We start from the raw sequence: 72,089 nt of genomic DNA, 5'->3' as shown, positions 1-72,089 counted from the left end.
CCAGTATACTATGCAAATCAAAGCGAAAATTATATATTGGTTGCTGCAATACAAATATTCGGTAAATTTTTCAACAAACTTTAACATATACTGTTCAAATAATTAACATTATGCAACTGGACAACAATTAAAATAAAAAAAAAGAAATTAGGGCAAACAGGTATCAGATCAGGGCAAACTAGAATCAGGGTGAATGGACCCGGATTCAATAAGCTACAACCTGTTCAGAGTGCTGAATTGACCAGTTTTTGTACTCGACCAGTAAAATCGAGCACACATTTTACAATGTTTTACTGACTAGTCTCAACATTGTCTCAACTGTACTCGACTAGGTCTCCACTTTACTTAATTAGTCTGATTCAGTACTTGATGATCAATCTTTATGTAGTCTGAAATGGTCTTGACCAAGGCTCGACCTGTCTCGACTTGTCTTAACTAGTCTTGACCTTCAAATTTAGTTTTGACTGGTGTAAATCAGTCCATCTAACTAAATTAAATATTGATCTTACAAAATTCAAGCTTATTAGGTAGTTTGATTAATGGCTTTGAAATGAAAGAATTTAATTTTACAATATGTACATTAAAAATAAAAATAATTATATAAATTCAGATAGGCATCTTTAATTTTTTTTATATCTTTTTCATATCAACTTGGATTTTCATCAAACTATGCAGCTATCTTAGATATATATCAAGCTTACTGAATCCCATTTCATTTACATTTTTGTTGTATTGCTGTAAAATTTAAGAATTAAAGTACTGTTGGTTTTAAAAGCTAGGATTTGCAATTCAGACAAAATAAAGATAGTACACTTTAATTTTTTTCATAACTTTTTCAAATCAACTTGCATTTTCATCAAACTATGCAGCTATCTTAGATATATACCAAGCTTACTGAATCCCATTTCATTTACATTTTTGTTGTATTGCTGTAAAATTTAAGAATTAAAGTTATCTTGGTAAAAAAAGCTAAGATTTGCAATTCGGACAAAATAGAGATAGTACACTTTAATTCTTTTGATAACTTTTTCAAATCAACTTGGATTTTCATCAAACTATGCAGCTATCTAAGATATATATCAAGCTTACTGAATCCCATTTCATTTACATTTTTGTTGTATTGCTGTAAAATTTAAGAATTAAAGTCATCTTGGGAAAAAAAAGCTAGGATTTGCAATTTGGACAAAAAAGAGATAGTACACTTTATTTTTTTCATAACTTTTTCAAATCAACTTTGGATTTTCATCAAACTATGTAGCAATCTTAGATATATATCAAGCTTACTGAATCCCATTTCATTTACTTTTTCGTTGTATTGCTGTAAAATTTAAGAATTAAAGTCATATTGGTAAAAAAAGCTAGAATTTGAAGTTTGAACAAAATAGAGATAGTACACTTTAATTCATTGAATAACTTTTTCAAATCAACTTGAATTTTCATCAGACTATACACCTATCTTAGATATATAATAAAGCTTACTGAATCCCAGGTTATTTTGTTTTTTGTTGAAATCTGTCAAATTTAAGAATTAAATTAATGTAGGTCAAAAAAAGCTAGAATTTGCAGTTCGAACAAAATAGAGATAGTACACTTTAAGTTTTTTAATAACTTTTTCAAATCAACTTGAATTTTCATCAGACTATGCAGCTATCTTAATTATATAATTAAGCTTACTGAATCCCAGGTTATTTTGTTTTTTGTGGTATTGCTGTCAAATTTAAGAATAAAATTAATCTAGGTAAAAAAAGCTAGAATTTGCAGTTGAACAAAATAGAGATAGTACACTTGAGTTTTTTAATAACTTTTTCAAATCAACTTGAATTTTCATCAGACTATGCAGCTATCTAAGATATATAATTAAGCTTACTGAATCCCATGTCATTTAGTTTTTTATTGTATTGCTGTCAAATTTAAGTATTAAAGTTGTCTAGGTAAAAAAAAGCTAGGATTTGCAGTTTTGACTAAATAGAGATAGTACACTTTAATTTTTTTCATGACTTTTTGAAATCAACTTAGATTTTATGACGTGTCTTGACGTATTCATGTGAACTTCAATTTAACCCCTAGCTAGAAATTGACAACGCATGCATTGTACGTTTACTTATTATTTAAAGAAAAAGAATGTCAACAATAAAAGTAAAACTACGGTAAATCATTTGATTTCTAATTCGATGCACATAAAATCATTCTTATACGGTTAAAAACAATGAGAAACATCTATTTTTAATCTACAAAATAAACAAAATCAAACAGACCTTTAAAAATCCAATTGCACACGTTGGTTTAATCTATTCATATCTTTAGTTATGTTTACATCGCCTATATGGTCATCTGAGGTCGAATCGATAGTTAATTAGATGGCGTCTGGACTAAAATACACACGAAAGGAACCTATTAATTTACGCCCCACACAGCACCTTTATTATGTGTGCATTCTTATCTAAGCTAACTTCCAAACCCTTTGGAAAGTAAACATGGAGGGAAACGTGAATCAGAATGTATGTTAGGCGCATAGTCCCTCCTAAGTCCAAAGGGAAAACAAGCCCAAATGCTGCAACATATACTTGGACAGGTACAAATGATGATTTGGTTATGAATATGCGGTTGTCAACGGAAGAAGTTTGATCTACTCTACCAAATTATGCAAGCCTTTCCATGTTTCCTTTTCTCATTTAATATGAACATAAATGGACATCTTTTATCCATTTATAGGCGGATCCAGGGTGGCCCAGTCCCCCTCCCCTTTTCCCTGGAAAATGTTGGTTTATTATATAGGCAATCACTGAAGCATGACTGGAACCCCACCCCTTTTTTAGGTCAGTCAGTGCCCCTTCCCATAATATAAGACTGTAGGTTCATATCATTTCAGTTCAAGGTTTAACATTGTTGGTAAAAAATGCCAGATAGAAGTATGGTTCTCTAGGAAAGGTTTTTGCAAATAACATAAAAATGTGCCATTTTCATTCTTATCACTTTTGTACTTTCACTATTATGACAAGACATTCTCAGTATGAAGTAAAGAGGTTGTCATGTCAGTTAGACTTCAACCCTACATATATAGCTTTAAAATTTGCATCATGGACATATACTGAAACACATTTGTGACTAATTAACAAATAACCATGTTAACTTTTCCTTCAATATGTTCACTAACTTGATTAGCACATAATATATTGGTCATTTGATTTTTACACAATGATTGGAACAGAAACTCTTAACACATTATGTGCTGTAATATACATTTATCGGACCACAGATGAATTATCACGTTGTGGTTGGTTACACATGAGACCGTATGGGGTTAGTAAGTTTCATATGGGGTTCATGACGCGTTAATAACGACGTCATCTATTAATGTTGTTGTGTTTCATTGGTTTTTTTTCAACAAAACACTGCAGAAAAAGTCCAGCGTCCGATAAATTTGTTATACGGTTAACTACTGACCTCCTACGGACCATAGAGGGTGAATAAAATCCTCCGGCCTCACCCCCTATGAATTTTACTAACCCTCTATGGATCCGTATGGGGTCAGTAGCGAACCATATAACTTATAGTATGATCATGATGATTAAAATATGGAGATCAGGTATGATTTATATTGTGACTTATCCACCAAAGTTCAAATGATATTGATTTAAGCAACTATAGGTTATTTATATGTGCATGTGCCACAGTCTGCAATGACTAAAACTTATTTAGTTATCTCAGTCATTTTGTCATGTCAAACCTTACAAAATGTGACATATTTTCACATGTGTTCCAGATTTTCTTTATACCTACAATAGCAATTATAATGTTTATTCAGTTTTATTTTATTTGTGAACAACCACACATCCAAGAGTTATTGCAGGCTTGAACTTTTTTATGACATCATCAACTCAAGTATAAATATGGTCAGTTTGTCATTTCATCAATCATGACAGAGGTGTAATAAAACAAGAAAATCCATGAAATTAACATTTATTTACTTTGTATCTATAATAAATTGTTTTCAAACGTGAATTGTTAAAATAAGTTTGTTCTTTCCAAAATATATGTTGGCATGGTTGGCCTGTTGGGTGCCACTAGATACTACCCAAACAATAATGGACACAAGTTAACATTCAAGCTTGATACAGCTCTCAATTTGGATTCATGTGATTATATATATATATTTGACATAGCTTGATTTCTGGCACAGATTGGATGTTGACTAAGAACTTTAAATTTTGAAACTGGATATTTCCCTTATAATATGTGCATGTAAGGCCAATTAAAATTAATTGCTTGATTTTCATCCCGCCCGCCCCTCTGAAATCGTCCCACCCCGATTTTTTTTATTTAACAAAAATACGATTTCCGGATTTTGTTCATGTCTGTTACCGGGAACCATCGATAATTTAGTTTCATTCAAAAATTCCTGTTTCAAATTTCGTTTTTGTATTTTGTATTTCTTCGAGTAATCTAACGAAAATGATTGAGTCGACATATTCTGCTGCTCTATGATGACAACTTCGTCTACCGAGAAAAGAGATTGATAACGAGAAGGGCATGAAATATTCGAGTTGCGAGTAAAACGCCTTGTCCTTGAACGCAAATTGTGGTAGTCACAACTGAATCAAAAACCGTGTTTTTTTCTTTATTATATACAATGACTTTGTGTCAGGAAGTTTGGACTGTGAATGATGCACAAAGCCCAAGAATCGTAGTACAAAAAACATGACTTGATTAAGGAAATTGACATAAGCACGAACTTGATTGATTTATGACCGTATATTGAGGGGGGATAAGACCTTTATCGGGACTCCGGGATCGGGTCTTTTTAAGCTCGGGATTTCGGGATTGACCCTTTCGGGATCCGGGAATTCTATTTTTCGAATTTCGGGACTTCAGGATTTCGTATTTTTAAGCCCGGGATTTCGGGATCAGGGCCCCTCCTTACCCCCCTCTATATTGAAAAGAAAAAAAAGTCGACAAACATGCATTTTAATTATAACAAGCCCTTGGCTGATGTTTTTGTTGACAAACAGCAAACACCCTCTGTAACTGTCCCAATACCCTCAATTTAGTCATTAAACAACAACTACTTTTTGGTTAAATTCATGTTTTACATCATAATTACTTTCAACACTGAGTTTACATTTTATTCTGTACTCATAATACTTGTGTTGCATACATTTGTACAATTGTACCAATACATTTTATTGATTTTATGGGGACTACAAACCATTGCTTAGAAAGCAAAATAAATTTGGTGTAGGTACAATGTATAGCACAACTGAAGAGAGCATTTCTCTTCTTTTTTATGTATACTATACATAGTTTCTAAAGCAGCAATTACATGTATAACAGTGGTTGCCAATCAGGGATTTTTATTTAAGAGTTTAAAAAGTAGTGTAGGATTCCTTATACAGCATGTATATACATTATACAAGCTTGTTTTCCACTAGCATATATACCCCGCGGTACAAAGAACTCGTGACAAGGGTTTCATATATGAAATAAAATTTAAAAAATAAAATCCTCCCACCCGCTCCATTTTTTTCAAAAATTTGGATGAAAATCTACTAATTAATTTTAGTTGGCCTAACATACATGTGTAATATGGTATAATATCCAAAATATCAATACATTTTGAGATTCAGCATTTCAAAGAATCAGAAGAATTGAACTTTTAATGAAAAGTAATTAAGTTTAGTTTTGGACCCTTAGGACTTCAGTGTGGACTAATTTAATAATGGGGCTCAAAATCTAAATTCATGGTTAGATTCAGCATAACAAAAAAAACCTTTAATACTTATTTTTTTATTAAAAATCAAACAAAAACGTGAATTTTGGACAGGTTGGACTATATAAATCCATTCTCTTATACTTTAGTTATTTAAAAACTCTTTGTCTCCCAATGATGACATCACCATACCATTACACAGCCACACATTTCTAGCAGTTGTATAAAAAAAAATTAATCAATGTAGTTTAAATTTATTTTACTTCCGAGAGAGAAAACAAACCTTTTTAATAGATGAATGGTACATGTAGGTGTAATGGTCCTAATAATTATGAATCCTATTCTTGTTCAAGCCTTTTACCTAGACACCTATGAAATAATTCTTCGAAAAACTGAACCTTGCTGCATTAATTTTTATTGTATTTTTATTACTGCTCATCAAAACATTATTTTGACCCCTTCTCTCTTACGTTATTCTACATATATACTCTTTACTTTTACTGCACATTAACCAATGTCTATTATTTAATATACATGATTGGGGACTGGGTTTTAAGCTAACAGATACCTTGGTAGCTGTTACACCCAAATTATGTCCTGATACTCTTGGCATTAACAATAATTGATATTGGAGCTGTGTGCTTTAAATCAGTGATGAATATATGTACTGTAAATCAATTGCTTATATTTCAAAAAACTTTGAAAAGGAATCTGGTCCAATTGCCTGTTTGTCACTGCTAAATTATTGTCTCACTAGCAATTGAAATCTCATAATTTTTATTCAGTAAGGTAACACAAGAGTTATGAGAGTGCACACGCTGAAATGTCTCACCTTCTTTATTAATCATTGATATTATGTTGATAGTCCTAAATATAAAGCTTTATTTCAACTGTCAAATAAACTTAACATTAACCATGAAAACTTAACATTGACCTAGGAACCATGAAACTGAGGTCAAGGTCAGATGAACCATGCCAGGCGGACATGAACAGATTACAGTTCTTCCATACAACAAATATAGTTGACCTATTGCTTATAGTTTAAAACAACCAGACCAAAACACAAAACTTTAACACTGAGCAATGAACTGTGAAAATGAGGTCAAGGTCAAATAAAACATGCACAACTGATATATAGATCATAAAATATTTCCATACACCAAATATAGTTGACCTACATTGTATTTCATATAGCATGTATAGTATTAGAAAAAAAGACCAAAACTAAAAAACTTAACTTTGACCACTGAATCATAAAAATGAGGTCAAGGTCAGATGACGTCTGCCAGCTAGACATGTACACCTTACAATCAAGCCATACACCAAATATAGTAGACCTATTGCATACAGTATAAGAAAAAAAAGACACAAACACAAAAACTGAACTATAACCACTGAACCATGAAAATGAGGTCAAGGTCAGATGACACCTGCCAGTTGGACATGTACACCTTACAGTGCTTCCGTACACCGAATATACTAGACCTATATATTGCTTATAGTATCTGAGACTAGGACTTGACCACCAAAACTTAACCTTGTTCACTGATCCATGAATGAGGTGGAGGTCAAGTGAAAACGGGCATGAGGTCCTTGCAAGCTACGCACATACCAAATATAGTTATCCTTTTACTAATGATAAGAGAGAATATCACATTACCAATAATCTTAACTTTTTTTCAAGTAGTCACTGAACCATGAAAATGAGGTCAAGGAAACTGGACATGTGACTGACTGAAACTTTGTAACATGAAGCATTTATATACAAAGTATGAAGCATCTCGGTCTTCCACCTTCTAAAACATAAAGCTTTTAATAAGTTAGATCACTATCCCTATGTCGAGTTTTCTGCAACTTTTTTTTTTGCGACTAAAGTCGCAGACTTGACAAAAAACTGGAAGCTACATGCAGCTTGAATATCTTATATGGTAATATATGCCATAATTATTTTAACATCAAATTCATGACAAAAATAATGTCATTGAAGTAAAAGCAGTTGAAATACTGCATTTTTTTATGCCTAAAATCTACTATTTAATCAAAAGTGTTTATAATGTATCCATTTTAAGATCGGGTTAACCCTGTTTGCACAATAATAATTCATTTGTGAGATCTTTTTATTACTGTTTTCTTTTTGTTAATAGCAGATCTTTATTTGTTGGGCTATAAATTTGAATATATTCACACTTTTTGATGAATGGCCAATTGAAAGTTTTAAACTACATGTATTCTGTTCTGGAAAATTGAATTCAACTTTAGTCTTGTGTTTTGTGTTGTTGGGATGCTGTCCAATGAACATGTACCCAAAATCTCCTTGTATTCATATATATTTAAAAAAAGTTAAATCAGATTTAACTGTATTATTTGGCTAAAACTGAGATAAAAATATTCATTATTTCTATTTTAATTATTAACAACAATACATGTATGTTCATAATTAATTTATGAAGACATGCCATTTTTTGAAAACAACAATCAATAAAACAAAAATAAATATTCAAAAATGCACACAAATTTTCATGCGCAGCTAGAATGCACTTTAATTCACTCATTGAAACATGAATAATCCTTGTTTGAGAGTGCATTAGTCTTGTCTAAAAGTTATTTTTAAGTGTGAGTCTATTCCATTTATGTATTCATGTACAATCTCTGCAGGCTTTCAATGCTTCTCATGTAACTTGATAAACAGTGGCGGATCCAGGGGGGGGGTTCCGGGGGTGCGCACCCCCCCCCCTTATTTTTGCCGATCAATGCATTTGTTTCGGGACATATGTTTTGCACCCCCTGCGCCCCCCTTTGCCCTGGGTTAGCACCCCCCCTTTCGAAAATTCCTGCATCCGCCCCTGATAAACTTCCAATGATTAGAGTATTATTTTTTTTTATTTTTTTTGTCTGACAGACATTTCCTTTTCTATTTTCTGCTGGTAGTTAATATGGTTAGTAGCGTAATCGATATCTTACCATGAAGTTTGTTATTAATTCAGGAAGTTTTTTTTCTGAGATACAATCTGCATATTCCTATAAAAAATTATGTTACTCACTCAGTCCTCACAGTGTTGGTTACTTGTCAGTCAGTAAAATTATCATATGTATACAAAATATCAAAACATCTTAGTTTAATCTTGATTATAGTGAGATTATTATATAAGGATATGAGAATCAAGGGTTTTCAGTTAATGGAAAAAAAACTTGGGCTTGTTGGGACTGTCTCACTGTTTAAAATGTCAAAATAGCAGTAAAAGGTCAAGGTTATAATATAATTCTGTTGTTGCATTATAGTATTATATGATTGAACAATAAAAATAGTAGTTGTAATTGTTGTACTTTTATTATCCCCTTTCAACATGTTCGTCTATCCATTCAAAATACACTTAAAAGCTTGTAGGCACCTACACTAGTAATTTTTCAGACCCTTTATAGCTGTTTGGTATGATCAGCCAATTTCCTATGCATGATGATGTTATGGTCCTACATGAAATTTATGATTTAGATGCTGAATTAAAGTCTATGATGATCACCACCATATAATATAATTTAACACAGCTGGCAATAATCACCAACCTGTAACACATTCACGGTGGGTATTGTTGTCCTGCAAGAGAACGTTCTGTGCTGGTGATTTGGTCCTGTCAGGTGCTGGTGGGTCCTGATTCTGTGCTGGTGGGTTTGTTTACATTGTATCAGACAGCAATAAAACGACTGTTTTGTTGCTTAATTTTTCTCTGATGCGTCATAAGTACCATGCAAAGAATATTACAACAATATTTTATTGCAAAAGTCGTGCAAGTTCGTTAAACGGAATTGTCCTGACGCTGTGCTGGTGATAAGAAAAACGGTCCTGGTTCTGTGCTCCTATGTCCTGGTTCTGTGCCTTTATATTTTAGTTAAAAGTGGCATATATTCAAGATCATTGATGCTGTACTGTTATTGACTAATTTTAAACTGTTGTCTGCTTTCTTTAAATTGACATTGTTGTGAATCAGTTTACTGTTATTACATTGTATTATGAGAGAAAAAATACCCCTATTTTTTTTATTTTTTTTTAAATTAGCTGTAATCTTATTTATTGGCCTGTTAATGTAACCCTTCTTGCCCCCTTTTAAGATAAGAAAATATGTTTACGCTACTCGGGATTACGATCATTTTGCAAGATCACCAAAATACGTTGTAATTTATACAATACTTATATAAAGTAGATAATGTGGTATGTTTGTTGTCAATGGACTTTCCATAAGAAACCAAAGGAAGTATGTGTTAACAACCATACGTCATCGTACGACCTTCAACAATAACCCATAAGTTTTGTGTGTCAAACACACCATCTCTGTAGTAATGACTCCTTACTAAGATATATCACTTCATCCATTTTTTTTCTGCATTTTTTTATATTGTGAATTCTTAATATTATTATATTAAAATGTAGCCTTAATTTATATTTAAAAAAAACTGAATCTAAAGCCAGATATATCAAACATTTTTGTTTCCATCTATCCGTTTTCAGGACTTTAACAATCAACGTAAACACGCCTGGAAAGTAAAATGCGTACTCGGCTGTCTGTAATCGACCATTTTTAGACACCCTCCTAAAAAACAAGCCGGGGTGGGGGTTCAGAGATGCAAATTAAGTACTTAGATCAATATTTTATATTTTCGTGTATGGTTTATGACCCCTTCTGTGGCCTGTCAATTATGAAATGTGCAAACTGCAATAGTATCAAAACAGCACAGACAATGAATAATAGAGATATAATTTTGTACATATATCAAGGGGAAACTTCTTGCAAAGCATTATTATTTATAGTTCATTATTGTATTTAGTAGAAAAGGAGAATTTGGTGAAAATAAAATCACTTTTTTTGTAGAAAATTCACAGACCTTTGTACAGAGATTTTTGTTATGTTTAGTATGGGATCAACACAAGGGTACCAGATGCTTAAAAATCTATTTAAAAGTATTTGAAAGTAACGTTTGCTTTGTTAATTATGCCTTCAATTTCAAAAATTAAAATATCTCGTAGCTTCATACTACCAATTGAGTATAAAACAAGTATATAAGTTTAAAAAAGAAATTTTTAGATTAAACACCTACAAATCATAACAGTTTAAAACAATACAAATCTACACACACAAAAAAACTGGCTTAATTTCAACTGGTTATCAACCCGAATCGCTATAAGATCATATATAAGCTCACCTGTGTCGAGGGGTCTTGCATTTTTTGTCGTGTGAGGTTCATTTATTGTCTTGGCGTCCGCAATTACAAAAAGATCTTTTTTGAAATTACTTGACCAAATGTTACCAAACGATTTTTCAAGAGTGAATCTAGGAAAAACAATATACATCAACAAACATGAACACTGTCTGTTAAAATGTATTCGAGTTTTTAGTTACAGCCGATTCCATTGAGTATGAAGGCAAAGGTAATATCTTTGGTTAGCTTGCTTGTTAGCCTAACCGTGAAGTCATTGTTAGGTAGTGTATACTACCCTCCTTTCGAAGTAGCCTGGTCCTACAGACAGAAAGATGTGTCATTTGTCGGACTAGTCTACTCTTAAAGTAGGGTAGTTTACATAACCTAACTGACTTTTCTGTTCAGCAAGCAAGATAACCAAATATATTCCCTTTGTCTACACACTCATTGAAATCGGCTTTAATATTGCAAAAGTTCAAGCAATTAGGGCAAAACTTATCAAAATGTCTATCTACCTTGCACATTTCAACAAAATTCAGATCAGATAACGAAACTGGGTCCAGCAACATTTATAAGCAATTTAAGATTTTGACCCTCACAGTTTCCATTCACCACACATATTCTAGTTACAACGATTCATGTTAAATACAAAAATACCAGTTGCAGCCTTTTGTTTATCTATTAATATATGTATACGGATAAAGTTATGAAAGGCAGCAGGGTCACCAGGGTGAGAAGTCCATGTCATCTGAAATAAATGCTAAGCATAGATCTAGAAAGCGACAGATAATCATGACATTAAAAAACTCTCTTCTTTTCGACTTTTTTCGAACAAATTGACACATAAAATGAATTATATAGTATTGTGGAATTTTTATCTTGTGTTCAATTCATTGGTTACGCCTTTTACTAGGATAACAATCCTGTCAAGTATGAGCTGGGTAAAATATTTCAGAAAAGAAGATGGAAATGTGAAAGTTTCCGTACGTCAGGTGCAACAGCATTCGAATAGCTAACATGCCGTGTCAGGGTGGAAGCTAAAAAGTCCACGAAAATTTGATTTAAAACCTTTATTCGTTCCAACTAAGTTTTATAGAAGAGCTGTACTATATAATGCAAAGTAGTGTTTAAGTCATTCACCAAAAAATACTATCAATTTCTTTTTGTTCTATGTAAACTTCCGTACCATTACCTTCCTTTCATGATCATTAAATTGAACTGTAAAATATTTTTTTGGTACCTTCTTAATTCCTTTATAATTATAAGTCTTATGTAAACATAATTATGACAATAACTGTTTTGAGCACAAGATTCACTGCACACTTTTAAATATAAAAAAGAAGATGTGGTATGATTGCCAATGAGACAACTATCCACAAAAGACCAAAATAACACAAACATTAACAGCTATAGGTCACCGTACGGCCTTCAACAATGAGCAAAGCCCATACCGCACAGTCAGCTATAAAAGGCCCTGATAAGACAATGTAAAACAATTGAAACGAGAAATCTAACGGCCTTATTTATGTAAAAAAATTGAAAGAAAAAAAAAGTTCTGCTTCATCAAACATTAAAATGTGAACTTAAGTTTTGAGACTTTTTTAATCGACACGATATGAGAACATGGTTTATCTATTAGTTGAAAATGCGGTTTTGAACTAGCTAAAGCTTTCAGTACCTGCGAACATTCGTTGTTCAATAATGTGTGTCTTTGTGTTATTATTTCATGTGATAAATTGGTGTGTTGGTACACTCCTGTAACAATGAAGGAGGAAATGAGGAGGGTTGGTTGGGTGGAAGTGGGGAGTGGTATGCAGAGTGCTAACAAACATGTCTATGTGGCATGGACTTTGATCATTGTTGAAGCATCAATGTAAGGGGCATTTAATATCTTAATAAAACTATTCTTATTTTAGATACTATATATTGTTATCTGATATTGGACGAAAGATGTTGACCTTTTATGTAATTATGTAATACAAGTTACGATCATTTGAAAACACATATTAAACAGCCAAATGGATGCACAAGAGCTAAAACAGGAGTCATAGATCCTATTGACAACAATTATCTGCCCAATTTTATTGATTTTGTAACATTTGTTTCAAATATGACCAACTTCTTATCCAAAATCACCAGCAACCGTATCAGGACCCACCAGCACAATGACAGGACCAACCAGCACAGTATCAGGACGTGAATAAATTGAGAAAATGTTAAATTTAAATAAATTGCAATGTTTTTTCACAAAATAGTTTTGTCGTGTGGATTGCGGTATAGAAAGCGGACTCTATAAGCATTTTTGTTTTATTTTTTCAGTTCGAGATTTTCTGAAAATGAGCATTTTTGTGTTACGCTTACTGAAACAGTTTAGAGGGTCAACTTTTTAATGGTTTACATATGAACCCATAAGAAACAAAATTGAAAAATCTCAACTGTTTTCTTCCATTTTTTATGAGTGAAAACGTCAAAAATCATCATTTTCGTCTTTGTTTACAATTTTTCATTGATCACCAGCACCCGTCAGGACCGAATCACCAGCACAGAACGTTCTCTCGCAGGACAACCATACCCACCTTGACATAAGGCCTTGAAAAAAGGATGTAAACAATACGTGAGGGACAAAAAATTGACCTTATTTAAGTTTTTAAAACAACAAAGACGATGCCCATTTAAATACACGCTTCTGGCTTGGGACAGACGCATTAAGTGAGCAAATATTAACGGTAGTGACTTCGTTAGTGTGTAAACTATCAACGGTAGTGACTTCAACAGTTTTAGTGCAGAAAGTGAACTACTGGTGTGTAAACTTGAACAGAAGCAGAGATGAATCGATATATTCATGAATATTTGGTTTTTATTGACTTCACTAGTATATAATTATACCAATCTCCCATACAGACAGAGTTATCGTCCTTTCCTCCTCAATCTCCCATACAGACAGAGTTATCGTCCTTTCCTCCTCAGGACGATAACTCTGTCTGTATGGGAGATAGTAATTATACCCCACACAAGAAAGTTCCATAGAGTAAAAAAAAATTACCAGATGTCTGTCTGTTAGTCAGGTCTAGTCATTGCAACTCCTCTGAAAGCACACAACAGAATTTCATAAAAATTTGTAGATGATAATCACATACTACCGACAAGCAAAAACGACCCTTATGGCAAAAATTATGAATTATCAGATTTTTTATTAATTAAACAGAAAATACTTATGCCAATTCAATGTAAAAAATTTGAAAACGATCGGTGAAAAAATAGTTGAGAAATTTCAATTTTGGTAACACATGAAATGTGTTCTAACGTAAAATTCAACGTAACGTTAGGTTGCAGCAATTTACTACTTTACTCTTCTCCTGATACTTGACAAAACGTAGCCTGATATTCCTTCCTAGCATATGGACGATTTTTTTAATATAGATGTTCCTACCTAACACGTGCAACTCTGGCTGCAGGAATATTTACAGGACGAGCCAACTTATCGAACTATTATAAAGGACGATGAAGAGTATCTATTTCTTTTTATTTTGTTCATTTTTTTTGATAAATTAATTTCTGATTTATCATGAGCAACGATGGTTTAATGGTACTTTCTGATACCATAGAATAGGTTTAATCAAAACAGATAAAATTGGTTTCTAATCTCGCCATTTTCTAAGTAGTTTCATCGTTCTCCTGCTTACAATGTTAACCGACTTATCTTATTGATGATGATTTTTGGAAGAATTCTGCCACATGCGATACAGTATCACAGTTTGATCGTCAATATTTTTTTTTAGCTTGACAAAATCTACCAAACGTTTAGTATGACCAAAGGCTTATTTTTCTAATATCGTCCAGTTACATGTAGCACACACAAAGCAAGATAGTCAGTCATATACCGATTTTTTTCTCCTACAATAACAGAACAATAAAGACTTTCATTTGTTGGATTTCAAATATAAAAGAATTCTTTTTATTTTGGTAGCGATTTCAGTGTTATCTTAAATGTAATAAAAAAAAACACACACTGAAGTGTGAACTCCTGATTCTTCCAGGGCACTATCTGTTTTTCATCGGGTTCGTGTTGCTCAATTTTTAGATTTCTGTGTTATTTTTTGTTTCACTGGTTTGATTTTAAGACATGGTCATCTGAGTTTTCTGTTTATGATTATGATTTCACGCGTGGTGTCTGCTTGTATTTATTTGATATTAAGGATCAACTTGACTAATTTTTACTCTTATTCAATCTTTCTAAGGTTCAGATTGAATCAATTCATATTGCCAGTTAAAACAGTTTGGCCATTCAAAATCAAATTGACAATAAAATTAGAAATGAAATATAGATTAAAGGAGCTCAATGTGGGAATTTTTCGTGGAAGGTCAGTGTTTTGAACATTTGATCTAAAGGAGTGGAATACATTTTGCCAATAGGGCGTTTAATACTGGTATTAATTTACAGCCGATTATATTGAGTGTGAAGGCAAAGGTAATATTTTTGGTTAGCTTGATTCGCGGCTAGCTTAACCGTGAAGTCATTTTTAGTTCAGGTAAACTACACTCCTTTAAAAATAGACTCATTCGACAGATAACCAATCTATCTGTCTGTAAGACCAGGCTACTCCGAAAGGATGGTCGTATACCTTAGCTAACCAAAGATATTACCTTTGCCTACACACTCAATGGAATCGGCTGTAACTAAAAACTCGAATACATTTTAACAGACAGTGTTCATGTTTGTTGATGTATATTGTTTTTCCTAGATTCACTCTTGAAAAATCGTTTGGTAACATTTGGTCAAGTAATTTCGGCTGTAATTAATTTAATTGTTTCATATTTTTCATATCGGGGTCTTTTTTAGCCGACGATACGGTATGTTTTATCTCAATGTTGAAGGCCTATAACTACGACCTAGGACTATTATACTAGTATAAGAGTCCCATCTACGACACACATCAGAATATATAGATGCAAATATTATGTGCGGACAGCAAGGCGACCAGACATTTGTCCATTCTGTTCAGTGGACATATCTAGTCTATAGATGCTCCGTGTTGAAGACCGTACCTTGACCTATAAGGGTTTACTTTTTTAAATTATGACATGGATGGTGAGTTTTTTCATTGGCACTCATACTCATTTTCTTATATCTACATCCAGTTCCATTTGTCTGAAATGCTGATACATATACATGTATGTCAAAACCCGACTATTTTGATTCACAAGAAGATAACACAATCTGAGGTTCAGAGTCATGTCTGTTATGAGACACAGATGCCCCCGCCAAACAGGAAGTAGACGAATGACAGACCTGAAAAGGGGAGACACGGTACGATTCACCTTGATAAGCTTCAGACCAAAAAAGTTTGGCATGTGAAACGGACGAAGACATATTCTAACAGAAGTGCAAATACCAGTCCTCCCTTTTGTTTATACATATGAGAAAACATATCAAAGTTATTGATTGAATTCAAATCCATCACACATACGGTACACATTGTAGTCCGTAAAAATAAAGGACTTCATTCCTATCAAACACCTTTTTAGTTGTTTACCACTATATTTCTTTTAGTTTTGGGTAAAATTGTAAAGGAAATAATACTATCAAGACGTCCTTCCATAAATTTTTTTTTCTGTTCTGACTTTGAAGAAATGACTAGTTTTCGCCCAATCGAAATGGTGCATGGACATATTTTGTTTCATATGATTAGAATTATTTTCAATATTATCGGTATTAAACTTGATTATCGACACATGAAAGTTTGTCAGCATTGTCAATCTTTTTAACGTTAAAGTACCAATAGTTCGGTCACTACTCAATTAAGTTTGTCGATAACGTAGCTAATTTTGACGGTAAAGAAACATCAATTCGATCACTTCTCTGTTACGGGCTGTATCATTTATAGAACCAATGACTGCCATTGCCACACACATCTATATATATATATACAAGTCACATTACCTGAAGATCTGCGGAAGCAGTTAAAGAACTAGTAAAAAGTTGATGCATTAAAACCGTTATTATCTTTTAATAATTTTCTCATATATATATATATAAATATATAAACGAGTCTAAATTGAAAACTACGTTCAAACCTTTGATTGCGTTGGATAAAAACCGCAATTTTTATACGTGTGCATGTAAAACAAATTTCGTTGTAGAAGGGTCTAAAAACAGCACAAACAACATTTTCCAAAAGACCAAAAAAGTGATAAAGTTTATTTAAACAAAACGCATTTGACTAACAGGTCGAACAACTGATGTTCTTTAACCCTGCTGATTGCCAAATAAAATTGATCACAAGATGTAACAAAATGGATATATATATAGATGTTTCAATTTGTCAGAAATGTTTCCGTATTTTCTATCAGTTCAGTTTTGTTATGCAAACATCGGTATATACAATTGTTAGACCATCTACTTAACGAACTTCGAAATCGTCTTGTCAATTTTTAAGAACGTTTTCTTGCCCAGATGCTTCTTCCAAACAATCTGAAAAGTTTGAATCGGGGCCATCAAATTCGCATATTTCGCGCCTACATAAAAGAGTCCGATCAAAGATCAGTTTCTTCTCGAAATAAAAAGGTGGCCATGGGTTAAGCGATGGGATATTTATCCATAAAAAAACCAGACAGACTCTGTGCAACATTGGAGATGACGCTGAAAGAACTATTAATATCTGTATTCTGCAAATACTTCTCACCATGTCACCCTAAACCTCTACTACTGAGCGCTCTTTCAGCCCTTTGAAACGCATAAAAACATATCTGAGATCGACCATGGGACCAGAAAGACTGTCTTCACTTGCACTGCTGTACGTTCATTCTGATTTTGACATTGACACAAAGGAAATTATTGAAACGTTTAACAATGCTGGGCAAAGGAAAATGTTACTCTCCTAAAGGACCTCAGTTGTTAACTTTAGTCTTGCATATGGTCAGACTACATACGAACGTCACATTCATGACATTCATATATCACCAAATTTAAAATTGATTGTTTGAATTGCTTTGTTTGCATATGTTAACACGTATGTCATGAGATGATCAAGTTGTCTAGCCCTTTCTTTCTCTGAAGCATAAAAAAATGGCATGCATTGCAAAGGTTTTATTTACTTTTTTTGTCAGTATTGGGTTTTTGATTTGATATATAACAGAACACTCAACTGTGCATACTTCACTTCAAAATTAACCATATTGGATCAAAAAAGATTCATTTTCTGCAAAAAAGGATCCAAAAAGGTTTTTCGCCTTACTTCGCTCAGCGAAATCATTTGCCTTGCTAAGTTCAGCAACTTCTGCGTTCTGTTATAATTTATCGACATCACCAAAACTAAAAGAAAGTACTATACACTATATAATATAGTTAACACAAGATATGAAAGCAACGGGTCGGACGTACTTAAAACACTGGATAACTGCCTATATGTGTGGTCCTAAAAAGTTACTGAATCATTTCCTCTATATAAAAATAAGGAGATGTGGTATGGTTGGCAATGATGCACTATCAAGGTCAAATAAAGTGGATTAAAGCCACCATAGAAAACTGCATGGCTATCAAAATCCTTTCGTTGTAGTCTGCTATAAACGGCACAAACATGAAAAATGTAAAACAATCCAAATTGAATACTAAGAAAACTAACGGAAACCGTTTTACTAACTTATAATTGACAATCTCAAACATGTGAACACTTACATAATTTTAAACCTAAGTGACTCAGTTTTATAAGTTACTCAATAACCAGGAGGAATACTTAAAAAAAAATCTTATTCACGATGAAGCAATACATTTTAAACTTTCCAATTAAATATTACCTGTAAAATGAAGCAAATGTAAATGGTATGTTTACAGAAGTATCTTTGACGGCTATATGTATAGACTAAAGAATACAAACTGAGAATAAGTCAAAGAGACAGCAACCTAACCAAAATATACAATTCAACCAAATGCCATTGGGTCTTCAACACAGCAAGAAATCACACACCTATAGGGAGCCCCAAGCAGGCCCCTAAACACAATGTTATGTATCGTTATATCAAGAATATGGACGCCATTCTATGCTATATATATTAAAAGATGAACCAAGATAAAAATATATACAAGAGCAACAAATGCTAAAGGTGACTTTCGTCAGACACAAAAATACGGCGAGTTGAAACTGTTTTTTGCAGGCCAATTTTTTCCCTCACATCTCAAGCCAATGTAGACATATATAATTTTAACGCCCACAATTTTAAGTGTCACTGCCAAAGAATAAATTTTGCGATCCCTAACGAATTTTGCCCAGCTCTACATCTGCCCCAAAAAGCCCACTCTAAACGAAATCTGCAGATGGGGTCTTTTAAGCCTCGGTCACACCTTACCGGATAGCACGAACGGACGCCTAACGGAGGAAAATAAAAGTTGTCCGTTGACAGAATTGTTATCCGTTGGGAGTCCGTTGATGTACTGAACGAATGAAACGGACGTGTAACGAATGCATAACGGACACACACTGGACATGCAACGTACGATAAACGGAAACGTACCGGACAGAACGGATGTCGAACGTACATCCAACGGACGAGTACCGCATTAAACGGACACCCAACGGAAGCGTACCGGATAAAACGGATGAACAAGATATACGGAAAAATCAAAGACGACAATAAGAATACATGTATATCGCATAAATATTCAAAATGTTTCTGTGTCACTGGTTTTGGTTTGTTCTTCAACATGCCGCCAAAGCCTGAATAAGAGCTGTTTGATTGTGAAGACGTGCCTTTACTCTAAGATCGATTATGAATAATAAGAATTCATGAACCTTAAGAAATCTGACATACCAATAATTGGAATTTCTGACGCGAAATTTTCAATTGTCTTTTATCCGTTTCAGATCCGTTCATCATCCATTTTATCTGTTATACGTCCGGTAGAAGTCCGTTTCTCATTCGTTCAGCATCCGTTTTATCCGTTAGAAGTCCGTTGGTGAATTTATCTGCCAGACCTCCAATGGATGTTCAAATTTTTGAACATGCTCAAAATTTTCCACCGGACAGAAAGGACGTCGACGGATAAAACGTACGCTAAACGGACATGAACGAATTGAAAAAAAAAGTTATCCGGTAGGCGTCCGTTCGAGCTATCCGGTAAGGTGTGACCGAGGCTTTACATAAATGTACTGTCTGCTTCTTTAGAAAATACTTTTATACGTAGTGATTATGTAATCATGTAATTATGTAAACAGCTCATTTTATTTTTACAAGAAACACAGATGAAGTCCAAACAACAACAAAAATCAACAATACTGTATACAACTCTATAAGCAATTATCATTCCAAAATGTTTAACAGTTACATACAAAAAATTAAATAATTTCGTTTCCCCACTTTTGCGCAATTCGACTTTTATAACTCGCAACTCGACTTTTGTAACTCGCAACTCGACTATCTTAACTCGCAACTCGACTATCTTAACTCGCAACTCGACTTTCTTAACTCGCAACTCGACTTTCTTAACTCGCAACTAATAATAATAATAATAATAGCTTTATTTAAAGAGAGTAACTCATTTGGATTAAACCAATTTTTTTTTTTACAAAACTCGACTTTCGTAACTCGCAACTCGACTTTTGTAAATCGCAACTCGAGTTTCGTAACTCGCAACTCGACTTTTGTAACTTGCAACTCGATACTCGCAACTCGATACTCGACAACAAGTGAATCTCCGCGAAATGATGATATGAAATTAACACGAATTGCTGCCTATTTGTACTAGACCGACACGTTGATTTTGCGTTTACAATCAGCAAACAGCAATATTAATTGGTTTGGTGTAATTCGGCCATTGATGGACACACAACCTTCCACACTCACCAAAACTACTTTAGCTGATGTGTACATGTTAAACAAATTGATTTTTTTCTTCAAATATTTAATTCCGGATTTCCCGATTAACTATCGAATCTACACGAAAATGAAATATTCTCTCATTAATTTTCTATGGATTTTTTTCGGATATTTCCCACTTCCAAATAAACAGCTTCGTCGGAATCATCGAATATGTATTCAATAAGTAGTCTGGTTTGAGTCGTGATAGAGTCGTTAAGGAGTCGTGAATGATCGGGTTAAGGTTGAGTACAGTCGGATATAGCAGTCGGGTAGAAATCGGGTAGGAGTCGTAAAAAGGCCCGATCAAGAATTTGGTCACGCTTGGTCGTGGAAATTTGGACTATCGGAATCATCGAGTTGATCTGATCGGCAGTGTGAACCTAGCTTAACATAAAATGTGTTTACGTTATAATATTTTATCGTGTTTCCTGTGTGTATGTACCCAAAGTTGTTGGTTTGTTTGTAAGATTCATGTGTGTGATAACCTTAGTATATATACATAGTGTAATCTGCTAGTATGGTAGAGTCTAGTGGGTTAGTGTAGTGGAATACCTGTGTGTATTCAATAAAGGTAGTGTGTTTCCGGTCATTTTTCAAATTGCAAAATTTCTTTGTTTTTTTTACGCTCTCTTCAAGCTCCGCCAGAGCTATTAACCTTGTCTATCTGAGCTCTTACCTTCTTGCTTAATAATGAATCCAACTAATTTATTTCCATGTAGATATTTTACATGTATAATTTTACTCAGACCTTCTGGGAACTACTGAATCTAATCAAATAAACGGAGAACGTGTCCATTTGACGCAGATAATAACCAAGCTTACATATAACGTTATAAAGAGTCATTACTCAAGAACGGTAAAAGTGACACCACGAAAATTCGCACTTGATCTGTGTCACACAAGCGGTAAGAGCGGAAACTAATTGATGGGACGTACGAATACATATTTAAGGACGGACAAGGGTGACACTTTTATGCCTCCTTCCGCTGCAGCGGGTGATATAAAAAAATCAGATGTTTTTATACTGAAATTGTACAAACCCGACCAATAGCCGACTATCCTTACGACCCTTATACGATCAAGTCGATCTTGCCTGGCCGAGATCCTGTTGAGATCGATTATAGTTGATTTGGTCTAGCTAGGAGTGTAGAGATCGTGTAGAGATCGTGAATTCGTCGGAATCATCGAATATGTATGCAATAAGTAGTCTGGTTTGAGTCGTGATAGAGTCGTTAAGGAGTCGTGAATGATCGGGTTAAGGTTGAGTACAGTCGGATATAGCAGTCGGGTAGAAGTCGGGTAGGAGTCGTAAAAAGGCCCGATCAAAAATTTGGTCACGATTGGTCGTGGAAATTTGGACTATCATCGAGTTGATCTGATCGGCAGTGTGAACCTAGCTTAACATAAAATGTGTTTACGTTATAATATTTTATCGTGTTTCCTGTGTGTATGAACCCAAAGTTGTTGGTTTGTTTGTAAGATTCAGGTGTGTGATTACCTTAGTATATATACATAATGTAATCTGCTAGTATGGTTGAGTCTAGTGGGTTAGTGTAGTGGAATACCTGTGTGTATTCAATTAAGGTAGTGTGTTTCCGGTCATTTTTCAAACTGCAAAATTTCTTCGTTTTTTTTACGCTCTCTTCAAGCTCCGCCATAGCTATTAATAAAATTGAGAATGGAAATGGGGAATGTGTCAAAGAGACAACAACCTTGTCTATCTGAGCTCTATCCTTCTTGCTAAATAATGAATTCAACTGATTTATTTCCATGTAGATATTTTACATGTATAATTTTACTCAGACCTTCTGTGAACTACTGAATCTAACCAAATAAACGGAGAACGTGTCCATTTGACACAGATAATGACCCAGCTTACATATAACGTTATAAAGAGTCATTACTCAAGAACGGTAAAAGTGACACCACGAAAATTCACACTTGATCTGTGGTTGAGAGCGGAAACTAATTGATGGGACGTACGAATACATATTTAAGGACGGACAAGGGTGACACTTTTGTGCCTCCTTCCGCTGCAGCGGGTGATATAAAAAAAATCAGATGTTTTATGCTGAAATTGTACAAACCCGACCAATAGCCGACTATCCCTACGACCCCTATACGATCAAGTCGATCTGGTCTGGCCGAGATCTTGTTGAGATCGAGCATAGTTGATTTGGTCTAGCTAGTGGTGTAAAGATCGTGTAGAGATCGTGAATTCGTCGGAATAATCGAATATGTATTCAATAAGTAGTCTAGTTTGAGTCGTGATAGAGTCGTTAAGGAGTCGTGAATGATCGGGTTAAGGTTGAGTACAGTCGTACATAGCAGTCGGGTAGGAGTCGTAAAAAGGCCCGATCAAGAATTTGGTCACGCTTGGTCGTGGAAATTTGGACTATCGGAATCATCGAGTTGATCTGATCGGCAGTGTGAACCTAGCTTAATATAAAAAAGAAGATGTGGTATGATTGCCAATGAGACAACTATCCACAAAAGACCAAAATGACACAAACATTTACAACTATAGGTCACCGTACGGCCTTCAACAATGAGCAAACCCCATACCGCATAGTCTGCTATAAATCGCCCCGATAAGGCAATGTAAAACAATTTAAACGAGAAAACTAACAGCCTTATTTATGTAAAAAAATTAACGAAAAACAAATATGTAACACATAAACAAACGACAACCACTGAATTACAGGCTCCTGACTTGGGACAGGCACATACATAAATAATGTGGCGGGGTTAAACATGTTAGCGGGATCCCAACCCTAGCTTAACATAAAATGTGTTAACGTTATAACATTTTATCGTGTTTCCTGTGTGTATGTACCCAAAGTTGTTGGTTTGTTTGTATGATTCAGGTGTGTGATTACCTTAGTATATATACATAGTGCAATCTGCTAGTATGGTAGAGTCTAGTGGGTTAGTGTAGTGGAATACCTGTGTGTATTCAATTAAGGTAGTGTGTTTCCGGTCATTTTTCAAACTGCAAATTTTCTTCGTTTTTTTACTCTCTCTTCAAGCTCCGCCACAGCTATTAACCCTGTCTATCTAAGTTCTAACCGTCTTGCTCAACATTGAATCCAACTGATTTATTTCCATGTAGATAGTTTACATGTATAATTTTACTCAGACCTTCTGTGAACTACTGAATCTAACCAAATAAACGGAGAACGTGTCCATTTGACACAGATAATGACCCAGCTTACATATAACGTTATAAAGAGTCATTACTCAAGAACGGTAAAAGTGACACCACGAAAATTCGCACTTGATCTGTGTTTGAGAGCGGAAACTAATTGATGGGACGTACAAATACATATTTAAGGACGGACAAGGGAAACACTTTTATGCCTCCTTCCGCTGCAGCGGGTGATATAAAAAAAATCAGATGTTTTTATGCTGAAATTGTACAAACCCGACCAATAGCCGACTATCCCTACGACCCCTATACGATCAAGTCAATCTGGTCTGGCCGAGATCTTGTTGAGATCGAGCATAGTTGATTTGGTCTAGCTAGTGGTGTAAAGATCGTGTAGAGATCGTGAATTCGTCGGAATAATCGAATATATATTCAATAAGTAGTCTAGTTTGAGTCGTGATAGAGTCGTTAAGGAGTCGTGAATGATCGGGTTAAGGTTGAGTACAGTCGGACATAGCAGTCGGGTAGGAGTCGTAAAAAGGCCCGATCAAGAATTTGGTCACGCTTGGTCGTGGAAATTTGGACTATCGGAATCATCGAGTTGATCTGATCGGCAGTGTGAACCTAGCTTAATATAAAAAAGAAGATGTGGTATGATTGCCAATGAGACAACTATCCACAAAAGACCAAAATGACACAAACATTAACAACTATAGTTCACCGTACGGCCTTCAACAATGAGCAAACCCCATACCGCATAGTCTGCTATAAATCGCCCCGATAAGGCAATGTAAAACAATTTAAACGAGAAAACTAACAGCCTTATTTATGTAAAAAAATTAACGAAAAACAAATATGTAACACATAAACAAACGACAACCACTGAATTACAGGCTCCTGACTTGGGACAGGCACATACATAAATAATGTGGCGGGGTTAAACATGTTAGCGGGATCCCAACCCTAGCTTAACACGTTATAATATTTTATCGTGTTTCCTGTGTGTATGTACTCAAAGTTGTTGGTTTGTTTGTAAGATTCAGGTGTGTGATTACCTTAGTATATATACATAGTGTAATCTGCTAGTATGGTAGAGTCTAGTGGGTTAGTGTAGTGGAATACCTGTGTGTATTCAATTAAGGTAGTGTGTTTCCGGTCATTTTTCAAACTGCAAAATTTCTTTGTTTTTTTACGCTCTCTTCAAGCTCCGCCACAGCTATTAATCTTGTCTATCTGAGCTCTAACCATCTTGCTAAACAATGAATCCAACTGATTTATTTCCATGTAGATATTTTACATGTATAATTTTACTCAGACCTTCTGTGAACTACTGAACCCAACCAAATAAACGGAGAACGTGTCCATTTGACACAGATAATGACCCAGCTTACATATAACGTTATAAAGAGTCATTACTCAAGAACGGTAAAAGTGACACCACGAAAATTCGCACTTGATCTGTGTTTGAGAGCGGAAACTAATTGATGGGACGTACGAATACATATTTAAGGACGGACAAGGGAAACACTTTTATGCCTCCTTCCGCTGCAGCGGGTGATATAAAAAAATCAGATGTTTTTTATGCTGAAATTGTACAAACCCGACCAATAGCCGACTATCCCTACGACCCCTATACGATCAAGTCAATCTGGTCTGGCCGAGATCTTGTTGAGATCGAGTATAGTTGATTTGGTCTAGCTAGTGGTGTAAAGATCGTGTAGAGATCGTGTAGAGATCGTGAATTCGTCGGAATCATCGAATATGTATTCAATAAGTAGTCTAGTTTGAGTCGTGATAGAGTCGTTAAGGAGTCGTGAATGATCGGGTTAAGGTTGAGTACAGTCGGATATAGCAGTCGGGTAAGAGTCGTAAAAAGGCCCGATCAAGAATTTGGTCACGCTTGGTCGTGGAAATTTGGACTATCGGAATCATCGAGTTGATCTGATCGACAGTGTGAACCTAGCTTAACATAAAATGTGTTTACGTTATAATATTTTATCGTGTTTCCTGTGTGTATGTACCCAAAGTTGTTGGTTTGTTTGTAAGATTCAGGTGTGTGATAACCTTAGTATATATACATAGTGTAATCTGCTATTATGGTAGAGTCTAGTGGGTTAGTGTAGTGGAATACCTGTGTGTATTCAATTAAGGTAGTGTGTTTCCGGTCATTTTTCAAACCGCAAAATTTCTTCGTTTTTTTTACGCTCTCTTCAAGCTCCGCAACAGCTATTTACCTTGTCTATCTGAGCTCTAACCTTCTAGCGAAACAATGAATCCAACTAATTTATTTCCATGTAGATATTTTACATGTATAATTTTACTCAGATTTCTGTGAACTACTGAATCTAACCAAATAAACGGAGAACGTGTCCATTTAACACAGATAATGACCAAGCTTACATATAACGTTATAAAGAGTCATTACTCAAGAACGGTAAAAGTGACACCGCGAAAATTCGCACTTGATCTGTGTTTGAGAGCGGAAACTAATTGATGGGACGTACGAATACATATTTAAGGACGGACAAGTGTAACACTTTTATGCCTCCTTCCGCTGCAGTGGGTGATATAAAATAATCAGATGTTTTTATACTGAAATTGTACAAACCCGACCAATAGCCGACTATCCCTACGACCCTATACGATCAAGTCGATCTGGTCTGGCCGAGATCTTGTTGAGATCGAGTATAGTTGATTTGGTCTAGCTAGTGGTGTAGAGATCGTGTAGAGATCGTGAATTTGTCGGAATCATCGAATATGTATTCATTAAGTAGTCTGGTTTGAATCGTGACAGAGTCGTTAAGGAGTCGCAAATGATCGGGTTAAGGTTGAATACAGTCGGATATAGCAGTCGGGTAGAAGTCGGGAAGGAGTCGTAAAAAGGCCCGATCAAGAATTTGGTCACGCTTGGTCGTGGAAATTTGGACTATCGGAATCATCGAGTTGATCTGATCGGCAGTGTGAACCTAGCTTAACATAAAATGTGTTTACGTTATAACATTTTATCGTGTTTCCTGTGTGTATGTACCCAAAGTTGTTGGTTTGTTTGTAAGATTCAGGTGTGTGATTACCTTAGTATATATACATAGTGCAATCTGCTAGTATGGTAGAGTCTAGTGGGTTAGTGTAGTGGAATACCTGTGTGTATTCAATTAAGGTAGTGTGTTTCCGGTCATTTTTCAAACTGCAAATTTTCTTCGTTTTTTTACTCTCTCTTCAAGCTCCGCCACAGCTATTAACCTTGTCTATCTAAGTTCTAACCGTCTTGCTCAACATTGAATCCAACTGATTTATTTCCATGTAGATATAGATATAGGAAGATGTGGTGTGAGTGCCAATGAGACAACTCTCCATCCAAATAACAATTTAAAAAGTAAACCATTATAGGTTAAAGTACGGCCTTCAACACGGAGCCTTGGCTCACACCGAACAACAAGCTATAAAGTGCCCCAAAATTACTAGTGTAAAACCATTCAAACGGGAAAACCAACGGTCTAATCTATATAAACAAAACGAGAAACGAGAAACACGTATATATTACATAAACAAACGACAACTACTGTACATCAGATTTCTGACTTAGGACAGGTGCAAACATTTGCAGCGGGATTAAACGTTTTAATGGATCCAAACCTTCTCCCTTTTTCTGAAACAATAGCATAACATCACAACATAGAAAAACACACGATAAAATATATTTTACATGTATAATTTTACTCAGACCTTCTGTGAACTACTGAATCTAACCAAATAAACGGAGAACGTGTCCATTTGACACAGATAATGACCCAGCTTACATATAACGTTATAAAGAGTCATTACTCAAGAACGGTAAAAGTGACACCACGAAAATTCGCACTTGATCTGTGTTTGAGAGCGGAAACTAATTGATGGGACGTACGATTACATATTTAAGGACGGACAAGGGTAACACGTGTATGCCTCCTTCCGCTGCAGCGGGTGATATAAAAAAAATCAGATGTTTTTTATGGTGAAATTGTACAAACCCGACCAATAGCCGACTATCCCTACTACCCCTATACGATCAAGTCGATCTGGTCTGGCCGAGATCTTGTTGAGATCGAGTAAAGTTGATTTGGTCTAGCTAGTGGTGTAAAGATCGTGTAGAGATCGTGTAGAGATCGTGAATTCGTCGGAATCATCGAATATGTATTCAATAAGTAGTCTAGTTTGAGTCGTGATAGAGTCGTTAAAGAGGCGTGAATGATCGGGTTAAGGTTGAGTACAGTCGGATATAGCAGTCGCGAAGGAGTCGTAAAAAGGCCCGATCAAGAATTTGGTCACGCTTGGTCGTGGAAATTTGGACTATCGGAATCATCGAGTTGATCTGATCGGCAGTGTGAACCTAGCTTAACATAAAATGTGTTAACGTTATAATATTTTATCGTGTTTCCTGTGTGTATGTACCCAAAGTTGTTGGTTTGTTTGTATGATTCAGGTGTGTGATGACCTTAGTATATATACATAGTGTAATCTGCTAGTATGGTAGAGTCTAGTGGATTAGTGTAGTGGAATACCTGTGTGTATTCAATTAAGGTAGTGTGTTTCCGGTCATTTTTCAAACTGCAAAATTTCTTCGGTTTTTTTTAACGCTCTCTTCAAGCTCCGCCACAGCTATTAATAAAATTGAGAATGGAAATGGGGAATGTGTCAAAGAGACAACAACCTTGTCTATCTGAGCTCTAACCTTCTTGCTAAATTATTAATCCAACTGATTTATTTCCATGTAGATATTTTACATGTATAATTTTACTCAGACATTCTTTGAACTACTGAATCTAACCAAATAAACGGAGAACGTGTCCATTTGACACAGATAATGACCCAGCTTACATATAACGTTATAAAGAGTCATTACTCAAGAACGGTAAAAGTGACACCACGAAAATTCACACTTGATCTGTGGTTGAGAGCGGAAACTAATTGATGGGACGTACGAATACATATTTAAGGACGGACAAGGGTAACACTTTTGTGCCTGCTTCCGCTGCAGCGGGTGATATAAAAAAATCAGATGTTTTTATGCTGAAATTGTACAAACCCGACCAATAGCCGACTATCCCTACGACCCCTATACGATCAAGTCGATCTGGTCTGGCCGAGATCTTGTTGAGATCGAGCATAGTTGATTTGGTCTAGCTAGTGGTGTAAAGATCGTGTAGAGATCGTGAATTCGTCGGAATAATCGAATATGTATTCAATAAGTAGTCTAGTTTGAGTCGTGATAGAGTCGTTAAGGAGTCGTGAATGATCGGGTTAAGGTTGAGTACAGTCGGACATAGCAGTCGGGTAGGAGTCGTAAAAAGGCCCGATCAAGAATTTGGTCACGCTTGGTCGTGGAAATTTGGACTATCGGAATCATCGAGTTGATCTGATCGGCAGTGTGAACCTAGCTTAATATAAAAAAGAAGATGTGGTATGATTGCCAATGAGACAACTATCCACAAAAGACCAAAATGACACAAACATTAACAACTATAGTTCACCGTACGGCCTTCAACAATGAGCAAACCCCATACCGCATAGTCTGCTATAAATCGCCCCGATAAGGCAATGTAAAACAATTTAAACGAGAAAACTAACAGCCTTATTTATGTAAAAAAATTAACGAAAAACAAATATGTAACACATAAACAAACGACAACCACTGAATTACAGGCTCCTGACTTGGGACAGGCACATACATAAATAATGTGGCGGGGTTAAACATGTTAGCGGGATCCCAACCCTAGCTTAACATAAAATGTGTTAACGTTATAATATTTTATCGTGTTTCCTGTGTGTATGTACCCAAAGTTGTTGGTTTGTTTGTAAGATTCAGGTGTGTGATTACCTTAGTATATATACATAGTGTAATCTGCTAGTATGGTAGAGTCTAGTGGGTTAGTGTAGTGGAATACCTGTGTGTATTCAATTAAGGTAGTGAGTTTCCGGTCATTTTTCAAACTGCAAAATTTCTTCGTTTTTTGTACGCTCTCTTCAAGCTCCACCACAGCTATTAACCTTGTCTATCTGAGCTCTAACCATCTTGCTAAACAATGAATCCAACTGATTTATTTCCATGTAGATATTTTACATGTATAATTTTACTCAGACCTTCTGTGAACTACTGAATCTAACCAAATAAACGGAGAACGTGTCCATTTGACACAGATAATGACCCAGCTTACATATAACGTTATAAAGAGTCATTACTCAAGAACGGTAAAAGTGACACCACGAAAATTCGCACTTGATCTGTGTTTGAGAGCGGAAACTAATTGATGGGACGTACGAATACATATTTAAGGACGGACAAGGGTAACACGTGTATGCCTCCTTCCGCTGCAGCGGGTGATATAAAAAAATCAGATGTTTTTTATGATGAAATTGTACAAACCCGACCAATAGCCGACTATCCCTACTACCCCTATACGATCAAGTCGATCTGGTCTGGCCGAGATCTTGTTGAGATCGAGTAAAGTTGATTTGGTCTAGCTAGTGGTGTAAAGATCGTGTAGAGATCGTGTAGAGATCGTGAATTCGTCGGAATCATCGAATATGTATTCAATAAGTAGTCTAGTTTGAGTCGTGATAGAGTCGTTAAAGAGGCGTGAATGATCAGGTTAAGGTTGAGTACAGTCGGATATAGCAGTCGCGTAGGAGTCGTAAAAAGGCCCGATCAAGAATTTGGTCACGCTTGGTCGTGGAAATTTGGACTATCGGAATCATCGAGTTGATCTGATCGGCAGTGTGAACCTAGCTTAACATAAAATGTGTTAACGTTATAATATTTTATCGTGTTTCCTGTGTGTATGTACCCAAAGTTGTTGGTTTGTTTGTATGATTCAGGTGTGTGATGACCTTAGTATATATACATAGTGTAATCTGCTAGTATGGTAGAGTCTAGTGGATTAGTGTAGTGGAATACGTGTGTGTATTCAATTAAGGTAGTGTGTTTCCGGTCATTTTTCAAACTGCAAAATTTCTTCGTTTTTTTTACGCTCTCTTCAAGCTCCGCCACAGCTATTAATAAAATTGAGAATGGAAATGGGGAATGTGTCAAAGAGACAACAACCTTGTCTATCTGAGCTCTAACCTTCTTGCTAAATAATTAATCCAACTGATTTATTTCCATGTAGATATTTTACATGTATAATTTTACTCAGACATTCTTTGAACTACTGAATCTAACCAAATAAACGGAGAACGTGTCCATTTGACACAGATAATGACCCAGCTTACATATAACGTTATAAAGAGTCATTACTCAAGAACGGTAAAAGTGACACCACGAAAATTCACACTTGATCTGTGGTTGAGAGCGGAAACTAATTGATGGGACGTACGAATACATATTTAAGGACGGACAAGGGTAACACTTTTGTGCCTGCTTCCGCTGCAGCGGGTGATATAAAAAAATCAGATGTTTTTATGCTGAAATTGTACAAACCCGACCAATAGCCGACTATCCCTACGACCCCTATACGATCAAGTCGATCTGGTCTGGCCGAGATCTTGTTGAGATCGAGCATAGTTGATTTGGTCTAGCTAGTGGTGTAAAGATCGTGTAGAGATCGTGAATTCGTCGGAATAATCGAATATGTATTCAATAAGTAGTCTAGTTTGAGTCGTGATAGAGTCGTTAAGGAGTCGTGAATGATCGGGTTAAGGTTGAGTACAGTCGGACATAGCAGTCGGGTAGGAGTCGTAAAAAGGCCCGATCAAGAATTTGGTCACGCTTGGTCGTGGAAATTTGGACTATCGGAATCATCGAGTTGATCTGATCGGCAGTGTGAACCTAGCTTAATATAAAAAAGAAGATGTGGTATGATTGCCAATGAGACAACTATCCACAAAAGACCAAAATGACACAAACATTAACAACTATAGTTCACCGTACGGCCTTCAACAATGAGCAAACCCCATACCGCATAGTCTGCTATAAATCGCCCCGATAAGGCAATGTAAAACAATTTAAACGAGAAAACTAACAGCCTTATTTATGTAAAAAAAATTAACGAAAAACAAATATGTAACACATAAACAAACGACAACCACTGAATTACAGGCTCCTGACTTGGGACAGGCACATACATAAATAATGTGGCGGGGTGAAACATGTTAGCGGGATCCCAACCCTAGCTTAACATAAAATGTGTTAACGTTATAATATTTTATCGTGTTTCCTGTGTGTATGTACCCAAAGATGTTGGTTTGTTTGTAAGATTCAGGTGTGTGATTACCTTAGTATATATACATAGTGTAATCTGCTAGTATGGTAGAGTCTAGTGGGTTAGTGTAGTGGAATACCTGTGTGTATTCAATTAAGGTAGTGTGTTTCCGGTCATTTTTCAAACTGCAAAATTTCTTCGTTTTTTTACGCTCTCTTCAAGCTCCACCACAGCTATTAACCTTGTCTATCTGAGCTCTAACCATCTTGCTAAACAATGAATCCAACTGATTCATTTCCATGTAGATATTTTACATGTATAATTTTACTCAGACCTTCTGTGAACTACTGAATCTAACCAAATAAACGGAGAACGTGTCCATTTGACACAGATAATGACCCAGCTTACATATAACGTTATAAAGAGTCATTACTCAAGAACGGTTAAAGTGACACCACGAAAATTCGCACTTGATTTGTGTTTGAGAGCGGAAACTAATTGATGGGACGTACGAATACATATTTAAGGACGGACAAGGGTGACACTTTTATGCCTCCTTCCGCTGCAGCGGGTGATATACAACAATCAGATGTTTTTTTATGCTGAAATTGTACAATCCCGACCAATAGCCGACTATCCCTACGACCCCGATACGATCAAGTCGATCTGGTCTGGCTGAGATCTTGTTGAGATCGATATAGTTGATTTGTTCTAGCTAGTGGTGTAAAGATCGTGTAGAGATCGTGTAGAGATCGTAAATTCGTCGGAATCATCGAATACTAGTAGTATGTATTCAATAAGTAGTCTAGTTTGAGTCGTGATAGAGTCGTTAAGGAGTCGTGAATGATCGGGTTAAGGTTGAGAACAGTCTGATATAGCAGTCGGGTAGAAGTCGGGTAGGAGTCGTAAAAAGGCCCAATCAAGAATTTGGTCATGCTTGTTTGTGGAAATTTGGACTATCGGAATCATCGAGTTGATCTGATCGGCAGTGTGAACCTAGCTTAACATAAAATGTGTTTACGTTATAATATTTTATCGTGTTTCCTGTGTGTATGTACCCAAAGTTGTTGGTTTGTTTGTATGATTCAGGTGTGTGAAAACCTTAGTTTATATACATAGTGTAATCTGCTAGTATGGTAGAGTCTAGTGGGTTAGTGTAGTGGAATACCTGTGTGTATTCAATTAAGGTAGTGTGTTTCCGGTCATTTTTCAAACTGCAAAATTTCTTTGTTTTTTTTACGCTCTCTTCAAGCTCCGCCACATCTATTAACCTTGTCTATCTGAGCTCTAACCATCTTGCTAAACAATGAATCCAACTAATGTATTTCAATGTACATATTTTACATGTATAATTTTACTCAAACCTTCTGTGAACAGTAACTACTGAATCTAACCAAATAAACGGAGAACGTGTCCATTTGACACAGATAATGACCCAGCTTACATATAACGTTATAAAGAGTCATTACTCAAGAACGGTAAAAGTGACACCACGAAAATTCGCACTTGATTTGTGTTTGAGAGCGGAAACTGATTGATGGGACGTACGAATACATATTTGAGGACGGACAAGGGTGACTCTTTTATGCCTCCTTCTGCTGCAGCGGGTGATATAAAATAATCAGATGTTTTTATACTGAAATTGTACAAACCCGACCAATAGCCGACTATCCCTACGACCCCTATACGATCAAGTCGATCTGGTATGGCCTAGATCTTGTTGAGATCGAGTATAGTTAATTTGGTCTAGCTAGTGGCGTAGAGATCGTGAATTCGTCGAAATCATCGAATATGTATTCAATAAGTACTCTAGTTTGAGTCGTGATAGAGTTGTTAAGGAGTCGTGAATGATCAGGTTAAGGTTGAGTATAGTCGGATATAGCAGTCGGGTAGAAGTCGGGTAGGAGTCGTAAAATGGCCCGATCAAGAATTTGGTCATGCTTGTTTGTGGAAATTTGGACTATCGGAATCATCGAGTTGATCTGATCGGCAGTGTGAACCTAGCTTAACATAAAACGTGTTTACGTTATAATATTTGATCGTGTTTCCTGTGTGTATGTACCCAAAGTTGTTGGTTTGTTTGTAAGATTCAGGTGTGTGATAACCTTAGTATATATACATAGTGTAATATGCTAGTATGTTAGAGTCTAGTGGGTTAGTGTAGTGGAATACCTGTGTGTATTCAATTAAGGTAGTGTGTTTCCGGTCATTTTTTAAACTGCAAAATATTTTCGTTTTTTTTACGCTCTCTTCAAGCTCCACCACAGCTATTAACCTTGTCTATCTGAGCTTTAACCTTCTTGCTAAACAATGAATCCAACTAATTTATTTCCATGTTGATATTTTACATGTATAATTTTACTCAGACCTTCTGTAAACTACTGAATCTAACCAAATAAACGGAGAACGTGTCCATTTGACACAGATAAAAACCCAGCTTACATATAACGTTATAAAGAGTCATTACTCAAGAACGGTAAAAGTGACACCACGAAAATTCGCACCTGATTTGTGTTTGAGAGCGGAAACTAATTGATGGGACGTACGAATACATATTTAAGGACGGACAAGGGTGACACCTTTATGCCTGCTTCCGCTGCAGCGGGTTATATAAAAAAATCAGATGTTTTTTTATGCTGAAATTGTACAAACCCGACTATCCCTACGACCCCTATACGATCAAGTCGATCTTGTCTGGCTGAGATCTTGTTGAGATCGATATAGTTGATTTGGTCTAGCTAGTGGTGTAAAGATCGTGTAGAGATCGTGTAGAGATCGTGAATTCGTCGGAATCATCGAATATGTATTCAATAAGTAGTCTAGTTTGAGTCGTGATAGAGTCGTTAAGGAGTCGTGAATGATCGGGTTAAGGTTGAGTACAGTCGGATATAGCAGTCGGGTAGAAGTCGGGTAGGAGTCGTCAAAAGGCCCGATCAAGAATTTGGTCACGCTTGGTCGTGGAAATTTGGACTATCGGAATCATCGAGTTGATCTGATCGGCAGTGTGAACCTAGCTTAACATAAAATGTGTTTACTTATAATATTTTATCGTGTTTCCTGTGTGTATGTACCCAAAGTTGTTGGTTTGTTTGTATGATTCAGGTGTGTGATAACCTTAGTATATATACATAGTGTAATCTGCTAGTATGGTAGAGTCTAGTGGGTTAGTGTAGTGGAATACCTGTGTGTATTCAATTAAGGTAGTGTGTTTCCGGTCATTTTTCAAACTGCAAAATTTCTTTGTTTTTTTTACGCTCCCTTCAAGCTCCGCCACAGCTATTAACCTTGTCTATCTGAGCTCTAACCGTCTTGCTAAACAATGAATCCAACTAATGTATTTCAATGTACATATTTTACATGTATAATTTTACTCAAACCTTCTGTGAACAGTAATTACTGAATCTAACCAAATAAACGGAGAACGTGTCCATTTGACACAGATAATGACCCAGCTTACATATAACGTTATAAAGAGTCATTACTCAAGAACGGTAAAAGTGACACCACGAAAATTCGCACTTGATTTGTGTTTGAGAGCGGAAACTAATTGATGGGACGTACGAATACATATTTGAGGACGGACAAGGGTGACACTTTTATTCCTCCTTCCGCTGCAGCGGGTGATATAAAATAATCAGATGTTTTTATACTGAAATTGTACAAACCCGACCAATAGCCGACTATCCCTACGACCCCTATACGATCAAGTCGATCTGGTATGGCCTAGATCTTGTTGAGATCGAGTATAGTAAATTTGGTCTAGCTAGTGGCGTAGAGATCGTGAATTCGTCGGAATCATCGAATATGTATTCAATAAGTACTCTAGTTTGAGTCGTGATAGAGTTGTTAAGGAGTCGTAAATGATCGGGTTAAGGTTGAGTACAGTCGGATATAGCAGTCGGGTAGAAGTCGGGTAGGAGTCGTAAAAAGGCCCGATCAAGAATTTGGTCACGCTTGGTCGTGGAAATTTGAACTATCGGAATCATCGAGTTGATCTGATCGGCAGTGTGAACCTAGCTTAACATAAAATGTGTTTACGTTATAATATTTGATCGTGTTTCCTGTGTGTATGTACCCAAAGTTGTTGGTTTGTTTGTATGATTCAGGTGTGTGATAACCTTAGTATATATACATAGTGTAATCTGCTAGTATGGTAGAGTCTAGTGGGTTAGTGTAGTGGAATACCTGTGTGTATTCAATTAAGGTAGTGTGTTTCCGGTCATTTTTCAAACTGCAAATTTTTTTCGTTTTTTTTACGCTCTCTTCAAGCTCCACCACAGCTATTAACCTTGTCTATCTGAGCTCTAAACTTCTTGCTAAACAATGAATCCAACTAATTTATTTCCATGTAGATATTTTACATGTATAATTTTACTCAGACCTTCTGTGAACTACTGAATCTAACCAAATAAACGGAGAACGTGTCCATTTGACACAGATAAAGACCCAGCTTACATATAACGTTATAAAGAGTCATTACTCAAGAACGGTAAAAGTGACACCACGAAAATTCGCACTTGATTTGTGTTTGAGAGCGGAAACTAATTGATGGGACGTACGAATACATATTTGAGGACGGACAAGGGTGACACTTTTATGCCTCCTTCTGCTGCAGCGGGTGATATAAAATAATCAGATGTTTTTATACTGAAATTGTACAAACCCGACCAATAGCCGACTATCCCTACGATCCCTATACGATCAAGTCGATCTGGTATGGCCTAGATCTTGTTGAGATCGAGTATAGTTAATTTGGTCTAGCTAGTGGCGTAGAGCTCGTGAATTCGTCGGAATCATCGAATATGTATTCAATAAGTACTCTAGTTTGAGTCGTGATAGAGTCGTTAAGGAGTAGTGAATGATCGGGTTAAGGTTGAGTACAGTCGGATATAGCAGTCGGGTTTACGTCGGGTAGGAGTCGTAAAAAGGCCCGATCAAGAATTTGGTCACGCTTGGTCGTGGAAGTTTGGACTATCGGACTCATCGAGTTGATCTGATCGGCAGTGTGAACCTAGCTTAACATAAAATGTGTTTACTTATAATATTTTATCGTGTTTCCTGTGTGTATGTACCCAAAGTTGTTGGTTTGTTTGTATGATTCAGGTGTGTGATAACCTTAGTATATATACATAGTGTAATCTGCTACTATGGTATAGTCTAGTGGGTTAGTGTAGTGGAATACCTGTGTGTATTCAATTAAGGTAGTGTGTTTCCGGTCATTTTTCAAACTGCAAAATTTCTTCGGTTTTTTTACGCTCTCTTCAAGCTCCACCACAGCTATTAACCTTGTCCATCTGAGCTCTAACCTTCTTGCTAAACAATGAATCCAACTATTTTATTTCCATGTAGATATTTTACATGTATAATTTTACTCAGACCTTCTGTGAACTACTGAATCTAACCAAATAAACGGAGAACGTGTCCATTTGACACAGATAATGACCCAGCTTACATATAACGTTATAAAGAGTCATTACTCAAGAACGGTAAAAGTGACACCACGAAAATTCGCACTTGATTTGTGTTTGAGAGCGGAAACTAATTGATGGGACGTACGAATACATATTTAAGGACGGACAAGGGTGACACTTTTATGCCTCCTTCCGCTGCAGCGGGTGATATAAAAAAATCAGATGGTTTTTTTTATGCTGAAATTGTACAAACCCGACCAATAGCCGACTATCCCTACGACCCCTATACGATCAAGTCGATCTGGTCTGGCTGAGATCTTGTTGAGATCGATATAGTTGATTTGGTCTAGCTAGTGGTGTAAAGATCGTGTAGAGATCGTGTAGAGATCGTGAATTCATCGGAATCATCGAATATGTATACAATAAGTAGTCTAGTTTGAGTCGTGATAGAGTCGTTAAGGAGTCGTGAATGATCGGGTTAAGGTTGAGTACAGTCGGATATAGCAGTCGGGTAGAAGTCGGGTAGGAGTCGTAAAAAGGCCCGATCAAGAATTTGGTCACGCTTGGTCGTTGAAATTTGGACTATCGGAATCATCGAGTTGATCTGATCGGCAGTGTGAACCTAGCTTAACATAAAATGTGTTTACGTTATAATATTTTATCGTGTTTCCTGTGTGTATGTACCCAAAGTTGTTGGTTTGTTTGTATGATTCAGGTGTGTGATAACCTTAGTTTATATACATAGTGTAATCTGCTAGTATGGTAGAGTCTAGTGGGTTAGTGTAGTGGAATACCTGTGTGTATTCAATTAAGGTAGTGTGTTTCCGGTCATTTTTCAAAGTGCAACATTTCTTCTTTTTTTTTACGCTCTCTTCAAGCTCCGCCACAGCTATTAACCTTGTCTATCTGAGCTCTAACCTTCTTGCTAAACAATAAATCCAACTAATTTATTTCCATGTCGATATTTTACATGTATAATTTTACTCAGACCTTCTGTGAACTACTGAATCTAACCAAATAAACGGAGAACGTGTCCATTTGACACAGATAATGACCCAGCTTACATATAACGTTATAAAGAGTCATTACTCAAGAACGGTAAAAGTGACACCACGAAAATTCGCACTTGATTTGTGTTTGAGAGCGGAAACTAATTGATGGGACGTACGAATACATATTTAAGGACGGACAAGGGTGACACTTTGATGCCTCCTTCCGCTGCAGCGGGTGACATAAAAAAATCAGATGTTTTTATACTGTAATTGTACAAACCCGACCAATAGCCGACTATCCCTACGACCCCTATACGATCAAGTCGATCTGGTCAGGCCGAGATCTTGTTGAGATCGAGTATAGTTGATTTGGTCTAGCTAGTGGTGTAGAGATCGTGTAGAGATCGTGAATTCGTCGGAATCATCGAATATGTATTCAATAAGTAGTCTGGTTTGAGTCGTGATATAGTCGTTAAGGAGTCGTGAATGATCGGGTTAAGGTTGAGTATAGTCGGATATAGCAGTCGGGTAAAAGTCGGGTAGGAGTCGTAAAAAGGCCCAATCAAGAATTTGGTCACGCTTGGTCGTGGAAATTTGGACTATCGGAATCATCGAGTTGATCTGATCGGCAGTGTGAACCTAGCTTAACATCAAATGTGTTACGTTATAATATTTGGAGTGTCCATAAAAAGAAGATAAAAATTATGTGGGATAAAAGTTTCTGCTTTAAAAAGCCTCAATCTGGAAACTCGCATACTTTTGATAAAACGGTTCTAAAGCGTGAGAAGGCGTTATGTTCAATCTATATATTTTGAAGTAGAATCAGAATAATTTCACTGATATGACTTCTGACTTCACAATGCGTGATTGCGTATTTAGTACTATTTACACATTCATGGGCATTGCCTGGATTTGCGTTATACTCTAAACACGAAAGCAGTGCTACATGTAGGTTAATCCTAGTACTATAACCAAGCCTTATAGTACTGAAATGTTAACTGCTTCGCCAGTTTACCGTACCCTTTTTAGGTTTTTAATTATTTAGAACATAATCTCAAAGCCTATATCTACTCTATTGAACTGAAATCTTAGGCTAGTATGCTCTCTGCAAATGTGAAAAATCGTATATATATTTGATCCCCGACTGAATCAAACCAAATTCTTGAAAATAGTGTTGCAGACGAATCACAAAGCAGTATACTATATTGTGTACTGATCAGAATATGACTTTATTCTACATTGTAATTGAAAAATGTGTAGATCCTGTCACACGTTGGTTTAAAAACAAATATATGCATATATATCTCAGTAGCATGGGTTGAAATCCCGGCGAAGGAAGAACAAAAAGTTTGCGAAAGCAAATTTACAGATCTTACATTGTTGGGTTGATGTTTAGACGAGTTGTATATACAGAATGTACACAGCCATGCATCACCATCACTGCTGTTGTAGAGTTGTCACTGGTTCAGACGTACTTATAATAGATATATAAAAAAATAGACCGCTCTCATAAAGCCAAGAAAAAAAACAATGACGAAACGTGTTTCATGAATAATGATGGACTTTAGCATGCGAAGCACCCGCTCCTTTTTTTTCTTTCTTTTTTTTTAAATCACATGAGAAAGTCGAGCTGTGAATGTTTTTGTTTCATAAATGAAAACTAGACAAATTTGCAAAACTATTTGAAAGTTTTAATAGCTATATATAGTCAGTTTATAACAACCGATGACGAAAACACAATTTCCATCCCATTATTACATTTTGACGTTCTGCATTTCTCCATATATTCTCTACACCCTGCAGGTTGTCATATATCACAGAATTTCATAATCTGGCTAAAATTAGTTCAAGTTGTTATTGTATGAAAACTATCTTATTTTCAATACTGAAATCTATCTTTGTTTTTTATTTAATGTCACACGAACATAAAGTTCGAAACCGAAAACTTTTTCTTGAGAACCAATATCATGCATAAAAGAATTGAGAATTGAAATGGGGAATGTGTCAAAGAGACCACAACCCCACCATAGAAAAAACAACAAAAGAAGGTCACAAACAGGTCTTCAATGTAGCGAGAAATTCCCGCACCCGGAGGCGTCCTTCAGCTGGCCCCTAAACATATATATTCTAGTTCAGTGATAATGAACGCCAAACTAATTTCCAAATTGTACACAAGAAACTAAAATTAAAATAATACAAGACCAACAAAGGTCAGAGGCTCCTGACTTGGGACAGGCGCAAGAATGCGGCGGGGTTAAACATGTTTATGAGAACTCAACCCTCCCCCTATACCTTTGGCAATGTAGAAAAGTAAACCCATAATAACAGGCATTGGGTTCTTTTTCGCACTATTAACGGAGTCATTATTTTAAAATGTCAACTCAGTGTATCGGTCTACATACATTGTAAATCAGAGTATCTTCTAAAACCGTTCCCATTGAAATTAGAGTGAACTATAAACTTGTTGATGTTACGCAGCTATCTAAAAATCTTAATCAATTTTCTCTATAAATATGTATTAAAGATTTTCTTTGTTTATATGAGAACGAACATTTGATATTCTTTGAGGTGGATTATAGCAGGAGTCTTCTGGCCTTGTTGTATACATGTCTCTGGAAAAAGACCATTTTAGATAACTAAAACAAAAAGACGGCTTCGCAAAAGGGGAAAATTGATATTCTCTTCCCGAAATCGTCTACTTCCTCTCTCCAACAATAACATGGTCATCCCTTTAACAGTTCGCAGGCAATGATATTGATTATCAAAATTCAATTAATTTTAATCCCATTTGAAAGAGAACAATTTCGCAATTCCTATGAACGGTTAATAGATCGTGGCAAGTATTACAGATATATTTAGGACGAACCAATTCAACAAACCATATCCATTTCAAAGGCCTCGGTCACACCTTACCGGATAGCACGAAAGGACGACTAACGGATGAAAATAAAAGTTGTCCGTTGACAAAATTGTTATCCGTTGGGAGTCCGTTGATGTACTGACCGAATAAAATGTAAGTGTAACGGATGCACAAGGGACACACAACGGTTAAGCCTCGGTCACACCTTACCGGATAGCTCGAACGGACGCCTAACGGATAAAAAAAGTTATCCATTGACAAAATATTTATCCGTTGGGAGTCCGTTGGTGTACTAACGGACATGTAACGAATGCCTAACGGACACACAACGGACATTGAACGTACGTGAAACGGATACGTACCGGACAGAACGGACGTCGAACGTACATCCAACGGACGAGTACCGGACAAAACGGACACCTAACGGAAGCGTAACGGATAAAACGGATGAATGTAAAATATTCTGAAAATTAAAGGCAATAAACCATCTAAAAATTAAAGGCAATAAACCATGAGAAATTTCAATTGGCATTTGTCCGTTTTACATCCGGTAGGCATCCGTTTTATCCGTTATCCTTCCGTTAATGTCCGTTTCACATCCGTTTTATCCGTTAGGCGTCCGGTAGACGTCCGTTGGTGAATTGATCTACCGGATCTCCAACGGATGCATAACGGACACGTAACGGATACAAAACGGACGAGTACCGTAAAAAACGGACGCCTAACGGACGCCTAACGGACGTTCAACGGACATTTTATCCGTTGGACCTCCGTTCAAAGTTTTGAACATGCTCAAAATTTTCCACCGGACAGAACGGACGTCAACGGATAAAACGGACGCTTAACGGACGCCTAACGGATATGGACGGACGCCTAACGGATAAGAACGGACGTCTAACGGACATGAACGGATTGAAAAAAAGATATCCGTTAGGCGTCCGTTCGAGCTATCCGGTAAGGTGTGACCGAGGCTTAATGCAACGTACGAGAAACGGAAACGTACCGGACAGAACGTACATCCAACGGACGAGTACCGCATAAAACGGACACCTAACGGAAGCGTACCGGATAAAACAGATGAACAAGATATACGGAAAAATCAAAGGCGACAATAACAATACATATAAATCGCATAAATATTCAAAATGTTTCTGTGTAACTGGTTTTGGTTTGGTCTTCAAAATTCCGCCAAAGGGCAGTGTCTGGCTTGAATAAAAGCTGCTTGCTTGTGAAGACTTGCCTATACTTTAAGATCGATTATGAATAATAAGAATTCATGAACCTTAAGAAATCTGACATACCAATAATTGGCATTTCTGACGCGAAATTTTCAATTGGCATTTATCCGTTTCAGATCCGTTCATCATCCGTTTTATCCGTTATACGTCCGGTATGAGTCCGTTTCTCATCCGTTCAACATCCGATGTGGTATGATTATCAATGAGACAATTTTTCTCTCCACAAGAGTCCTAAATAACACAGAAATTAACAACTATAGGTCACCGTACAGCCTTCGACAATGAGCAAAGCCCATACAGCATAGTCCGCTATAAAAGGCCCGAAATGAAAATGTAGTACTTTAATGGCCACTAGTGTGTCAAAACTGAGGCTGTGACTGTGGTGCTTTCTTCAACAAAGTGTGTTCAGTTTAGATCTTTAAAAATAGACAGACGTTACTTGTTTTCTTGTCGAAGGCCAGTGGTTTTCTCTGGCTTTCTCTACAAATTAATCTTGATTGTCATGAAAAGCCAAGCGTAAGGAAAGTGTCACTAAAACCAGCAAACAGCTAATCGTTCATCGATATTTTGATAATGGTGATGTGCGTTAACTCATATATAGACTTGATAATCGATTTATAATTTGACAGCTTTCAGTTTTTAAGTTTTTAATTCTCATACATGTAAGTTAAATTTCTATACAACTTTGATTACAATAACTGATCATATATTTACCGTAACGATTCTTTTCGCTTACGGATAAAATTATTTTATTTTAGTTCGAACCATGCATTTGCAAGACATAAGTGCGCAAACATTTGTCTTCACTTTTTTATACTGAATCGTATTTTGCGCCTATTTCATAAGAACAGACATACTGTATTTGTTGCCCAAAATATTGAATAAACCATTTTAATTTCGGCCGGTGGTCTTGACTAATATAGTTTATACAAGAGTATAGGTATGCCATTGTATCATTCAGGTTTGTTTTTAATGTTCACCGGCAGACGACTTTGTCAACACCGAATTCAATGAAGCGAAATTTCGATTACGACAGTGAGAAGACGAGGAAGTGGAGGTGGGGTAGGGGAACGGCCCCCCTTATGGAATATCATATTTGTTAAGTGCTTACACTTTTTTAAAGGTAACAGTCAAAATATTGGCTTACTAGTCCCTTTTTTTAAGTGGTATATCATTTTCAGACAAAATGGGTGACGGATCTATGAAATGTTGTAATATATGGGCAATTGCATCGCAATCCAATCTGTAGAAATCGAGAAATCGTTATGATGTGTCTTTGTATGTACATGTATATTTCATCTTTTAGTATCATAGAAAGGAAGATGCAAATGTGGTTCAATGGAATCTTTTGTGTAACTATTACAGCTATGTTTGTTTACCAATCACAGTTTCTATGACATAGACAGATGTGGCATATACAATTTGGTATACATTCGGCTTATGCATTAAAGCAGAGTTCAAGATTTAGATAAAGCAAAACTTAAAGGATATGGAATTTTACAGAGGTACGGTTAATTTCCCTGTATTTGTTGTACTACATGTAACGTGTCGAAATTTCGTACTTGCAAAAATCTAAATTATCCATTAGATAAAGCACATATGATTTTCTTAACAATGCACAATACAAGTGTACAACATATAAAACACAAGTGAAAATTAACCACAAGTCTATTTTATTGGAAGGAAAAATATACTAGGTCCATAATCTCATGCTATGTTCTTATAATGCTAGCCTAACGAATGGATATCAATAATACTTTTCAAATTCAAACTCTGAACTTTTCCAAATGCACTGTCTAGGCATGGAAGTAATATTTATACTTCCATGGTTTAGGTATCTATTAAAATCTGAGATTCCAATTTCCCTAAGTTTTTTTATAAATATAAAGGTCTGTATACAAAGGTCGTAACTTGAGTGTATCAATTATAATCCAATATGGAGTTTAAAACTGCCCTGCGATTTAAATTGCTTGTGGGTGTCCAACAGATCGTTTAATAATAAATACTAAAAGCTTGCAAATACATGTATCTGTAAAATTGAAGTCTTGTGCCATCTTAACCAATTTCAATAATAAGACAATCACGTTTTCGAAAATATGTAAAACAAATATATATGTAAATCTAAAAGTACACATTTGATATTACATGTATGGTCTTAGTTGAAAAAAAATTAAAGGAAATTAGCTTAAATTACTGCTTTCCGTGTTAAAACTATTTTTTTTTAAATTTTGCCCTTTTAAAGTTATAGATGGTGAATTTCACTCCTTCTTTCATTGCGAAATAAATAAACATGTAAGAAATGATAACTTCTCTGCAAATGCTTTTCAAAATACTGACTTTATGTGTTGCACTAACAAACAAAAACTGCAATACATACTCATCATGATCAATCAATAAAAAATTTCAACAAATTTTAGGCTCGTTTTTAAACTGAGGACAGGGCTTGATTGACCGATGCATGGTTAAAAGTTTTGTGGTTTATTGATATGCTGTAATTTGTATTTTGATTTTTCACTATATTACATGTATATACTTGCAACAATAGATAAATACATATATATATATTATATATGTGTATATGTTAGTTTTTTTTCAGTTTGTCACAATAATGTTTAATTTGTTGAAATATATATGACAATAAAGATTTTTATTATTTATTTTATCAACGCCTGACTTTTTAATTATTTGTTGTTTCCCCTAACCATGGAAGTGAAATAACTACAGAGGTTATATGACCTCATTGCCCTAACTCTAATGTGAATTAAATCTGGCAGATATTTTCAGATCCGCAAGAACAAATGTTTTGTAGTAGGGTGCAATTTTCTGATAAAGGATCAAAGGCGGCCAATAATACTCTATTATAAAACTTTCATCACAATAAAATCGTGGCGTTCCTGATAAATTAACTTAATGGGACGTGTTAAACTATTATATAATAATTTGAACTTTGACTATATTCATTTTTTTTACATAAATAAGGCCGTTAGTTTTCTCGTTTGAATTGTTTTACACTGTCTTATCGGGGCCTCTTATAGCTGACTATGCGGTATGGGTTTTGCTCATTGTTGAAGGCCGTACGGTTACCTATAGTTGTTAATGTTTGTGTCATTTTGGTCTTTTGTGTATAGTTGTCTCATTGGCAATCATACCACATCTTCTTTTTTTTTTTATATATAGTCGTTTATCTACAAATTTAGCAAATCGACATATAATCTAAACAATGTAAAGTTCTTTTTATATATTTACAAGCGTAGACGGGTGCATGTTTAAATAGTAAATAATATAAATGTATATTCTATACAGTTTTTCTCTTTTTTTTATTTATTTTTGCACCATGCATGAATAGACGAAAAGAATATATGTCTATTAAGCTGACAAAACTGCTAAGAAAGGCGATGTAAAAACATATAAATTATATTCTAAAATACATTTTATAATATCATAACGTATTCGATAGTAAACATGTTTAGACAAGGAATCTACATTTTTTGTATTGATTCTTTATAAAATAAAAAAAATGCATAATGGATATTTTACTATTTATCGAAAAATATTTATCAGAGATATTCACTAAAATAATTAAATCCTGAATAAAACCTTACTGAACCATTTTGTATATGCGAACATAAACATTCATTTGATAACATGTAAGAGATGTATAACGAATCAGGGGAAGATAAGATAATTCTAAGATTACTCAAAGAGTGTAAATCAAAGCTCCCTCAGGTTGTTCGTAGGTCGCTCTTATTTCTCACTTAAGCTGCATCGTAATAGTTTTCAAGTTATGAGTTCTTAATAATTTTCTGGTGTCTCCGTTTTTGGTTCCTCGCAAAGAAATTAGAATCACCTTAAATGAATCATAGAAACCGTAGGTTGTGAATCGAGTATAAATGACGAGTCTCAAATGACGTTGGCTTATTTTACTATCCTACCGTTCATTTCGGTCAAATCACTACTAGAATGGTTTACTTTTATGATTTATTGTAATTTGGATGGAGAGTTGTCTCGTTGGCACTCATACCACATCTTCTTTTATTTTTTCACTTCAAACACTATTTTTTTTACATTTTAAAAGCCTTCTAACAAAAAATAAAATCACAAAAATACTTCACTTTGAGGAAATTTCAAAACGGAAATTAAGTCCTTAACCAAATGGCAAAATCAAATAATTAAACACATCAAACGAATGGACGACACTTGTCATATTCCTGACTTGTTACAGGCATTTTCAAAGTGTAAAAAAATGATGGGTTGAACCTGGTTTAAAGAGCTGAACCTCTCACTTGTATGACAGTCTTGTCAAATTCCATGATATTGATAACGATGCGTGAACCAAAAAGACGCAATAGGCAATAATGTAGAAACAACAGGTATTCAACAACAACACCCAACCCACTAAAAACTGAAGATGATTTTAGAAGTTTCGGAAGGGTAAGCAAATCCTGCTCCACGTGTGGCGACCATCGTGTTGCTCATTATATTACAAAGCCGGTAAATAATTGGTCAACCAACTCATGATGGCTGCTGTAAAATTTAAGAAGTGATGATTTAAACTTCACCATTTGGAACTCTTGGTTTAAAATTGAAAAAGGTCACACATTTCTCCTTGCATTATATTTAACACTTCTCTCAACAAGCCAAAATTGTAATGATTTAGATAAAAAGAGAAACTACCATCCTCCACATACATGGCCAAGAAAACACTGATATATAATTTATTATTCAGATGAATTAATAATTAGAATAAAAAACTTCTAAGGTTGACGTATTAATTTTTTTAAGCAACTTGTTCTAATATTAACAAGTGAATGTACAGCTAAGAGTAGTCGGGACCACTCTTACAAAAAATTTCAAGTGAAGCAATTGCGAATTGTTCTTGGTACACCCCTAAGTTGCTAAGTTTGTTTAAGAACACTTAATAACTGACCAAAATTTAAGAATGATTTTGTGTTACCGGAATTAGTAAGAATGCTTTAAGGTTGACGTAAGAATCGTTCTTAAATCATGCACTTTTTCAAAACATTAAGGACTGTCAATCATTCTAAGATAGGTCTGAGGTAGGGTCTTGTTACATTCTTAAATCTTAAGACACCCTTTAGACGTTCGTAAGACATACGAATGCTTCTTGTTACTGGCCCCAGATGTGTATACTTTAAGTTATATTTTAAATTTTAAATCCAAATAATTTTTGTCCAATTTTGCTTCATAAAAAAGAAGCATTCACGTAGATACAGATACCTGGTTTCAGGGAGGAATAAATTATACTTGATGATAGACTCCAAGTGTTAACTCGGATTTAGATATATTGTCCTCTTTGGCACTAATGGTTCCAGTATAGTAAAATCCTTGCGCTATTGCGGCTTCCATTTCAATTGTTTGGGATACATAAATATAGGTAGTCGTGCCCCTTCGAAATGCGGACAGGAACTTGATGTTCAGTGGTTATCATTTGTTGGTGTGGTTCTTTTAAAAAAGATTAGACCGTTGGTTTTCCCGTTTGAATGCTTTTCCACTACTTATTGTTGGGGCTCTTGTTGAAGACAGTACTTTGACCTATTATGGTTTACTTTTACAAATTGTGACTTGGATGGAGAGTTGTCTCCTTGGCAGTCATACTACATCTTCTTATATTTATATCCGGTGCTTTGTGTAAACGCGTGTTGCTGCTTGCACGTTAAAGAAGTAGTCCGTACGTAACATGCCCTTATTTTCCAATGACAGTCCAAATTTCCGGTCCGCCTTCCCTGCAGACCATAACCTTGCATATCCTAACGTTACTTATGGTCATCGTCCTAAACACACATGAATTTGTCACTGAACATTTAGTAATGAGCAATTAATAGACGTTGTGTAAAAAAATCTCTTTATATTCATACAGAAATTCTCTGAAGCTGCTTTTTTTCAAGATGGTTGGTAATTTTCATTGACAACATATCTGTTGGTTTAGGTGACAATTTTTCAACAAGGAATCGGCATTATATGGAAATTAACTGGGTTCATGCTTGTAGACTATTTCATTACTCATACGAGTAACATTTCATTCGAAACATTCGAATTATATTAACAGTCCGATGTGTAGATGATGTCCTCTCGCTAAATAGTTCAATGATGGTGACTCCGTTGAATGCATCGATCTATCGTATCGAACTTGAAAGGATACCACTGTATAGTTAAGTTAGTCCCTCATCTTGACTTATATTTGTTTTGGCTTATTATCTCTGTCTCGAATGAAAAGATATTTTGGAAGCGAATGCCACCACTGATGAATCTATAAGATGCCCCGTTCAGTCTATAGGGCAAACAGTTCCGCTGTTGGTTTTGGTCAATATTTGATTCTGGCTATCCAAAAGGCGAATAGGAGTCGTTTAGAATTAATCTTGGCTAAAGTTCGTATAGTTAGAAAATAGAAAGGATTCAGACAGGCATCATGGACCCTTTGCATTCTTATTAATCATAAGAAACCACCATGGCACGATCTAGCAGAGCTAGGGGCTTATTTCTCCTCTTATGGTTGATTGCCTTTAGATTGAATATGTAGCCTTTATGTTAGTTTATCGTGTTTCCTGTGTGTATGTACCCAGAGTTGTTTGTTTGTTTGTAAGATACAGGTGTGTTGTCGTAGTTGATTACCTTAGTATATATACACAGTGTAATATGCTAGTATGTGAGAGTCTAGTGGGTTAGTGTAGTGGAATACCTGTGTGTATACAATTAAGGTAGTTGGTTTCCTGTCATTTTTCAAACTGCAAAATTAGTAATCTCATTGAATGAAATTTACATTTTGAAATCGTTTCACCCTAGATCCCTATCATAGAGATTCATTTTCACTGATCATGCGAAAAGCACTGTTAGTCATTGTCATCTGAAGTCTTCCCTCCCCTTATGGGTTATTGCCTTTTTTTTGGTTTTCAGGCCTTTTACGTTGGTTTATCATATTTTTTTTTGCCTGAAGACAGTCCTACTCATTAAGGCGTTTCATAGTTAGAAAAGGCATTTACAGTACAAATGACAACTTGTATGGACATATAACATGTCCCGCACAGTCCATAGGATAAACAAATACGGGTTCGTATGGTCAATATTGGCGTCTGGTTATCCGACAGGCGGGTAGGTTCGATGCAAATTGTTTTTGGCTAATATTAGCATAAGTAAGAATAAATAAAGATTCAGGTAGGTTGGAGATACCCTCAGCTTTTGTTATGGCTATAATTTATCCCTATTGCAGTGTTGTGGGAAGTCCGCCCCCACCTTGATGGGTTATTGTCTATAGGTTATTTTCAGGTATTTGAGGTCAGTTTATCGTTTTTTCTTCCTTAAGACGGGCCTACGTCGTAAGGAAAAGGCATGTTAGAGTTAGCTAAGTCTATAAATTTTCGACCAATACCAGGTATGGACATACAGCAGTCCCGTTCGGTTCATAGGTTAAATTGATCTAGTGTTGGCATTGTCCATTTGAGTGTCTGGCTATCCTATAAACTGCTAGGGACCGATTGAAATTGTTTTTGGCTTACGTTCGAAAATTAAGATTAAATAAGGATTCAGACAGAGAGCAGGGACCCTAAGGGAACGCTTGATTCATACTTTACCCCTATGACATCCCTAGGTAGTGCTAAATGAAGATTTCCCATCTCCTGGGTATTGTCGATAGGTTGCTTTTCTGGTCTTTTACGTCGGTTTATCGTGTTTTCTGCTTTTACATGGGCCTAATAGATAAGGGAAGGTCATGTAGTAGTTAGCCAAGACATTTTGGAAGCGAATGCCACCACTTATGACATCATAAGATGCCCCGCTCTGTCTATTGGGCAAATAGTTCCGCTGTTGGTTTTGGTCAATATTTGATTCTGGCTATCCAAAAGCGGATAGGAGTCGTTTAGAATTAATTTTGACTTATGTTCGTATAGTTAGAAAAAAGATAGGATTCAGACAAGCAGCATGGACCCTTTGTATTCTTATTAATCATAACAAACCCCCATGGCACGCCCTAGCAGAGCTAGGGGCTTATTTCTCCCCTTATGGTTGATTGCCTTTAGATTGATTTTGTAGCCTTTATGTTAGTTTATCGTGTTTCCTGTGTGTATGTACCCAGAGTTGTTGGTTTGTTTGTAAGATACAGGTGTTTTTACGTAGTTGATTACCTTAGTATATATACATAGTGTAATCTGCTAGTATATGAGAGTTTAGCAGGATAGTGAAGTGGAATACCTGTGTGTATTCAATTAAGGTCGTGTGTTTCCGGTCATTTTTCAAACTGCAAAAATGAGCAATCTCATTGAATGAAAGTTACATTTTGAAATCGTTTGCGCCCTATAACCCTACCACAGAGTTTCATTTTCACTGATCATGCGAAAAGCACTGTAGTCATTTTCATCTGAAGTTTTCCCTCCCCTTATGAGTTATTGCCTATTTTTTGGTTTTCAGGCCTTTTACGTTGGTTTATCATATTTTTTTTGCCTCAAGACAGCCCTACTTAATATGGCAAAGGCGATACATATTAAGCAAAATATTCAGGCAGGAAGCACGGAACCCTCAGCAAACGTTTGATTTATAATTCAACCCTATGACATGCCTTGACAGTGCTGGGGGATTCCTATCTCCTAGGTATTGCCTATACGTTGCTTTTCTTGTCTTTTAGGTCGGTTGATCATATCTGTTTGCCTAAAGACGGCCCTACTCAATAAGGCAAATGCCTTACATAGTTTGCAAAGGCATTTGTAATACACATGACACTCCGTATTTACCCATAACATGCTCACATAAGTTAAATAGATCCAGTGTTGGCTGACAATTTTGGTGTCAGGCTATTCGATGAGATGCTACGGGCCGATTGAAATTGTTTTTGGCTTACGTTCTCATATTTAAGTTTAAATAAGGATTCAGGCAGATAACAGAGACCCTAACCTAACGTTTTATTTAAACTACACCCCTATGACATGCCTAGGCAGTGCTATGTGAAGATTTCATATCTCCTATAGGTTGCTTTTCCGGTCTTCTAGGTCGGTTTATCGGATTTTCTGCGTTATGATGGGCCTAATTTCGAAGGAAAAGTCATGTAATAGTTAGCCAAGGCATTTGAGTTGCGAATGGCACCATGCGTGAATCTATAACAGGGCCCGCTCAGTCCATAGGAAGAATAGATCCGGTGTTGCTTTTGGTCAATATTGGTATCTGGCTATTCAACAGGCAGGTAGAAGTCTATCAAAAAAAATTGTCTTACGTTCGCATAGTTAAGAATAGCAAGGATTCAAACAGGCAGCAGGTACCCTTAGAATACGTAAGAGCCATTAGATACCCCTATGGCAAGCCCTGGCGGACCTTTAGGAATATTTCGTATCTCATTAGTAAAATCTATAGGTTGCTTTTCTGGTCTTTAAGCATGTTAAGGTCGGTTTATCGTGTTTTTTGCTAAAGCTTAAGATGGGCCTTATTAAGGAGGAAGGGTCAGGTAATATTTAGCCAATATAATTGAGTTGCGAAAATTATCCAACGAATAATAATAAATCCTAAATTGTGATATCTGACTATCTGACAGGCTTGTAGAGGTCTGTCAAAATTGATTTTGGCTTACGTTCGCATAGGTAATAATAAGAAAGGATTAAGACAGACATCAGGGATCCTGAGCGTACGTATGATCCATAACATACCCCTATGGCATGCCTTGGTGGAGCTGGGGGAATATTTTCCCCGGATCCCTATAGGTTGATTGTATGTCTTTTTATGTTGGTTTATAGTGTTCCATGTATCCATATACCCAATGTTGTTGTTTTTTTTGTCAGAATAAGATGTTTTAATGTAGTTGATTACCTTTGTATATATACATACTATAATCAGCTAATATGTGAGAGTCTAGTATGTAAGTGTAGTGAATTACCTGTGTGTATTTAACTAAGGTCGTGGGTTTCCGGTCATTTTTCAAACCGCGAAAATGGGCAATCTCAGTGAATGAAAGTACATTTTGAAATCGTTTCATCCTAGATCCCTACCACTTACGGGCCTTACCACTGAGTTTTATTTTAGTTGATCAGTCAAAAAGAAATGTAGTGATTTTCATCTGAAAATTTTCCCTCTGGGTTATTGCCAATATGTTAGTTTTCTGGCTTTGTAAGTTGGTTTGTCGTATTTTCTGCCTCAGGATTGACCTACTACTAGTATGACAGAAAGGGCATTACATAGTTAGTTAATGCATTCGCAATACATATTGCACCTCGTATGGACCTATAACAAGCCCCGCTCGGTCCTTAGGGTAAACAAATCCGGGTTCGAATGGTCAATATTGGTGTCTGCTTATCCGACAGGCAGGTAGAGTCGAGTAAAATTGTTTTGGCTAACATTAGCATAACTAAGAATAAATAAGTGAGAGAGCCGTGGTGTAGTGGTTATGCATCGGACTACTAACACAAAGGTTCCTGGTTCGATTCCCGTTTGGGATGAAAATTTCAGGAACTCAATTTTCGGCTCTCCCTTGACACCATTTGCGAGTATGGTCTTGAGGAAACGATGAAAGTCCGTCGGACGGGGACGATAAATGGCTGACCCGTGTTAAGAGAGAGCCATATCTCTTGCACGTTAAAGACACCCTTGTAGATTTCGAAAAAGAGTAGGCTAATGCCGCTACAAGGCAGCACTCGCACCCGCAAAGTGGAAAGGGATTAATATAAGTTGTAAAACTTGTTTCCCAATCCACTATAAATAAATATGTTTAAACTAAGAATAAATAAGGATTCAGGCAGGTAGCAGGAACCCATAACGTTTGTTGGAGCAATTCTATTTTCATTTTGCGGTGTTGGGGATGTTTCTTCTGATTGGTTATATATATCCTATAGGCTGATTTTCAGGTCTTTGAGGTCGGTTTATCGTTATGTCTTCCTTTAAACGGGCATTCTTTGTGAGGAAGTTAAGCAATAATTAGCCGAGTCCTAAAAGTTGCGAATGGAACCATGTATGGACATACAACAGGCCCATTCGGTCCATATGATAAATAGATCCGGTGTTGGCATGGTCAATTTTGGTGTCTTCCTATCAGACAGGCTAATGGGTGTCGATTAAAATTGTTGTTGGCTTACGTTCGCGTAATAAAGAATGAATAAGGATCCAAGCAGATAGCAGGGACCTTTAGCAAATGTTTGTTTCATAATATACCCCTAAAATATGCATTGGCGGTGGTGGGAAAGATTTCCTATTTCCTTGGTATTGTCTATATGTTGCTTTTCAGGTCTTTTAGGTCGGTTTATCGTGTTTTCTGCGTTAAGATGGGCCTACATAATAAGAAAAGGTCCTGTAATAGCTAGCCAAGACATTTGGGTTGCAAATGGCACCATATATGAGTCTATAACATGCCCCGCTCAGTACATAGATCCATTCGGTCCACAGAATAAATGGATATGGTGTTGGCATGGTCAATTTTTGCTATCAGACAGGATGTTGGGGGTTTAAGGTATCTATGGTATAGTACAATGTAAAGGTTATCTCTAATTTTGCCAAAGTTTTACTATAGTAGATACCAGAACACATCGCGGGTCCGTGACTAAATTAACGTATCTAATCATGTCTCAACCTTATTTTAGCCTGGATTTTTAGTATTCGTATTATCATCTGATAAAGTCATGCTGATTATAAGATGCACAGTTTTCTCTGCTTTCAAAATCTTTTTGTTTGAACCTAGAATTTATAAATAATTGGTTATTATTAATAATTTGGCAAACAAAAGGGCCTGGAATGGAGAATTGTTTATCATCAACATTGTCCTATATTAGCATGATTAGTTATAAAGAAAGTTGAATTCTTTGATTCGCCGTTTTTCGGCTAACAAATTGGAAGCTGTATCTGTATTTTATGTCTAGTTATTTAGTTTAGTATTCGTATTGTCATTTTATAAAGCCATGCTGCTATATATACTACAATAGGAAACAATGTGAAAATTATTTATTTAGTAGTGTCAACACTGTGATTATGACCCGTTTATATAGCAAATCCCAAATACACCGTTTGGTGGTGCGTTTGACAGTTGCGGAACGTACAGATAAGGCAATAGGTAACATGTGACATAAAAGTAACACGGTAGTATTTGCATCCCAGAATTTAGACTGCCCTTTCTTTTTCCTTACTAAGGTTGATATATTTGAACGCTGTGTTCGGACAAAAAATACCATATCAACTAAACATACTTTCCTAAACTGAGGGATAAATCAAGTGTAGAAAAAAATATGAAATAATTTTACATACAGGTGAAAATGAATTTTTGAGATATTTTTTAAATTTTGTATTCACTGCACAATAAAAGACGTAAAATCACTAGTAGCCTTAGGTTTTAAAGATATCAAAAGAAGTAAACGGTCATGATATATATATTCAAATTCATTTCTGAATAGTATAATGAAAGTACTTCAGTTACTAGTAACTGTTTATTTGGCAGTGTAAGAAAGTGGTGAAAATTCTAAAAAGGTTATTATTATCGCTTATGGGCTAGGAAATATTACCGTGTCCCCTTTATGACATAAATACAAGGAAATCGCATAGGATAGTTCCGGAACTTATTAATTTGTCTATTTGCTTATTGTTTGAAACAGTAATCGATGTCAAAGGGTAAAATGTTCAGTATACCCTATCAAGTAAAATACCCTTATATAAGCTTGACTTGTAGCTTTCTTCAGTTCTACGTTTATGAGGTGAACAAAAAACGGTCTTTAGATTTAGTAGTATAGATATACTGAAGGCACATCCCCTGAAAGACAGACGCATACGTGCCTATGGTGCAAATTAATGGCTATATCCAATATCCAAATTGCACTATTTGAGATTTACGAAAGGGACCCATCCCCTTTGAAACATGACTGATCCTTGTCATGGGTATCTATGCTATGATGCATTGTAAAGGCCATGGCTTCTTCTTTCTCTCGTACAATAGCACATAAGGAGACTTTCCTGAAATGGGTCAATCACCAATACTCATATTGCTTTATGGGAGATATCTCTCCTGAAGCAAGACTTTTACTGGTCTTGTTTATCCATGCTATAATGCATGATAGAGGCAATGAATACCTGTACATCTGTTATAATGGCCCTTGGGAAGACTCTCCTGGAAGAATCTAGTAGACGATATCAAAGTTGCACTGCAGTAGATACACACTGGAGACCTGATACTCAGAAGACAGATTCGTACAGTCCACGATATCAATGCTATTATGCGTGGATAGTCTATAACCACCTCTTGTACACTGGACTATGAGGGCCTCTCCTGAGGGATCAATCAGCAACACACAATTCGTACTATATGAGATATACTCTATGGGTCTAGGAGATCTATGCTATGGTGCAGGGTAAGGGTCATAACTAAAAGGACCAACGAGCATTACCGAAGTTGTAGTACAAGAAAAATACATGAGGGGCGTGAAAGCAAGAAAGGAAATCTCATTGCTGCCATAAGTCCAAATCAGACGTTTTACATCACAAAGCCGTATGAGGATGAGATTAATGTATATCTCATATGAATATATAAGTGTTTGTTGAATGTAGCTAGTTCCCTGTGTGTATATACCCAGTGTAGTTGGTTTGTTTGTAAGAATCAGGTGTGTTAAGGTAGTTGATTACCTGTGTGTATATAGACTTTGTAGTCTATTAGTATGTGAGATTCTAGTGTGTGAGAGTAGTGATTTACCTCTGTGTATTCTATAAAGGTAGTAGGTTTCCGGTCATTTTTCAAACTGCAAAAATGAGCAATTTTAGTGATTAAAAGTTATATTTTGAAATCGTATGTGCCCTATTTCCTTATCACTGAGTTTCATGTTTAATAATCAAGCGGAAAGCAATGTAGTCATTTCCACCTGAAAAATCATATGTAGTAGGTTTCACCCGCAAACCTGTATGTGTGTGTGTGTGTGTGTGTGTGTGTGTGGGGGGGTTAATGATCTGGAGTCTGTCGGTATTTCAGAAAGACCATAAGATTAATAGATTAATTTTACGCTTTTCCCTATAATATTATGCAATCTTTTAAAACATTTTGTTTATAAACTGTCCCATTTAAAACAGGTGATACATGTATTGATGAATGAATCAAAATAAAAAGAAAATATGCATATGTTTTCTTTATGTATTGTTTTATAATATCACGATTATAGTAGCCTTTTATTCTTGATATGAACCCTGCAATATCGGATTTCTTTGAAAACAGGTGATGTCTATGAAAGATTTGAAAGATTTGAAGATCTCAGTCACCTGTCACTCTAAAAAAATGTATTATAAAATATTTGTAAAAAAAGAAAAAAAAACGTCTTTGTTTTTTAAAATGTCTATTTTATTTCTGTTCACACCGTGAAGTTCAATGTATAGGGTTGATCATGACTTAAAGATATATTCATTCGTGTATCTTCGGTTAATACATTTGTATTGAATGCACTGATATTAATCACCAAAGTTAATGTCATAAGCCACAGTAGGGACTGATACCGTTTAAGACACCTGTACAATACAAACACATTGCAATTGTCGTATTTTGAATATTTCTCCTTTTGATCCTCAAATGGATATGTATATCAACAAACTAGAATTAAACATATTTGTCAGTAGACCAAATTAGAAAACAAAAGGAGCGGACATGATGTAAATTTGTTTTCAATGTTATGCTGCCCTATATATAACAAAGAGGGTCAGAGTGACTGCATATAAAACTTTAAGTTGGTCGTGTAATGTAAACCTTGTATTCAGTAACTGTTGTAATTGTAAAATAAAATAATAAAGTTATCAAATGTACCAGGATTATAATTAATTTAATACGCGCGTTTCGTCTACATAAGACTCACCAGTGACGCTCTGATCAAAATAGTTATAAAACCAAACAAGTACGAAGTTGAAGAGCATTGAGGACCCAAATTCATAGAGTTGTGCCAAAATCTGAGACATAAAAAAAAACAACAGATCAACACACGACTGAGGACATGAAAGCTGGGGTCGCACTTCAGACAGTAGATTTACACGAAACTGTCGACTGATTTATCACAAAAGTCGACAGGTCTACTCTAGTTAGTTGACATAACCGATACAACATAACAAAGATTGCAATATTCATGACGTCAGATTCATTCGTTATAAACGTATATGTCAAAAATCTAGGACATGACTGTGCACGTCACCCGAGAATTATTACAATTCACAAAAGAAAACTTTGGTAAGAAACACACTATAATTTTAAAGAAAAAGCTTATTCAAAATGATCTCTAGCTTTAAATTAATATAAACTTATCTATCGTTTAATTGATTACTATGCATTTATATTTTGGTAGAATTTTTTTTCATGTTCACTTATAACATTATATAAGATCAATGCAGTCATTTCTTAATAAGAAAATCATAGTTTGAATATACAAAATTACAATATATAAGCTTTCCTAGTTTCAAACAATCAATGAAATAGAGTTATCTCTCTTTTATCATCACATATGCGCTTTTGTTTACGGATATTGAAAAGGACATACATATACCGTTTCGTTATGAAAGGATATTGATTATAAATATGAAAAACACAGTAGTTTGTACATGATCAGAGCCACTAATGATGATTGAGGTACAGATTATTTAGTGTAAAAACTAAGAAACATAAAGTTATCTAAACTTGTTCAAAACAATCTGATCGTTGCAGATCAAACACCATTTTGATTCAAAAGTTATATTTCGTAAATAATTCTAAGCAAATGAGAAATTAAACTGAAAGTAAAACGAACTTCGACAAAATGGTCTCGTAAATACAACGGACCTGGCACACTACATATGGATAATACAGCCAATCATATTTCCGTCCATATTAGTTCTGAAACAAGTAAGTCATTCTAGATATTGCTTCTTCAGTGTGCATGTTTATCTCTAATGTACATAATATTAAGTTACATATGTGAGGATATTATTTTTCTCGGTATTGTAAGCCAATAGCACTAAATAGTGAACAGGTCAAACTATCTTTTTTTGCAATCATAGTTTAAACATTTACCATCAAGTTTGGCGTATTTGTTTTGAACAAGAGTGAGGTAAATTACACATATCAGACGTCTATTAAATCTTTGCTGAAATGGAATAAAGCTTTTTCATGACCATCTATTGAAAATCGGTTATTATTCATTCGTCTCTAAAACGCAATAACATGAGTCTTCTCATTAAGCGCGGTATTGATCTGTCTACCACAATTCAATTGAAGGTCACCTCTGTCTCCCATAATTCAGAAAAATATTTGAAGGTCACCAGTTAACTAATTGATTGATGGATAAATTATTTGATGATAAAGGTTTTTCCCGTCAAGTGTTTGGACACTAATTGCTATGAATTGTCATCCAATTGTAAGATAGATTTGCTTTTTCTTCGGATATTTCGATTTATGATTTGACAAAATGAAAACCAAGAATAATACACATTGTCAATATACAAAAGAATAACGAAAAAACCCAACTGACAGTTCTTATTGAACTTATCCAACTAAAACATATATACTATTTAAGATTTCGAAAGTACCAATAGAATTTAACACACATACAACCTTTCCGTTTGACATGACCGTGCTGTTTACCCGTAAAATACAACTTTCAACCTCAAAACCGTAAGCAACGGCATTTCCGTTGCTATTGGAATTTTCCTCTCTCTTTTTTTTGTGATGATTTGTTGGCTCCTTCGTTTGGGGCAAATGTTATCCAATATAGTTTGGCAATATTGTGTTTATACACAATCCAAATATAAAATATTTAATTTTGGACCAAATAAAACTGTAAATATAGTTACTTTACTATTACTATAATCAACGTCTGGTGAACTCTTATAAAAGCAATCATGTCGCATTTTCTGTTTTTTTATTATCAAAAAAGGAAACACGATCTCTTGTGACAACATAGGGTGTAATTATTTTTTTTTATTTGTCACGGCGGAGGCAGTGTGGCTTCATACAAATTCATCTATTAACCATTTATATTTAAAGTAGGATATAATTGATTGAGGTTTTAACAATTGTCTACCAGAATTGAAATAACGAAGATATAAACAATCAAAGTTACCATATGACGTTCATCAATAAGACATCACATAAGCTATGAAAAAAGGCCACGGCATGAGAAATGAGAACAATTGAAGCAAGAAAATGAAAGGCCTTATTCATAACAATATATTTACGATAAAAATTATGACATGTTTGGGCTAAATTAAAAAAAAGTAGAATAGCAATTACCTAAAGGAATATTCAAACCTGAACAAATATCAAAATTAATAGTTCAACCACTTCAAACGACTGGAAAATAACTTTCAAATTCATGTATTATATTTATCTTCTTTTTTTCTTCATATTTTAGTTTTGTCCACAACTTAACTTTTCATTACGTTTATATTTTAGATATTCTCGAAAGAAGTCACAGAATTTACAATTACCCGACAAGAAAATACAGGACTTTGAATGTAGCTAATGATATATCATAAGTATTCTTCTCTACGGTGTAATTTTATTTCTAACTCAAACAAGGAAATAGCAAATGACTTAAATAGTGTTGTTACACGTAGTGTTGACGCGTACCTCGAACTGCATTGCCTGATAGTCATGTCGTTACAACAATCCCGTTCCCTTTTGACGAATGTGACCCAAAAAATTAGACTTATAACGGGTTTGTACAAACATTAGCAACACGACGGGTGTCATATGAGGAGTCGGATCTGCTTACCCTTCCGGAGCACATGAGATCACTCCCAATATTTTTGGGGGTTTGTTTTGCTTAGTCTTTATTTTTCTTTCATGTATTTTGTGTACTATTGTTTGTCCATTGTTTTCTTTTGAAGTCATTGTATTGTCAGTTTGTTTTCGATTAATGAGTTTGACTGTCCTTATGGTATCTTTCGTCCCTATTTTACTCGCTATAAATGTTAATAGAGTATTCTACAGATAAAAAACAATTAAAATAAGAAAAATCATTTTATTTATTGACATCTTATTTCTTAATTTAATTGTAAATGTACAAAATTTAATGAAAAAAAAAACCAATAGTTGAAAAAAAAATTGTCCAATGTAAATCGTTAAAATATAAAACAAATATCACAGTCCTTTTGATAAATAACTATAAATAAATTGTGAAAAATAATTAAATGCTTGAACAGATGTAATCTCACAATAATACTTCGCTGTAATAATTATTACAATGCCAGATATGCTAAATAAATGAAAGATATCTGATATTTACAAAGCAATTTACAAAATGATTACACAAACGATAATCACATAACCACTAACTAACCACAAAGTGTAACAAATTTAACCTTTCGAATTGTCTTTGAAGCTGTATGCTGACCTATTATTCTTTGGTTGAAAATGTGGTTGTTTCTTTTCAAGCTAATACCAATTGCTTTTCGAAAGCAAAAAAACAGTGAAAAACAGTAAAACTGATTCCGTAGGTCTGATAGATGAGTTTTCACTGCCTTCTGCAAAAAAAAATGAAAAGATTTAGAATAATTTATAATTAATCCTTTAATGATGATTTTTTTCAATTTTAAAAACATCTATAAAATAATTATGGATAAGTGCCTTAAAATCGAAAACCGAAATACCCTTATTATCCAAATTCAGTGATTGCCTTCCGGTACAATGCGTTCATAAAAACTTTTTTTATTCGGTACAAACATTTTATTTTCAACTCGGTGTTCCTTGAGTAATAAAGATATATTAAAAATTGCTCAAATTTTAGGAAGCAATCAGTCAACTATGGTAAACATCATAGGGATAAATATTGATAAAACTGATAATTAATAAAATGAGCTAAAGCATTTTACCAGATGATACCTTTAAAGACTAGCATTGAATCTGAAACTTAGTAAACAGTGTTAAATAAGTCAATGGGTATTGTGAAAGGAAACATATATAATGTCCTATTGCTAATTTTTATCATATTTTCATATTTTCTGAGTACCATTTTAGCACAGTTGTATTCACAAATTATATTCTATACTCCGTGCTCTTAACTTTAGTGTTTATTTGGCCTTTGCACATTTTGAATCCAGCGTCTCTGATTTGTTATTGTAGACAGCAAACAAGTCTTGAGTAAAACAATTACGACTGGTACCAATGATATGTTATCAATAACGATATAGCATGACTGTGCGACAAAGTCGACAGAAAACAATACTTGGCGGTATTCTATTGAGGTCATATAATTTTTCATGGACATTTATAACGCAAAATGTTTAAGAATAATACATTCTTTTGATTCGCCCACAGATACCAGAGGAACATTCAAACTTATTTGTCTAAAATAAACACAAATCCATGGCTAAAAAAGACAAAAACACCAATAGACAACATTAGGACATAAAAAACAGTAAAGAAAACTAAAGATTAAGTAACATGAACCCCACTAAAAACTTGGGTTGATCTCAGGTGCTCCGAAAGGATAAGCAGATACTGCTCAACATGTAACACCCGTCGTGTTGTTCATGAAATTAATTGATTGTTATGCTTAACGTACATACTTCTCCAATCAACTTCTAACGTATCGCTATAAACACCGTTCATTGTATTAATTTTACATTTGTAAACTCCATTGTCAGATTCCTTGATGGTATTTGAATTTAAATTTAAAACTAATTTGGCGGTGTTTAAATCTGATCCAACATTTGAAGATCTTGGTGGAAGGTCTGTGTCGGGAAACCATTTTGTAAAATTCTCTTCGCCTTTTCTATGAACATCTACAATATCCCAATAACTTCCATTTATTTCTTTTGATAACTTGATCCAATAGACATTAGTATGTTGATAATTGGTAAGTTGGCATCTTATTGAATACAATGTATTTGAATACTGTATATTAACTGTTTTGTTTTTCGGTACTGTATTACCATGACCATCGGATCCAGCTAAAAGAAAAGCAACATAATTGAAATACAAATTTTATAATGGACATGAATATCGATTGAGTAATTTGGAATTTCAGTTAATTTATATATCAAAAACTAAATACTAGTACATTGCAAAGGGTGTCAAATGCAGGTTGCATAGTCACAAGACTTATTTTGCTTAGTCATTTTGCAAAGTCGATCATGACCTGGACAATCTTTCTTTCTTTTTTTAAGTTTGACGTACTACAAAAACCCTAGAAGTGAGTAAAATATTTTTGAAACATATGAACCAACATGAATGTTTTTGTATTGTGTTTGATTATTACAGCCGCTATGCATACAAAGAGAGCATGATACATGATACACCACCTTATACTAGAACATAAGGCTATGTGGTATGATAACCGATATGAAAAATTTCTACCAGAAGTCAACAGACGTTGATTAATCAATTATACCAACCGTACAGCAAGAGAAATATCAAAACCGTATAGTCAGCTTTAATAGCGATTTCCAAAAAAAAAAAAAAAAATGACATACGTTCCTAACACGACGTACGCACGTAGCGGGACCGGTTATTGCTAACCAGTTAATTTTGTTAAATGCGTTACTCAAGTTTTAACTATAAGTATTTATAAACTATGAAACCCATTCATACTTAATTTTATCAAATATTTCTAAGATGATGAAAAACGAAAGAAATCATGATTTTTATATATCATGTGATTATTAAGATTACCGCCTAAACTTCACCTTCAGAAGACCACGTATCTTTACCTATAATACGATTCATTTGAGTTGTTTTTCATAGTTTTGACCATGACTTTGTTTTTCCGATATCCTTGCAAAATTTAATGAACCTTTTATCATTTGATATTTATATTGCTTTTGTTTGTCGTTATCAGATAATTTCTCTTCTTCTTTTCGTTTTTTAATGTTTTATAATATCTAATTTCCGTGGGTATTTATTATTAGATAGATTTTTTTTAGCCAATTTAGAATTTTTTAACCCTAAGTGTTACTCAGAATATGTCTGTTAAATTGAAAACTGGGATTGCATCATACATTATTAAGCATAATTTGAAACGTTCTCTTCTTCTGCAGTTAATCTCCTCAATTTACAATCTCCGATTTGTTTTCGACAGGAAAAACATACGTCAACGGGAAGTGTATATTTAAAAAAAAATATACAAGTCTTTTAATCTAAATACAAATGTAGTTGACACACTCTTTTCGTTCAAATGAAAGTCAACTAACATTAAAAAAGAATATTGTAATTGATAATAATGTATGTAAATAAATGTGTACACCGATTCGTTATATAGATTGTAATTTGGAAGGTATACTTGATTAGCAACTGATGACTAATAGTCTGCATAGAAACAATGACCACTTTGGATATTAAACTATCACTATATAGTACATTGTAATTGGCGAAAATTATCCTGTTCCCAAGTATCTCTGAATAAAAGTGGATGAGAATGCCAATTCAAATAGTTGTTACATTTTTGAGACAACTATCATGTCACTTCAGTCTTTACGGGAATTTTCTTATACTCTTACGTACCAATTAGAAGTAGATTCTAAAGCTATCACATATATTAATTGATTCAGCGAAAATTTTTAGTTTCAATTGTTGTCTCGCTTTGGAGGTATATATATAAAAGTGACAACTCTGCTACAGATCCATGGACAGGATCACCAGTGAAGGTGTTAGATTTTCATAATTATATACTTGTATATAGGATTGACTAGTAGCAGGCTAGCTTCGAATACGGGTTCAATTATTTTGTTGGACCCCCAGATCGAATGACTTTAAGACTGTATGTTCCGGTTTCTCCACCAAGCATGATGCATTTACGAGTAAGAGCAGGTATTGGTTTACTCGTAGAATGACATTATAGTGGTGACGCTCTCTTGTTACCTAGCATATTAAAATGTGACTCTAAGTGTTGGGCATGAATAAAAAGTTATATACATTTATCATTATCATTTCATCATCCTTAATATATATGTAATATTTGTCGCTGGATATAAGACATACATCAGTATCATCATCATCATCATTATCATCATAAGTACTATAACTGGAGGCTAAATCTCCGTCGTAAGTACATGTAATATATATAGCTTGAGGCTTCTTCGTCGAAAGTATTATAACTTGAGGCTTAATTCTTATCTGATATTTTAGCCAATTTATGTCGAGAACTTATGTTATGCATGCATCTCTATGCTTCATAGTTTTTATCAATATCAAAGTTAAAGCCAATAGAGATCATAGAAGTATGTTTATCAAAGGATCATGTAACAAAACAGTTAGAAAGGGATTGACTCGTGAGACTGAAACGAAGCATACGAAGCATCAAAACAGGAATTTCTAGTATTTCCAAATAAACTCCATGTACCGATCTGATAGTATCCAAAGCTGCTGAACGCCATCTTAAAAACAACTAAAACTAATAAATAAAAAGATAATTATCCAGTTTATAATATTGATTAATTATGTCGTACTGTTAAATCATTGTCCTAGTATGGATGTGCCTGTCACAAGACAAGACCTGTAATTCAGTGCTTTTCGTTTGTTGTTGTGTTTTCGTTCATTTTTTCGCACATTAATGTGGCTGTTAGTTTTCTCGTTTCAATTGTTTTACATTTGTCATTTTGTAGCCTCTAAAAGATGTCTATGCTGTATGGGCTTTGTTCATTGTTGAAAGCCACACGGTGGCCTATACTTGTTAAAATTGCTGTGTCATTTGGTCTCTTGTGAAGAGTTGTCTCATTGGCAATTATACTACGCCTTGTTTTTTGTACACATCACAAATTAAGTATAAAAAATTCATAGACAGTCTAGAAAAGCAAGACCTTTTGTCATGTCAAAAGCACAAAGTATCTGTAGGACCATTAGTGGTCTATCTCTACATCAGGTTATATGTAGTTTCCATGTGTCCATTAACTCACACGTCTGTTTCACATTTATGTGTTAAGTGAGCTATTAGATAACGAAAAAAAATCAGTATGTACTCTTAAACTTTTAAACCTTATGCAAGATGACTAATGTTCATATATTGTTGGTTTCAAAGTCAAAGTCAAACGACAATCATTTAATTTTTATTCGTTCAATACAATTTGTGATTACGGCCGGATCCAAGATATTTCAAAGAGGGTGTAGTTCCCGATAGTTGAACTTATACTGACGAGCGGAGCGATGCGAAAAAAAATATGGACGATTATACGCTTAAAATTTGTATAAGTATTGTGGAAAATATGAGATTTAAAAAAAAATAGCGATCGAAAGGGGGGAGTACGCCCTCTACCACTGTATCTCGAATGCACATTCAGGTATCCATAGACAAAAATCTTGTCCCATACATAAGTATAGGTATAGACGAAAAAGTACTACCCACATCAAATTATCTTCAATTAATTATATATATTTTTTTTTAAAGTCGAGTACACATTTTACATTCGGGTGTGTTGGAATCTACTTTAAACGTTAAAACTTGCAAAGACAATAAAAAGGCAACCTTCTCGTTTCGGAATTCATTATTTTAATATTTCCATGATAAATTTTGTCTTGGTAGTTTTTAAAATTCATAATTTGAGAAGAACTAAAATATAGGTCAATTGAAATGACAAGAAATGATCAGTGTATTTGATTACAAGTGGCTTACTTTCGTTTTCCATTATAATATATTTGTCAATAAAAAGATTCAAAGTTTAATGACAAAATATTTAAAGGTTAAGAAAATTAGTTGGAGTTGATTTTTACTTAAAGTATATTCCAGAAAACAATGCGTGTTCAAAGAGCAAAACATGCATGCAGTGTATGCTACATCCGTCATGCTTCAATGCAATAGGACGAAATACGTTGAGTTAGGTCGGTTATGTCGAGTAAAGTAATTTTATTGGAAATCTCTATTAAGCCTAGACATGGACATATACAACAATTCAAATACGAACACAAACGGCATACACATTCTTAATTTAAACAAATAATTGAATGCAACTTCTTTATATAATCTAGTTTAAATTCAAACTTCTTTATTTGCTGCATTATGTGTACTGTAACTTTGACATTTCCTGTCGATAACATACGATAATCATATTTTGACATAATCAATATATCAATCTGTCAGGGCTTAACATGTTGACAAATTATAGAATTCAAAATATACAAATGTATATTACTATTACTTCTAAGCTTGGAACAATTCTAATTAATATAATTACATTAATTAAATACAGATTATGTTTATCAGCACCGAAACATATTCATAAATATAACCGTTCGTACCACAATTTTTTGTAGTCTAGTTAGCTAGAAATTCATCGTCATTTTAGTCATATCTATTATTAACTTATTGTTGTGAGTTGCCTTGCATTCCTATTAAAACATGGCCATTAAGTAACAAAGCAAAAAGAAATTTGAATGCGACAGGAAAAAACTTCATTGAAAGTTGATTTACATTTGAATTCACCATTCAACGAAAACATATATTATTATTTTATGAGAATTATTTTTAAATGAAAAAGGATGATTTCTATAAAGCCAGTACCTTTTTTGTCATACTTGACATATAAGAGTCTCACAAGTTCGGTGATCAAAACCACACAAACATCAAAGATGTATTTCATTTGAAATGACAATATGAGGAAGATGTACTATTTACTTAAACTTATAAACTAACTAAATACTACATACATCTAAGGTTCTAAAGAAGTGATTGACTTACTTGTTAAGAATGTGTTTACTGCAAGAGTCAACACAAAACTAATGCCATCGAAATTCATGGATGGCAATTGGGAAACGATCTTGTGTTTCAGACAAAGTTGTGCCCATAATATAATAAACGAAGTAGACTTATTTATTCTATAATCCGGAAAATCCATTACATGCTTTGATAAAATTAAAACATGCCTGATGTTTATCGATATAAAATTTTCAAGTTTAAAAATAGCTCACAAAAGTTTCAAGTTTAAAAATAGCTCACAAACGTTTCAATCATAAAATAGAGCTTTGCATTCCTTTAAACGTAAATATTTACATAGTGATACGCATAGTAGTATTTACAAAAACGTGAATGGAAAAAGATTTTCTGATATCATGTTATTTCGAAATAAGACATTTAACTTGGATTGTATTTTATATTTATAACATTTAATGATTTGCTTTTATCTTAGATGTTAGTAGACACAATATGCATAAACACATTTGATTACTTGGTTCGTTTAAAAGAAAAAAGAAATAACATGGTTAAATGCCCGCTAACATGTTAATTTCATGCAACTGATATATTTATGTATATCTTTGTATACAATTTTCATTAAAGAACAGCATTTATAATCTTAACCATCTGTAGATAGATATAGTATGAGTGCCAATGAGACAAATCTTCATCAAAGTTACAATATGTAAAGTAAACCATTTTAGGTCAAGGTACGGTCTTTAAAATGGAGCCTTGGCTCACACCTATCAACAAGCTATAAAGGGCCCCCAAAAGACTAGTGTAAAACTATTCAAACAGGACACAGGACAACAAACGGTATGTTTTCAAAGTTATGAATGAGTCTTACTACAGTACTATTTTCGCTATAAAAGATTAACAGGCGACTTATATCTATCAATATTGAAAATACACATTTTAACATAGTAAATAGTTCGATCATTTTAAACATGACAGTTCTTAATTTTGTTATCTAGAAAAACCACAATTATATCTTTGAATATGCATGTGTTGTAGCTTGAACTTAATCTTGGATCAAGGTTATTATTTCTTATGGAAACGCTCATTATAAGAGAAGAATATATGTTTCTCCTATTGTCATTTTTTTAACTTTAGAAAGATAATTGATAGATTAAACATGTAAAGAAAAAGGCAACAGTGGTATACTGCTGTTCAAAAGTCATAAATCGATCGATAATAAACAAATCCGGGTTTCAAAATATTTGTGTTATAATTTTATCACATGATACTCTGTGTTGTGAATTTAAGATTTCCTTTACTTAGCGCGTTGGTCTTTTCTTTTTCTCTTGTAGTAAAATTAACATAACCAACTCGACAAATTCGTGCATTTTCTTGATGATGTCTGAAAAAAGTAAAATCACAAAAATACTGAATTCCTATGAAAAAAACTCCTCCGCAAAAAGCATAAGGAGGATAAAAGCCCAAACAGCCACACTTGTATATATAAATGAACTGATAACAGTATAACATGAATGAACATTCAACTGAAATTGTTACTGTTTCATTCCCATGGAAATCCTTGTTTGTTTTTTTATTAAATTCTATTGAATGTATGTGGTTTTTTTTTCAAATTTACTACAAAAAAAAAAAAACAATACTGATTAAACAACTTTTCTGAGAACATTTAAAAAGACCAGCCATTAATCTTTAAATGACATAAATTACTTGTATGACAGTCATATAAAATTCCATTACATTGACTAAAATTTGTAAACAAAACAAACAAACAATGCCGTTGTTGCATTCGTTCCCTTAATGTCACTTCAACCCGTGAGTCGATGACTCTGATGTATAACTGTACAGTGTAAGTATCTTAGGTCATTAACTTAACAGTATATTGTAGTTCAGTTCAGCATTTTGTCAAGTACAATTGTTATTTTTAATGTAATCAAGAATATGTGGTATGATTGTTGATGAGCCATCTCGCCGTCAAAGTAACAATGTATACGAAGTTAACAATTATTGGTCAAAGTACGGCGTTCAATACAAGGCCTTTGATGTCACTTCATAGAAACCAACAAATAAATGTTATTTGATAGAATAGAAATGAAATTACTGCAAAGATAATAACTATAAAGTGGTATCAAAGATGTATTGAATATAAATTGTATACTCGTGTTTATGTTCTGTCGTAAAACATGTTTGAACCGTAAAGTTTTATATGCTTCTGAACTCACCAAATATGATTAGCTGTGCTTTAACTTTTTGTACTATATTATGTGGTTACTATCATAAATTCACATTCAGAAACTGCAAAAAGGGTGTAATTGAAAAACAGCTGTTCATCTAAAGTAGAGCAGTATTATTTCAGTTTTCACATTCAGTTTAAGTTTCAATCTCTCATATAACATGTTTAATATAATTCTGTTTTTGAAACACCAAATAAATTCGAAATCTAAAAGGTTGGTTTTAACTTTGAACGGACTAGTTCAATGTGAAATAACCGTTCCAAACGATTTGCATTATAATCGTTAAATTACATTTTGTATCTTTAAAAAAACAAGAAAATCTTAACTGGATTCTCTTCTATCATATGCATTATGCAATTGATTTGGAGTGGTAAGATATAGCAAGTTAGCTTATACAAAATCGGTAAACAGTATTTTATTGTAATTTCCTAAATATATGCCAATTATCGTTGCTATCCGTGTTTCCTTTATTTTTCTTCCTTGTTATATTTTATTTTTTATTTTTCTTTTGACACTTGCTGGTAGGACATCGATAACACGATCAATAAGGAAGAAGTAAGAGGCAAGACACAGAAAAAACAGCATTATCAAAATAAACGTACAATAATTGTCTCCAAAAATTCATTAACTGTCGGACATCTGCCGACTAATGTATATTAATACACTAAAGGGTTCATGCAAAACAAATTAAACAATAATTGTGGTTTCAATTTTTTCATAATGTTTTGTTTGTTAGATAATTTGCATTTTAAAATTTCTCCATGCAAAAACATTCAACGACACGATGCCTTGTTTTCATCTTTGACTAAAAACCGGAGGGTAAGCTGTATTTATCTCCGGATATTGCTAATGAAAAAAGTATTTAATGCCTTTTTAAAACTAGTATCGATATTGACAGATGTGTCTTAACGTCACACTGCTTATAATCAAATAATATACAGTGAAACCTGGCTAAACCAAATCCTGCATAAACCGAAAACCTGTACTAACCAAATAAGTTCTTAAGCACCGTCATATCAAATTGAATGCATTGTGAAACTGATAAAACCGAACAAAATTTTAAATCCCGTAGTGGTTCTGTTTAAACAAGTTGCACTGTACTAATCAATTATTAATCTTTTTGGTTGCATAAACAATACTGTATATCCTATTTTTATCTTTCCAATAAGATGTGGGACATTTAAAGACGTATCGTATCTGTATCTGATACGTTGACGTATCTGAACGTATCTATTGGTTATTGTTAGAATACATATAGAAATCGAGAGAATATTTTTAAACATATTTATTTATAGTGGATTGGGAAACAAGTTTTGCAACTTATATTAATCCCTTTCCACTTTGCAGGTGTGAGTGCTGCTTTGTAGCGGCATTAGACTACTCTTTTTCGAAAGCCACAAGGGTGCCTTTAACGTGCAAGAGTTATGGCTCTCTTAACATGAGTCAGTCATTAATCGTCCCCTTCCGACGGACTATCATTGTTTCCTGAAGACCAAACTCGCAGATGGTGTCAAGGGAGAGCTGAAAATTGAGTTCCTGAAATTTTCATCCCAAACGGGAATCGAACCAGGAACCTTTGTGTTACTTTGTGTATTCGAGAGAATAGGTTAAAGAGTCGGAAAATATGGTGAAAGGACGATGACATTTTGTGGTCTCTTTCATTTTTAAAAACTGAATTGGTTTTCAAATGATTGTTTATTAGATATATTAGATCGATGTGCATAACTGCTTCTTGTATACCAAAATCTTGATTTTTTTATATCTTTTACTACATTTATTGCCCTAAAAGTTATATTTTTCTACGATACATATTCACACTGCCTATAACACAACTACGATTGATTGATTGTTATTTACTTAACGTCAAGTAGAAACATAATTTTTAAAACAGCAGCTAACATTTACAAACATTTAACAATCACGAGTTTTTCGTGTCAATCTATAAATTGTAGAACTAAATAGGCGTGAAGTTGAATTATAAAACAAATAAAGTTAACGTTAGCAATATTTACGCGTACTTTAAATTTGCTAATCAATGGGGACTGAGCCATTCAACATCAGCAGAGTCAGATTGATGACTGATACCAATAATAATACATTTATCAATTAACAGGCAATACTTGTTTTCAAGTATAAAAAATGAAAAAGAACAAAAATTGTAATCATCCATTCCCTTTTTGTTCCCGCTCTTTTCCCTGTTCTCGCAATATTTATCACAGTTTTTGACTCAATCATTAACATTTTCAGAGTTTTTATATAAATTTATGTCTGAGAAGTGATAATTAAAGGTTTAAATATCGTGACTCAGTGTTTAGTAATAAACGAGCAAACATAAGTTAATTGAAAACTATCGTGTGCTAAAAAAGATGTGCTAATGACCGAAAGACATTTAACAAAACAAAAAACAAACATATAAACATGTACTATCTAAACACATAAATAGTTAATTTTAAGCAATAACCAATAGATACGTTTATATACGTAAACGTATACGATACGGAAACAAAACTCTGTAAATGTCCCACTTCTATTAGTAATTAGTATAGAAGGATATAATGTTTCTCATTAGGTGTCGTAAGTATGACTATCAGAATGATTAATGACGACTTAAGGTTTATTTTATGTTGTTTTTGTAGTTGTAAGACACGAGAACTAATACCCTTTCTCAATCTTAAATGCTTATTTTATCCTTAGCAATAAGTTGAGATGTCACGTGTTTACGTGTAGCCTTTCTTTGAACTTGCTCG

Source organism: Mytilus galloprovincialis, chromosome 12 (genome assembly GCF_965363235.1).
Source record: "Mytilus galloprovincialis chromosome 12, xbMytGall1.hap1.1, whole genome shotgun sequence".
Classification (NCBI taxonomy): Eukaryota; Metazoa; Mollusca; class Bivalvia; order Mytilida; family Mytilidae; genus Mytilus; species Mytilus galloprovincialis.
Note: the sequence above shows the minus strand (reverse complement) of the source record.